This window comes from Adiantum capillus-veneris, chromosome 28 (genome assembly GCF_014529385.1).
Source record: "Adiantum capillus-veneris isolate H3 chromosome 28, ASM1452938v2, whole genome shotgun sequence".
Lineage (NCBI taxonomy): Eukaryota > Viridiplantae > Streptophyta > Polypodiopsida > Polypodiales > Pteridaceae > Adiantum > Adiantum capillus-veneris.
In genome coordinates, this window is record NC_140958.1 from 41604422 (window position 1) to 41676510 (window position 72089).

The following is a 72089-nucleotide window of genomic DNA, read 5'->3' on the forward strand; positions in this document are numbered from 1 at the left end:
TTAAATACTTCTTTCACCGGATCCCATCATACTACCTCTTATAGATTACAAAATACACTTTCAACAACGTATAGTGTTTCTCTTTGGCCCAGAAAGGCTCAATTATATACTTCTTTCACCGGATCCCATCATACTACCTCTTATAGATTACAAAATACACTTTCAACAACGTATAGTGTTTCTCTTTGGCCCAGAAAGGCTCAATTAAATAGTTCCTTCACTGGATCCCATCATACTACCTCTTATAGACTATAAATTTTCTTTTGACGTAAGTGTAGTTATCTTGCTATGAACCAAGATGATTTGTACCCACAATTAATCCCAATCACTAGACAAAACATATATATTATGGTAAGCACAAAACTACAATTCCAAAGAACAGTTCGTAGCCTGTATGGTTGGAAAATATTGAACGCCATTAACTCATCTATTAACCCTTTCATCTTACCCATGATACGATATGACCATAGCCTTGATGTTTTCATTTTTGTGTTGTTTTGATATTCTCTTTTGTGTTCTTTCTTGTGTGTGAGTGCAAGAGAGAAAGAGTCGGGATTCTTTGATTGCACTTCCTTTCAAACCCTAGTCTTCATGGCATCGAAGGTTTAACTCCTTTATATAGTTTTTTGGAGTTCTCTCACAAACTCTCACAGCCAAAAGCCCGGTGATTTCCTGGAAAGACCACAAATTTCTCGACAACGTGGAATACTTTATTCCAATCTCCTGCGTTCAATATTGGAGCTGAGGTGAGAGCTTGATTAAGCTTCATGAAGGATTATTCACATACCTCAGTCCATTCAAAGTGTGTAATCAAGCTATACATGGGTTTTGAAATTATAGCTTATATGTAGATGAACCGTCGGTAATATCCACAATGTCCAATTAAGGCTTGTACCGCCTTGATTGTTGTTGGTCTATGAAAATTAGCAATGACATGAATCTTCTCAATATCAGTAGGTATGCCATTTTTAGACACTATATGTCCAAGAAATTTTCCTTGTCTACCCATGAATATGCACTTTTCAGGATTTAAGAAAATCCTATAAAGTCTATATTTTTCGAATATCTTTTTGAGGCGTTCAAAATGATCAGCCTGAATTGATGAATGTACGTATAGATCATCCATATATACTTCTAAGATATTCTTTGAAAGCATGGCTCATCAACCTTTGAAATGTGGCTGGAGCATTAGTTAACCCAAACGGCATAACCCGATAGGCAAATATACCCCATTCTGTTGCAAAAGCAGTTTTATGTTGATCTTTTGGGTCAACCAAAAGTTGATTGTATACCGAAAAGCCGTCTAAGAAGCTGTAAGCTTATTTTCTTGCAACTCGTTCTAAAACATGCTCAGCTATTGGAAGAGGAAAGTTGTCTCTAATGGTAGCTAAATTCACCTTTTTGAAATTAACACACACTCGTAATTTTCCATTCTTCTTGGGTACTACCACAATTGGAGACACCCAATCTGTGTGTTCAATTTTGTAAATAAATTCGACTTCCTTTAGTTTTTCAATCTCTTCTTTTATGTTCCTGGAAAATCATTATACTTGTATGGCCTTTGTCTACTTGGTTTCGCATCATCTCTCATGGGTATGGTATGTTGACAGATTTCTGTATCAACACCTTTGAGATCCTTGTAAGACCAAGAAAAGATATCTCGGTATTCCTTTAACAATCTCAACAAGAGCTCGTCTTCTTCTTCTATTAGGTCATTCGCAATGTAAGCAGATGTAGGCTCTTCTCTTGGTTCAGCCAAGTCTATCTTGTTAGCATTTTCAGGCCCTTCGTAAGACTCTCCCTGTTTCCGTAGTTCCCTAATAGGTTGTTTGACTATGAGTTTTTTATCTTGGAGAGTATGCTTTTTGTAATGGTAAGGAACAATCATTACATCCTCTTCCGAGGTTTCCATTTTGGTCGTATATATCTCCTCTAGAGCTTTTTTCAGCTCTTGATATTTCTTTTTCCACTGTCGAGAAATTTGCGGTCTTGCCAGGAAAGCACCGGGTTTATGGTTGTGAGAGTTTGTGAGAGAACTCAACAAAAACTATATGAAGGAGTTAAACCATAGATACCATGAAGACTAGGGTTTTAAAAGAAGTGCAATCAAAGAAGACCCACTCTTTCTCTCTTGCACTCACACACACAAAGAAAGAACACAAAAGAGAATGTCAAAACAACACAAAGATAAAAACATCAAGGCTATGGTCATATTGTATCATGGGTAGTATGAAAGGGTTAATAGATGAGTTAATGGAATTCAATCTTGGCTGACCAAATAGGCTACGAGTTGTTCTTTGGAATTGTAGTTTTGTGCTTACCATAATATATATATTTTGTCTAGTGATTGGGATTAATTGTGTGTACAAATCCTCTTGGTTCATAGCAAGATAACTACGCTTATGTCAAAGAAAAGTTATAGTCTATGAGAGGTAGTATAATGGGATCCGGTGATAGAAGTATTTCATTGAGCCTTTAAGGGCCGAAGAGAAACACTATACGTTGTTGAAAGTGTATTTTACGGCTAATCCATACGTTAATTCTAATAGATCGTACAGAGTGAAAGGGATAAAAATTATCATCATGTGGATTATTCATTTAGGATAACTCTAGTATGTGAAAATGTAGATATGAGAGAAGAGAAGGGAAGAGAAGAGAGTTTCTCTCCCAAGCTCTATTCTTGCCCGTAGGCAATACGGATACTGCAGGGAGAGATGTACCTATAGCAAGGAGAACCTAAAATGTGTAGAGAGGATTTATTACTAAGAGGGAGAGAGATAGGTTTGGTTAAGGAGATGAGATTAGAGATATATATATATATATGCCGGACTAGAGATGAAAAAGAAAACAACAAGAAATCAAGAACACATCAATGTAGAACACATCTTACTTGACAAACCCTTCGGCACCATTATTGATGGAGAGAGAAGAAGAGGGGAGAATTCAACTTTGATTGATACTCCAATTCCACGACCTTATTTGATTAGAGTTGATCTTCCAAGGATAGCATGCAAGAATGGCCAGTCTTCCTCTAGGAGAAAGTGTAGGCTTAGGCGTATGTTAATGGCTAAGTACAATTAAGCATTACTACACACTCCCTCATGAACTCCTCTCATCAATGGCTTGAATTCTTGAGTAGTTTTCAAGGAAGAAAAGTTCCCATTTTATAGGTGAAGGGAACCCCTAAGGGTTTACACAAGAAGAGAGGAGCCAGTGTGAACAGAAATTGGAATAGTTGGAAATGAGTTGTCCCTGCATGATGTGGGCAAACTAGGGCCTAGTCGAGTATTTTGATCATATCTCCTTAACCGTGGCTCTAAAAAAAAAAGTAAAAATATGAGCAAAAAATTCAGCTCATTAGCTACGATTTTCATTTTAAAATCGTTTTCCAATTCGGATTTGAACCTTGTGTAAAAAAATCATCAAAATAGGGTCCATTTCTAGCAGTAAAAGTCTTCCCGTGGTCCCCTTATCCTAGACTTTCATTTGATTCCAAAGGACACCTCATGCCAGATGAAAGCATGACATTGATCCTTGAAAAAGGTTTTTAATCATGCTTGCAATAATGCATTAAAATAAGTGTATCTTTGAAATCATGCCACCTAGTGTCCCACTAGGATTTGATTCCCTCCTAGTAGCTATTTAAAAAGAAATATAAGAAAAATAATAAAAATACATAGAATATATATATATATTGGAGTTTACCCTAGATATAGGATCTAGCTATGGTGTGAGATGATAATGAGATAGTGGAAATAAAGAATCAATGCTTTTTGCCCCAAGTTAAAGAGGCGGAGCTATTGACGCTTTTCCCATAGTATTTTCTGATGGTAAAGTAAGAATAGGTTACCCTTGAGAAAAATAATAGGATGAGATAGAAGGCTTATTATTACACTTAAATATGCATATGTACATTATAGGAAATATAATTATGTATCTAAAAAAAATACAAGATAGATCTTGTAGCATGCGTTCCCACTATGTACGTGTCACAACACGACACCGCTCGACTCGAGCCATGAGTGGTTTCTTATCCTTTGGGTTTTCTTGAGTACCCTTCCTTATTTTTCTCGATGTTTGAGACATTTCTGAATTTTTGTTTAAAGAATATCTGCTAGTGATTTTGTCCTTGACACAATCATTTTCATCTATCTGCATCAAGAATTGTGTTCTACTAGAGACTGATGGCATAGGTCATGTTTTCATAATTCTGGTGTCTCTTCTCCATCTGTACCATTTTTATCTTCTTGATTTCTGGTTTGGAAAGTCAAAAAACTTTTCCTCCCCTCCTTTCAAGAGTATCTTATCTCTCATACGTTCTTTTTCTGACCTCGAACCTTCTGAGGTAGCTGAGTGTTCATCTAACTCATCAATTGCATCGTAATAGAGGGCTGAAAAGACTTGCTGAGCTTTCATTAAGTCCTTGGGTTCCTCATTTTTGTTTTCAATGTAAAGGATTGAAATCATTTGGATAGGAGTTATGTCGTAGCCATCCTCATTGCAAAATTGAGTAGGCATAGACGTATTCACACATACATCCATGGTCGCTAAAATTTGAGTCCACTTGAATGGCTCAAACAAATGCTCCAGAAAGGGTTCAGGTACATAGGCTTCGTCTGTGCAATCCCGTTCTAGGATACATTCTTCTCATCTTAAGATTTCATTTTTTGAAGCTCCACTGTCATAAAATCTAATATCTAACCAACCCAAATGATTTTCTCATATTAAATTGATCACTTAATGTGGGAGAATAAATGGGAATAAGTGTTAAGATATAGATATGTGCTTATAGATCTATCTCAACACGGGGCCAATAGTAAAGGGGCCCAAATGGGAGATGGTCTATCAAGAGCAAGGCTAACCAATGGAGCATAATACCTTAGGGTTAGCTTCATTGAAGACCTCCAATAATGTGTGTAAAAGTCCTTGGACCTTAGGTAAGCTAGGGCTGGGAACCCGGCCCAAGCTCGAGGTGCTTGACCTGCTTGAAGTGCTTGTCGTGCTTGAGGTGTTTGTACTGCTTGAGGTGCTTGATTAAGGTGCTTGAGGTTCTTGATTAAGGTGCTTGAGGTGCTTGACTTAGTCCATGCTTGAGATGCTTGACTTGCCGCTTGATTAAGGTGCTTGAGGTGCCTTGACATGCTTGCCTGAGATGCTTGTGGGAATACCCCCTAGTCCAAGTGCTTTGTCATGCTTGATGACTAAGGTGCTTGAGCTCCTAAAGTCAAAACCATCCCTACAAGAGGGGGGGCGAGCCATTTTCCTAGGGATTAGAGAGAGAAGACACACTCACACTCACAAGGGAAGCCCTAGCTTGAAGAGGCAGCAAGGACACATGTCAGGTCCCTACCCATGTTACCTTCATGTGTTGCTTGAAGCCTATTGGCTAGGCTTCAAAGGGTTCCAATGATAAATTACTTGAATTATCTAATTGTTTTTGCATTTATCAAGGTCCTCTGTCTCAAAGGGGAAAGGGGGACACTTGTCCCAAGGCTATCCCTGTTGCCTGTAATGGCTTCTGCTTGTGATTGGCTAGGCTTGGAGGGGTCCAATGAGCTTCAAGCATGAGCTACAAGGGGGGGTCGACCCAAGCAAGCTAGGGGGGTGCTTAGGGGGTATACTCACCCACACACACTCACAAGCACTCTCATTGTGTGCTATGAATGGTGGAAGAGCTCCCTCTCCAAGCAAGTAAAGGTTGAGAGCCTACACCAACACTCTTGGCTATGGAGTGCAAATCCAACCAAGAGCCATGCTTCAATGCTTAAGCTTGCCATCTCCTTCTTCTTCATTACTATGCTATTATGTATGCTAGCAACAAGAGTATGATAAGTGAGGAACTAATTTTTTCTCCTACAAAATGTTTCTTCTTCCTCTTCCCTACCCTCATTTCCTGTTAGCTCTCTCCACCTTCGAAGGTGTTTGAGGTCTTGGGACTGAGGCTTGGTATAGTTAAAGCTTTCTTCAAGTTTAGGTTATGCTATGATGGTGATGCATGAAGCTTTCCATCTTCATTGCTTCACCTAGGTCACAAGGAACACAAAGAATGTATTGTAACAAGTCTCTTTTTATGGGAGAAATCATAATACAAATGCCTATTGGAGGGGGGACCGGCTCCACATAGATCCGGTCCTCAACTGTTGTCATGTTCTCTAAATTCTCTCTCTTGCAAAAGTATTGTCTATGCCAAGTTACCGAATTGCTATGATTATGCTGCTATCTTCAATTATGTCAACCCGCTATGCTCACAAAATCATTTCTTGAAAGCAATCTCATTAAATTCCGCTACTCTCAAATTGAATAGGCAAATTCCATTACATTGGTATCAGAGCATTTGGTTTCTCTTTTCTTGCTTAAGAAGAGACGTCCTTAAGTAGCCTATAAATCGTTGATGATGTTAATTATAATAGGGTAAGTGGAATTGGGATCTATTATCGGTTTTGTTGAGCCCACTATGTGGGGGATGGTGCACACCTTGGGAGCTTTGGACTTAATAATGGAGTCTTTCTAGACTTTCCTACGGCTTTACCATTATTGAGCCATAAGAAGTCCAAAAGGAGCTAACCCTTGGCAACTCTACTATGTTAGACCTACTCCTCTACTCTCTATAATTACCACTTTGAACCGTGGGTGTAGATACTTAAGAGCCGATTTTCAAAGGCTAAGAGGAGTGCCAACTAAGGTTTTGTATTGCCAAAGCATACACTAAGTATAAACATAAATTTTGTTAACATGTCTGACAATAATCAAGAGAGTAGAATGAACATTGATAGCTTTGATTTTACACATGAAGGTGCTAATGATGATGCTCCCATGTTTGTGAATTATCTCGTCACTAGGTTGCAACAAGCTATGGGCAACCCTGTTTTGCAAGCCGAAGTTACTCAACAACTTCGTGCTTATGGAATTTCCCTTCCTCTCCCAAAGGAGAGAGAGCTTAGGAGGCCTCTTGAAAAATCCCCAAAAGAATACTCTCTCCCATTCGAGAGGAGGAATCCAAAGAGAAAGAAAGCAATGATAGTCTAAGTTCTTCTGAAGATGTGGCTCCACGAAGACGGCGGTCTAGACGATTGCCTACTCCTCCTAAGAGGAAAAGAGCAACCTATAGTTCTTCTCCTCATCACTCTGAAAGGCAAGAGAGGAAACAAAGGAAGAAAAGGGCTAGGAAGAGGTCACCCTCTTCTCCTTCTTCTTCACCTTCCTCCTCTTCCGATGAAAGTTATGGCTATTCTGCTAGACAATACAAGAGGGGAGCACATCGCAAATCATTTCCTGCATGGCGAAGGTCACAAAAGCTAAAGAAGTTCACGGAGGGAGGAAAGAGTATCTCTTTTCTCACCTATGATGGCACCTTTGGTGCTACCGACAAAGTGTTGGCCTTCATCCAGCAATTTGATGCGGCCTTTGGGGACGAGGGCTTCACAGAGTCCTCCAAGCTACGCCATGTAGCTATGCACTTCCAAAAATCAGCTCGTCAATGGTGGGCTAGCCTTCGTGGCAATGGAGAAGCCCCAAAGATGTGGAAAACTCTCCGAGTTTCCATCATGAAGGAATTTCTTCCAAGCGATACTAAAGATAAAGTTCTTACCGAATGGCGCGGCTTGAAGCTTCTCTCTCGTGAGTCTATCAACAAGTATGTAGACAAGTTTTGGGATTTACATCTCAAAGCTACTGTCTTTGAAAAGATAGACTTTTCCGAACAAAGATAGCAATTCTGTGTGAAATTACCTAAAGAGATGGCCGAATACATCAACTCTCAACGGCCCGGTACTATTACCGAAGTAATCCACCACACCATGGTTGCTTCACGCATCAATTTCAATCAAGGGGCTAGACGTAATGTCAAGCCCATGGAAAACAAAGATAAAAATTATGCAAAGGGGAAATCCAATGCTAAAAATAATTCCCAAGGCACTTCCAACAACAACAACAACAACAACAACAACAATCGGTCCAAGGAGAAGGGAGTTTACAAAGGTAAAAACAAACTCTCTCCTGAAGAGCTTGAAGCTTTTCGCAAGGACCATAAGTGTTTCAAGTGTGGAGAGCAAGGACATGGCTATCGTTCTTGCCCCAAGAAGAATACTCGCAATGAGACTCCTAGGGCTTCCACCATCGAAGCTCCAAAAGAGGATGGTCATTGCAAAGGATCATCACTTTCCTATGCGTGGGGAAGGTAAGAGAGCATGATGCCTTCATCTTGTTTGACCGAGGCTCTACTCTCAACTTCATATCAACAGAGTTGGCCACCAAGTTGGGCACTCAAGCTTTTGATATGGGAGATATAGTAACAGCTGATGCAGCTTTCAAGGGACAACAAGCCTCCATTACTCCCTTGATTGGGAAGTTGAGGCTTCATGTCCAAAGCTATGTCGACAAAGAAGACTTCTTCATCTCTCCTCTCCAACATCCGGATGTTATCCTAGGGGCACCATGGTTTGATCGCATGGCTGCCAACATGAAGTTCCCTGAAAGGAGAATTTAATTCACCTACAGGGGAAAGAACATGTATATAGATGCTAGTGAGCGTGGTCGCACTATTCCACTCGTAAATCCTCTTTCTTTTGATAAATCAATGAAGAGCTGAGTTTCTGTACATGATTTATGTCAAAGAGTCTCTAAAAGCTAATAATGTTTTATCAAATGAAAATGATAGGAATCAAGAAGAGTTAGACTTGTCTACTTTTCTAAAAGGATTCCAAGATGTGTTCATCGATGATATCCCTATGGACCTACCTCCAAAATGAGGGGATGATGACCATCGTATTGAGCTCCTTCTAGGAAGCTCACCGCCTAACAAACCTCCTTATCGAGTCTCACAAGCTCAAAAAGAGGAGATTATGAGGCAAGTACAAGAATTGGTAGACAAAGGGATGGTGAGGCCTAGTTCCTCTCCCTTTTGTTCTCCAGTCCTTTTAGTGCAAAAGAAAGATGGTACATACCGTATGTGTGTGGACTATCGAGCACTAAACCATATCACTATCAAAAACAGATTTCCCATGCCTTGGGTAGAAGATCTGTTTGATAAGCTACAAGGCTCTACCTACTTCAGTAGGATTGACCTTAAGAGTGGCGATCATCAAATAAGGATAGTGGATGAAGATATCCTAAAGACCGCGTTTCGCACAACATTTGGTCTTTATGAATATCTAGTCATGCCTTTTGGCTTGACTAATGCACCAGCTACTTTCAATCGTCTCATGGAGAAAATGTTTAGACCATATCGTAAATTCACTGGAGTGTTGTTTGATGATATCATCATCTACTCCAAGTCTTTGGAGGAACATAAGCAACATCTCCAAGTGATTTTTCAAGCCTTGAGGGAGACCAAAATTTTTCTCAACCAAAAGAAAAGTGAATTCTTCCTTCAAGAGATTCAATATCTAGGTCATATTATCTCTCACGATGGTATTCGTATGGATCCATCAAAGTTAGAGGTAATAAAATCATGGCCTAACCCAAGGAATCTACATGAGCTAAGAAGATTTATTGGTATGTGTGGATACTATAGACGCTTCATAGCAAAATTCTCTCAAGTAGCAAGACCACTACATGACTTAACAAAGAAGAACATTAAGTTTGTATGGACTGCTAAGGAGAAAAATGCTTTTGAAAAACTCAAAGAGAAGCTTACTTCCCAACCAGTCCTCGTGCTTCCGGATATCTCAAAGCCATTTGAGGTCCAATGTGATGCGTGTGGTGATTGCCTTGGAGCGGTTTTACTTCAAGAAGGGCATGCCATAGCATATGAGAGCCGAAGGCTCAATAATGATGAACGAGTCTTGGGCATTTATGAGAAAGAGCTTTTAGCTGTTCTACATGCCCTAGACACATGGAAGCACTACCTATTGGGGACTCCATTTATCCTACGAACCGACCACCAAAGTCTCAAGTATTTCATGACGCAAACCAAGCTTTGCGACAAACAAATGAGGTGGGCAAATTTTCTTTCGCAATTTAATTTCCATATTGCTCACATAGCTGGTAAGCACAATCAAGTTGCCGATGCACTTTCACGACGACCAAAAGTTAATGCGGTGTCTATAGCTACTCACAATGATCTATCCTCTATGATAGATGAGTATGCTACTGACCCTGACTTTAAAGACATAATGTCAGCCCTTGCTTTGGGGAAGAAAGAGGAACCATTCACCTTGCAGGATGGTTATCTTCTCCACGGCAATAGGCTATGTGTTATCCATGCCCTTCGTGAGAAGGTTATGTATGAATCCCATGCTCCTGCATATGAAGCGCATAGAGGTATTTAACCTACTCTCCAAGGAGTAGAGACGTATTTCTATTGGCCTACCCTGAAAGTGGACATACAAGAGTATGTTTCAAAATGTGTAGTATGCCAAAAGACCAAGTATGATAGAGGGAAGAAACCTGGATTACTCCAGTCATTGCCTATTCCAAATTCACCATGGGAGAGTATATCCATGGATTTTATCTTTGGATTACCCAAGTCTATCCATGGGAATACAGGAATATGGACAATAGTCGACAGGTTTAGCAAGCAAGCACATTTTATTCCTGTCAAAAAGGCTATTAAGGCACATCAAATTGCAACTCTCTTCATATCTCAAATTTTCAAGCACCATGGATTACCCACATCCATCGTGTCAGATAGAGATCCTAGAATGACCAGTAATTTCTAGAAAGGTCTCTTTGAAAATCTAGGACATGATTGAATTTCTCTTCGGCCTATCACCCACAAACGGATGGCCAAAGTGAGATAGCCAATCTTATGATACTCGATCTACTCAAGACTTATGTTACCAAGTTGATCAACGCTCACAATGGGAAAAGTATTTACCTCTAGTAGAGTATGCCTACAATAATATTGTCCATACTTCTACCGGGAAAGCACCTTTCGAGATCATAGAGGGAAGACCTAAAAGTCCCTTGCTACTCAAAGTACATGGCAAGATCTTTGCCGCCGATGAATATAGCTTGAGGTGCTTAACTTACTCCATGCTTGAGGTGCTTGACTTGGCGCTTGATTAAGGTTCTTGAGGTGCCTTGACATGCTTGCCTGAGATGCTTGTGGGAATACCCCCTAGTCCAAGTGCTTTGTCATGCTTGATGACTAAGGTGCTTGAGCTCCTTAAGTCAAAAGCATCCCTACAAGAGGGGGGGCGAGCTCTTTTCCTAGGGATTCGAGAGAGAACACACACTCACAAGGGAAGCCCTAGCTTGAAGAGGCAGCAAGGACACATGTCAGGTCCCTACCCATGTTACCTTCATGTGTTGCTTGAAGCCTATTGGCTAGGCTTCAAAGGGGTCCAATGATAAATTACTTGAATTATCTAATTGTTTTTGCATTTATCAAGGTCCTCTCTCTCAAAGGGGAAATGGGGACACTTGTCCCAAGGCTATCCCTGCTGCTTGTAATGGCTTCTGCTTGTGATTGGCTAGGCCTGGAGGGGTCCAATGAGCTTCAAGCATGGGCTACAAGGGGGGCTCGACCCAAGCAAGCTAGGGGGGTGCTTAGGGAGTATACTCACCCACACACACTCACAAGCACTCTCATTGTGTGCTATGAATGGTGGAAGAGCTCCCTCTCCAAGCAAGTAAAGGTTGAGAGCCTACACCAACACTCTTGGCTATGGAGTGCAAATCCAACCAAGAGCCATGCTTCAATGCTTAAGCTTGCCATCTCCTTCTTCTTCATTACTATGCTATTATGTATGCTAGCAACAAGAGTATGATAAGTGAGGAACTAATTTTTTCTCCTACAAAATGTTTCTTCTTCCTCTTCCCTACCCTCATTTCCTGTTAGCTCTCTCCACCTTCGAAGGTGTTTGAGGTCTTGGGACTGAGGCTTGGTATAGTTAAAGCTTTCTTCAAGTTTAGGTTATGCTATGATGGTGATGCATGAAGCTTTCCATCTTCATTGCTTCACCTAGGTCACAAGGAACACAAAGAATGTATTGTAACAAGTCTCTTTTTATGGGAGAAATCATAATACAAATGCCTATTGGAGGGGGGACCGGCTCCACATAGATCCGGTCCTCAACTGTTGTCATGTTCTCTAAATTCTCTCTCTTGCAAAAGTATTGTCTATGCCAAGTTACCGAATTGCTATGATTATGCTGCTATCTTCAATTATGTCAACCCGCTATGCTCACAAAATCATTTCTTGAAAGCAATCTCATTAAATTCCGCTACTCTCAAATTGAATAGGCAAATTCCATTACATTGGTATCAGAGCATTTGGTTTCTCTTTTCTTGCTTAAGAAGAGACGTCCTTAAGTAGCCTATAAATCGTTGATGATGTTAATTATAATAGGGTAAGTGGAATTGGGATCTATTATCGGTTTTGTTGAGCCCACTATGTGGGGGATGGTGCACACCTTGGGAGCTTTGGACTTAATAATGGAGTCTTTCTAGACTTGCCTACGGCTTTACCATTATTGAGCCATAAGAAGTCCAAAAGGAGCTAACCCTTGGCAACTCTGCTATGTTAGACCTACTCCTCTACTCTCTATAATTAACCACTTTGAGCCGTGGGTGTAGATACTTAAGAGCCGATTTTCAAAGGCTAAGAGGAGTGCCAACTAAGGTTTTGTATTGCCGAAGCATACAGTAAGTATAAACATAAATTTTGTTAACGTGGCTGACAATAATCAAGAGAGTAGAATGAACATTGATAGCTTTGATTTTACACATGAAGGTGCTAATGATGATGCTCCCATGTTTGTGAATTATCTCGTCACTAGGTTGCAACAAGCTATGGGCAACCCTGTTTTGCAAGCCGAAGTTACTCAACAACTTCGTGCTTATGGAATTTCCCTTCCTCTCCCAGAGGAGAGAGAGCTTAGGAGGCCTCTTGAAGAGACCCCCAAAAGAAGACTCTCTCCCATTTCAGAGGAGGAATCCAAAGAGAAAGAAAGCAATGATAGTCTAAGTTCTTCTGAAGATGTGGCTCCACCAAGACGGCGGTCTAGAAGATCGCCTACTCCTCCTAAGAGGAAAAGAGCAACCTATAGTTCTTCTCCTCATCACTCTGAAAGGCAAGAGAGGAAACAAAGGAAGAAAAGGGCTAGGAAGAGGTCACCCTCTTCTCCTTCTTCTTCACCTTCCTCCTCTTCCGATGAAAGTTATGGCTATTCTCCTAGAGAATACAAGAGGGGAGGACATCGCAAATTTTGTCCTGCATGGCGAAGGTCACAAAAGCTAAAAAAGTTCAAGGAGGGAGGAAAGAGTATCTCTTTTCTCACCTATGATGGCACCTTTGGTGTTACCGACAAAGTGTTGGCCTTCATCCAGCAATTTGATGCGGCCTTTGGGGACGAGGGCTTCACAGAGTCCTCCAAGCTACGCCATGTAGCTATGCACTTCCAAAAATCAGCTCGTCAATGGTGGGCTAGCCTTCGTGGCAATGAAGAAGCCCCAAAGACATGGAAAACTTTACGAGTTTCCATCATGAAGCAATTTCTTCCAAGCGATACTAAAGATAAAGTTCTTACCGAATGGCGCGGCTTGAAGCTTCTCTCTCGTGAGTCTATCAACAAGTATGTAGACAAGTTTTGGGATTTACATCTCAAAGCTACTGTCTTTCAAAAGATAGAGTTTGCCAAACAAAGACAGCAATTCTGTGCGGGATTACCTAAAGAGATGGCCGAATACATCAACTCTCAACGGACCGGTACTATTACCGAAGTAATCCACCACACCATGGTTGCTTCAGGCATCAATTTCCATCAAGGGGCTAGACGTAATGTCAAGCACATGGAAAACAAAGATAAAAATGATGCAAAGGGGAAATCCAATGCTCAAAATAATTCCCAAGGCACTTCCAACAACAACAACAACAATCGGTCCAAGGAGAAGGTAGTTTACAAAGGTAAAAACAAACTCTCTCCTGAAGAGCTTGAATCTTTTCGCAACCACCATAAGTGTTTCAAGTGTGGAGAGCAAGGACATGGCTATCGTTCTTGCCCCAAGAAGAATACTCGCAATGAGACTCCTAGGTCTTCCACCATCGAAGCTCCAAAAGAGGATGGTCATTGCAAAGGATCATCACTTTCCTATGCGTGGGGAAAGGTAAGAGAGCATGATGCCTTCATCTTGTTTGACCCAGGCTCTACTCTCAACTTCATATCAATAGAGTTGGCCACCAAGTTGGGCATTCAAGATTTTGAGATGGGAGATATAGTAACAGCTGATGCAGCTTTCAAGGGACAACAAGCCTCCGTTACTCCCTTGATTGGGAAGTTGAGGCTTCATGTCCAAAGCTATGTCGACAAAGAAGACTTCTTCATCTCTCCTCTCCAACATCAGGATGTTATCCTAGGGGCACCATGGTTTGATCGCATGGTTGCCAACATGAAGTTCCCTGAAAGGAGAATTTACTTCACCTACAGGGGAAGGAACATGTATATAGATGCTAGTGAGCGTGGTCACACTATTCCACTTTTAAATCCTCTTTCTTTTGATAAATCAATGAAGAGCTGAGTTTCTGTACATGATTTATGTCAAAGAGTCTCTAAAAGCTAATAATGTTTTATCAAATGAAAATGATAGGAATCAAGAAGAGTTAGACTTGTCTACTTTTCTAAAAGGATTCCAAGATGTGTTCATCGATGATATCCCTATGGACCTACCTCCAAAATGAGGAGATGATGACCATCGTATTGAGCTCCTTCCAGGAAGCTCACCGCCTAACAAACCTCTTTATCGAGTCTCACAAGCTCAAAAAGAGGAGATTATGAGGCAAGTACAGGAATTGGTAGACAAAGGGATTGTGAGGCCTAGTTCCTCTCCCTTTTGTTCTCCAATCCTTTTAGCGCAAAAGAAAGATGGTACATACCGTATGTGTGTGGAATATCGAGCACTAAACCATATCACTATCAAAAACAGATTTCCCGTGCCTCGGGTAGAAGATCTGTTTGATAAGCTACAAGGCTCTACCTACTTCAGTAGGATTGACCTTAAGAGTGGCTATCATCAAATAAGGATAGTGGATGAAGTTATACTAAAGACGGCGTTTCGCACAACATTTGGTCTTTATGAATATCTAGTCATGCCTTTTGGCTTGACTAATGCACCAGCTACTTTCAATCCTCTCATGGAGAAAATTTTTAGACCATATCGTAAATTCACTGGAGTGTTCTTTGATGATATCATCATCTACTCCAAGTCTTTGGAGGAACATAAGCAACATCTCCAAGTGATTTTTCAAGCCTTGAGGGAGACCAAACTTTTTCTCAACCAAAAGAAAAGTGAATTCTTCCTTCGAGAGATTCAATATCTAGGTCATATTATCTCTCACAATGGTATTTGTATGGATCCATCAAAGTTAGAGGTAATAAAATCATGGCCTAACCCAAGGAATCTACATGAGCTAAGAAGATTTATTGGTATGTGTGCATACTATAGACGCTTCATAGGAAAATTCTCTCAAGTAGCAGGACCACTACACGACTTAACAAAGAAGAACGTTAAGTTTGTATGGACTGCTAAGGAGAAAAATGCTTTTGAAAAACTCAAAGAGAAGCTTACTTCCCAACCAGTCCTCGTGCTTCCGGATCTTTCAAAGCCATTTGAGGTCCAATGTGATGCGTGTGGTGATTGCCTTGGAGCGGTTTTACTTCAAGAAGGGCATGCCATAGCATATGAGAGCCGAAGGCTCAATAGTGATGAACGAGTCTTGGGCATTTATGAGAAAGAGCTTTTAGCTTTTCTAAATGCCCTAGACACATGGAAGCACTACCTATTGGGGACTCCATTTATCCTACGAACCGACCACCAAAGTCTCAAGTATTCATGACGCAAACCAAGCTTTGCGACAAACAAATGAGGTGGGCAAATTTTCTTTCGCAATTTAATTTCCATATTGCTCACATAGCTGGTAAGCACAATCAAGTTGCCGATGCACTTTCATGACGACCAAAAGTTAATGCGGTGTCTATAGCTACTCACAATGATCTATCCTCTATGATAGATGAGTATGCTATTGACCCTGACTTTAAAGACATAATGTCAGCCCTTGCTTTGGGGAAGAAAGAGGAACCATTCACCTTGCAGGATGGTTATCTTCTCCACGGCAATAGGCTATGTGTTACCCATGCCGTTCGTGAGAAGGTTATGTATGAATCCCATGCTCCTCCATATGCAGCGCATAGAGGTATTCAACCTACTCTTCGAGGAGTAGAGACGTATTTCTATTGGCCTACCCTGAAAGTGGACATACAAGAGTATGTTTCAGAATGTGTAGTATGCCAAAAGACCAAGTATGATAGAGGGAAGCAAACTGGATTATTCCAGCCATTGCCTATTCCAAATTAACCATGGGAGAGTATATCCATGGATTTCATCTTTGGATTACCCAAGTCTGTCCATGGGAATACAGGAATATGGACAATAGTCGACAGGTTTAGCAAGCAAGCACATTTTATTCCTATCAAAAAGAATATTAAGGCACATCAAATGGCAACTCTCTTCATATCTCAGATTTTCAAGCACCATGGATTACCCACATCCATCGTGTCAAATAGAGATCCTAGAATGACCAGTAATTTCGGGAAAGGTCTCTTTGAAAATCTAGGAACAAGATTGAATTTCTCTTCGGCCTATCACCCACAAATGGATGGACAAAGTGAGATAGCCAATCTTACGATACTCGATCTACTCAAGACTTATGTTACCGAAGTAGATCAACGCTCACAATGGGAAAAGTATTTACCTCTAGTAGAGTATGCCTACAATAATACTGTCCATACTTCTACCGGGAAAGCACCTTTCGAGATCATAGAGGGAAGACCTAAAAGTCCCTTGCTACTCAAAGTACATGGGAAGATCTTTGCCGCCGATGAATATATCTGTGACCTACAAGAATATTTTCAAAAGATTAGGGAGGCTATAGCCATCTCTCAACAAAGGCAAAAAGCTACTTTTGATAAGCACAGAAGAGCCTTAATGTTCAAAGAAAATGATTGGGTCTTACTAAAGTTTCCTAAGGCTCAATTAAGGCAAACAACGGGCAAAAATCCTACGGGCCATCAAAAGTATTATGCTAAACTAGCAAAAAGATACTATGGTTCTTTCCAAATCTTGAAGCCTATCAATGAGACGGCTTATCAACTCAAGTTGCCCAACCATTGGCTTATACACAATGCCTTTCATGTAAGCCTACTTAAGCCCTACAAAGGAGAGCCACCAATTGAACCAATTATTGAAGACCCTCCCGAAGTTGAAGACCAAGAAGAGGTGCTACAACCCGAAGCTATCCTTCGGCATGAAGACAAGGTACTACGACATGGTAAGATAATCCGACGGTATCTTATTAAGTTCAAAAATTATCCTTTTGAAGATGCTAAATGGATGCAAGGAATACAACTTAAGGATAGTATGAACCTTGTCAATGCTTACAATGCTACCTTAGAGTAAGCAAATGTAAAAATTTCTTTTAAATGACTCATGTTTTTGTCTTATATGACTAGTCCTCTTTTTAATTGTGCACAAATTTAACTAGTATGCATGCTTAGAATCATGTTTGTGATGACGACGTCTCTCAAACACCAAGTAGAATTTGTCACTCTACTTTGGGAGAATGAAATGGACTAAAGAGCAGACATGCTTGCGGCAGCTATGTCTCCCAAGCACCAAATGGATTAGTCATCCATCTTGGAAAGATGTCGTAGGGTAAAAAAGGGATCCTCTAACCGCTAAGTACGATTGACTAATGACTAAGGCTTTATCTCTTCTACCTCATAGTCGAGGACGACTATGATTTCAAGAGAGAGGTAATGTCATAAAATCTAATATCTAACCAACCCAAATGATTTTCTCATATTAAATTGATCACTTAATGTGGGAGAATAAATGGGAACAAGTGTTAAGATATAGATATGTGCTTATAGATCTATCTCAACACGGGGCCAATAGTAAAGGGGCCCAAATGGGAGATGGTCTATCAAGAGCAAGGCAAACCAATGGAGCATAAGACCTTAGGGTTAGCTTCATTGAATACCTCCAATAATGTGTGTAAAAGTCCTTTGACCTTAGGTAAGCTAGGGTTGAGCTTGAGGTGGGAACCCGGCCCAAGCACGAGGTGCTTGACCTGCTTGAGGTGCTTGTCGTCCTTGAGGTGTTTGTCCTGCTTGATTAAGGTGCTTGATGTGCTTGACTTACTCCGTGCTTGAGGTGCTTGACTTGCCGCTTGATTAAGGTGCTTGAGGTGCCTTGACATGCTTGCCTGAGATGCTTGTGGGAATACCCCCTAGTCCAAGTGCTTTGTCATGCTTGATGACTAAGGTGCTTGAGCTCCTAAAGTCAAAAGAATCCCTACAAGAGGGGGGGCGAGCCCTTTTCCTAGGGATTAGAGAGAGAACACACTCACACTCACAAGGGAAGCCCCAGCTTGAAGGGGCAGCAAGGACACATGTCAGGTCCCTACCCATGTTACCTTCACGTGTTGCTTGAAGCCTATTGGCTAGGCTTCAAAGGGGTCCAATGATAAATTACTTGAATTATCTAATTGTTTTTGCATTTATCAAGGTCCTCTCTCTCAAAGGGGAAATGGGGACACTTGTCCCAAGGCTATCCCTGCTGCTTGTAATGGCTTCTGCTTGTGATTGGCTAGGCCTGGAGGGGTCCAATGAGCTTCAAGCATGCGCTACAAGGGGGGCTCGACCCACACACACTCACAAGCACTCTCATTGTGTGCTATGAATGGTGGAAGAGCTCCCTCTCCAAGCAAGTAAAGGTTGAGAGCCTACACCAACACTCTTGGCTATGGAGTGCAAATCCAACCAAGAGCCATGCTTCAATGCTTAAGCTTGCCATCTCCTTCTTCTTCATTACTATGCTATTATGTATTCTAGAAACAAGAGTATGATAAGTGAGGAACTAATTCTTTCTCCTACGAAATTTTTCTTCTTCCTCTTCCCTACCCTCATTCCCTGCTAGCTCTCTCCACCTTCGAAGGTGTTTGAGGTCTTGGGACTAAGGCTTGGTATAGTTAAAGATTTCTTCAAGTTTAGGTTATGCTATGATGGTGATGCATGAAGCTTTCCATCTTCATTGCTTCACCTAGGTCACAAGGAACACAAAGAATGTATTGTAACAAGTCTCTTTTTATGGGAGAAATCGTAATACAAATGCCTATTGGAGGGGGGACCGGCTCCACATCAATCCGGTCCTCAACTGTTGTCATGTTCTCTAAATTCTCTCTCTTGCAAAAGTATTGTCTATGCCAAGTTAACTAATTGCTATGATTATGTTGCTATCTTCAATTATGTCAACCCGCTATGCTCACAAAATCATTTCTTGAAAGTACTCTCATTAAATTCCGCTACTCTCAAACTGAATAGGCAAATTCCATTTTATCCACACATCCAAATAAGAGTGTCTTTGTTTAACCAGGATGGAAGCTTAGTTTCAACCGAAGAGACTGAATCAAACTCTTGTATGGGTGTTTTCAAGACATCTCTATAAGTGTGATCTTTTAGATTTACTCTTGTTTTAGATCCCACTTGTTTCAAGTACAGATAATTGTTTCCCCAATCTTGGATAAGATGTACCTGTCGCATGAAAGGTCTCCCAATATGATTTCATAGTTGAGTTTTTTCCCAAATCCTACTATTGAAAAAGTGTGTTGACATTCAATTTCACAAGAATTGACTATCACCTTTTCAATCAGCCATAATGGTTTCTCAATGTGTCCTTCAACCATTTGCAACCTCATTCAAGTTTGTCTAATGGCTGGTTGTCCCTAGGATTCCCATACTGCTTTCATGGCTATGGCTATGCCTGCTCCACTATCTAGTGTTGCCATGGTTTCAATATCATTATATTTCACTGAGAGGGTGGTGTTTCCTTCTTCCCCTTTATAATATTCTCCAACTTTGTTCATGGGAACAAATCGGAGCTCTTTGTTATCCATTTCATTTTTCAAATTTTCTATTTTTTTTGAGACTAACCTCATTATCCCCACCTTCTCTAGGGATTTTCTGGATCAACACTGTTGAGATCCTTGTAAGACCAAGCGAAGATATCTCGATATTCCTTTAACAAGCTCAGAAAAATATTTTCTTCTTCTTCTAATAGGTTATCCGCATTGTAAGCAGTTCTAGGCTGTTATCTTGGTTTAGCCAAATCTACCCTTTTAGCGTTTTCAGGCCCTTTCTAAGATTTGCCTTGTTTCGGTAGTTCCCTAACAGGTTGTTCAATTATGATTTTCCGATCTTGGAGGGTATACTTTTTGTAATGGGATGGAACATGCATTATATCCTTATCATCCTCTTCCGTGGTTTCCATTTCGGTTGTGTATATCTTCTTGTTGAGAGATTTTTTCAACTCCTGATATTTCTTTTTCCGCTCGACTCTGGTCATGAGTGGTTTCTTATCCTGTGATTTTTCTTGAGTACCCTTCCTTGTTTTTCTCGATGTCCGAAACATTTTTGAGTTTTTGTTTGAAGAATATCTGCCAGTTATTTTGTCCTAGACACAATCATTAGCATCTATCTGCATTAGGAAATGTGTTTTATTGGAAACTGATGGCATAGGTCGTGTTTTCACAATTCCGGTGTCTCTCTTTTGTCTATACCACTTTTGTTTTCTTGATTTCTGGTTTGGAAAGCCAAAAAACTTTTCCTCCCCTCCTTTTAAGAGTAACTTAGCTCTCGTATGCTCTTTTTATGACCCTGAATCTTTTGAGGTAGCTGAGTGTTCATCTAGCTCATTAGTTGCATCATAATAGAGGTCTAAAAAGACTTGTTGAGCTTTCATGACATCCTTGGGTTCCTCATCTTTGTTTTCAATGTTGATGTGATTGAAATCATTCGGATGGGAATTATGTCATAGCTATCCTCATTGCAAAATTGAGTGGGCATAGACGTATTCACACATACATCCATTGTTGCTAAAATTTGAGTCCACTCAAATGGCTCAAATAAAGGTTCTGGAAAGGGTTCAGGTACATAGGATTCGTCTGTGCAGTTCCTTTCTAGGATACATTCTTCTCGTCTTAAGCTTCCGTTTTCTAAAGATCCAATACATCCAAATAGAAGTGTCTTTATTTAACCAAGATGGGATTTTAGTTTCAGCCGAAGAGACTAAATCAAACTCTTGGATGGGTGTTTTCAAGACATCTCTATAAGTGTGATCTTTTAGATTGACTCTCGTTATAGATCCCACTTGCTTCAAGTACAGATAATTGTTCCCCCAATATTGGATAAGATGTACCTGTCGCATGAAAGTTCTTCCCAATATAATTTCATAGTTGAGTTTTTTTTCTAAGTCTACTATGGCAAAAGTGTGTTGATATTCAATTCCACAGGAATTGACTATCACTTTTTCAAGTAGCCCTAAAGGTCTCTCAATGTGTCCGTCAGCCACCTGCAATCTCATTCGAGTTTGTCTAATGGCTAACTGTCCCCAGGATTCCCATACTTCTTTAGTGGCTATGGCTATGCCATCTCCACTATCCAGTATCACCATGGTTACAATGTCATTACATTTCATTGGGAGGGTGGTTTTTTCTTCTTCCCCTTCATAATATTCTCTCACTTTGTTCATAGGAACTGATCGAATCTCTTTGTTTTCCATTTCATTTTTCAATTTTTCCAAATTTGTCGAGATTAACCCCGTTATCCCCACCTTCTCTAGGATGTTATTTACATCATTCCATAAGTATGGTCTGAGTTTTAACAGTTCTCCCAAAGTAAGAGTGCATTGGATGGGTGTAGACATGATTGAATGAATGTTGTCTACTTCTAGAGTCTATTCAACTCTTTTTACTTGAGTGGTCTTACACACTATGGATTCATCTTTGTTATCTCCCAAGTAAGAAGGTAATGTTTTAAAGGTCAATGGTTTCAACATTCATGAAGCTTCAAATCTGCAATCCCCGTACAAGGATTGTACATCCATGTTCATGTCAGATGGTGGGTTATCCAACTAGACTTCCTCTATAGGAGATGACTTTAGGGTTAGTCTCCCATCATTAATCTCCCTATCACAAGATCCTTAGGTTTTGCAATACTTTCAATCTTGGGTTCTTGTTTTTTCATCATTTCTTGCGTGATTCTTATCAAATTTTGATAAGATTCCAACTTAGCTGCTTCCATGTATGGAGAAGGATAGTTTTTCCATTTGTTTTCCATGTTTTGTCCTGCTTTAAATCCTCCTTGGTAGGCTTCCAAGGTGGCATTAATAGGCTCAAAATTTTTATCAAACCAGAATGGATCCTCCAGATTTCACGGTTGTTTCCTTGATTTTACTTCCAGTTTCTTTCAACTTTTCCTAGAATAGCTTTTTTGCTTTCTCCTTGATTTCAATTGTTGTTTTTGTTTTCTCATCTCATATCTTTTGCCTCTGCTCCTTTTGATTCTTTGAGAGGAAACTTTTGTATTTTCCGAATCATCAAGGGAGTTGTGTTTCTTTTTCTTGGCATGGGCTTTAGTGATTACCTTGATTGGAACAATCGGTTCACTCTCTGATAAGCTTCTAGGTATCACTTGGAGTACGTTTATTACTGTTTTACCCTTGTTTAAGTATTTTTAGAAAAATCTTCCAAAAATTGTCCTCCCTTTTTGCAACATGTATGCAATAGGCTTCAACTGGTTTGAGGTTTTTGTGAGGCTTTGGACATTTATATTTCCAGTGATCATGTGCACCACACTTATGAAAATGTCCTGTTCTTGGCTTAGTCATGGGTCTTTCCTTAGGAGGTATGACACCTTGATTGCTACGTAATACATTAGTGTGGGCTCTGGTGGAGCATCAGTCATGGTTTCTTCCATTGGTGGTGGATTTGAAGTATACCAATCTCCTTCTACCATTACTATAGATGGACTAGGATCTGCATAGGGTGTAACAGGCACTAATGATTGTTTATCTATGACTCCTTTAGAGTGCATGTACTGAAGCGGTCCGGGGTGGGCAACAAGAAGAGCAACCTCTAGACACCCTTCAAGGCTCCCGTGCTGCTCAATGGGGCTGGGGCACAACACAACACAAACCAAAACAACAAAGCCCCAGCCTAATCCCAACTACACAAGGGGCACCACCTAGTTTAAGAGCGAACTAGGACGCAAAAGAGGAGAATCGTTAGAGCAACCCACAAACAAGCAAGGAATTTACACTAACCCTAACACCAATGGAACACTCTCACACACTAAAACACGAGAGAGAGAGAGAGAGAGAGAGAGGGAGAGAGAGAGAGAGAGAGAGAGAGAGAGAGAGAGAGAGAGAGAGAGAGAGAGAGAGAGATGGTGCTCGGGCTGCTTTGAAGTGTATCGTTAATGATCAAGCAAACATAAATATATATATGTAAGAAAGAGAGAGAAGGGGGAAAGGGGTGCTTGTTGCACTAATGCCTTCTTACAAATCTGTCATGACCAATCAAAGTGAGATTAGTATTTGTTCAACATAGCCTGAGTAAATTACACCACAACACATCACAAGATAAACCCACCCCAATCACTGTCTTAAGGGCAAGGGAGTTCTCTCCACCCTGTCGCCCTCCTACAGCATGTGGGATTTATGGCTAAATTGATAACAATACCCGGATACAAGCTATCACGAACTTAAATAAACACCAAGACACTTACACATCATTATTGTCCATGACTTCACGTTGGAAGGGAGACAAGGTATCCATGCTTAGTCCAAATTCACCCTCCTTGATTCAGCAAAAGTTGGGCTTACTCTAGTAGGAGAAATGATAGATTTCCTACTCTCAATTTAATGATCACTCTCTCTTACAATGGCATAGAGTTCCCTTGCTAATCACCCCTAATACAACACATACATATGCCTAATGCCAATGAGATTCCACTCAACAGCTCCTTCTCAAGAGGTTGAGCTTGGCTTCTCAAGCTATAGCATAGTGCTCTTTCTTCTCCCCCGTTTTTGTGCTAGCTACACCCTCCTTTTATAGCAATTTTGAAGGCTAGGGTTACTCCTCTAACCATGGTTGGGTTAGATTTTCAACAATTTATCTAATTTCTTTTGCTTGGAATTATCAAGAAGTTGGTGGGGAAAGAGAGAGGAGAGAAATGGAGGTGATAGGACTTTTCATAATGGGTTAGTGTTAGTAGAGTTAGTATTAATTTACAAATGGAATTGGATATTTACAATGGGAGTATCCATGTAGGATACAAATAAGGAAGAAAAACTCTTAAGAGGTAAGAAAAGGTGGATTTCTTACAAGGTTGATGCTCCAAGTGTCTTGAGTAGGGCCAATTTTGACGCTTGTTGACGGCCCACTAGCTTTGACGGTACATTTTTTCTCCACTCTTGACCTTCCTTGAGAGACAAGGTAATTGAAGCTGAGTAATCAACCACCATGATGCTGTCTTTTAAGAGAAGAGGCTGAATTTTTTGGTTATTTTGATAGATATGGGTAATTTGGAGGAGGAAAAATGAGACTAGGTGGTCAATTTTGGAATGGAGTTGTGTGTGCGAGGTATGAGTTCACCATGGTTTCTCTTATTCTTCAAGGTTGAGGAGAAGGTGAGTAGGGTGCAGAGAGAAGTGGTGAGAGAGGTGGGGGTGATGAGTGGAGAAGTGTGTGTGAAAGAGGAAAATGATAAAGTGGAAGAGAGAGTGTGGCTGCATAACATCGGAAAACTGGGGTCCACTAATAAAATCATAGCTCACAGCTCGTAGCTCAAAAAAATATGAAAAACTTTGAGGCAAAAGTTCAGCCCACGAGCAACAACTTTTGTTTGTTTCACCTTTTTAAATTCGGAGAGCAAGTGAACTTTAAAAATTCAGCAAAAACGACTGTTTTTTTCCACTGCACAAGGTCCTTGTGGGGTCTTTCTTTGGATGATTCTTTTGAATACCTCCAAGAGTGAGCCCTCCATAGTGCATGTATGCATGCCACCTACCCTTGACCTTATTTGCTAGGTCTATAATTGAAGATATTGTTGAGATCATGATATAAGTGAATAGTACAACTAAGAAAATCAAATATTGAGGGGTCTAAAAAATATGTACATGTCAAATATAAATAATATAAGTGAAAAAAATATAAAGGGGTCAAAAGAAATCTCTCTCATTATGAGGCTACCATAAAAAGATAAATATTTTTGGTGTTCTAATGTTTTAGAAAAAAAAAACAAAATAGATGTAGGAAGGGAAAAATCACAATTGTGAAAAAATATACACATAAATAAAACTAGTTTTTTTGGAATTTTGTTGGGGTGGAGTTACACCAAATATAAGAGAAGGTTACATGAAAATATTTCTATATGGAATAAAGAGTATGAAAAACGGTAAGAAAAATTGTGGTAATGGTGAGGCAATGTACAGAGCATAAATAACACACACGTAGGTAGAAATATTTAAATAAATACCAAAATAATTATGAAAAATTCTTTTATTTAGGCCCTATATACAAAGAAATATTTACATACGCATGGGCCATAATATACTTATATTTTTTATATTTTTTATTTTTTTGGCTCAACTAGCCCAATGACTAGCTAATTCAGGGTTTTTTATTTTAGTAAGGAGATATGGGAAAAGTCTCCTGACTCACACGCACCTATATACAGTGAAATGGTAGGGATAGCCATAGCTTTTGGGTGAATTTGGTAGGGTGGAGTAACTTACTATGGCAATTATGGAGAGCCGAGAAACGGCTATCAGTGTGTGGGAGGTATGAGTTCACCATGGTTTCTCTTATTCTTCAAGGTTGAGGAGAAGGTGAGTAGGGTGCAGAGAGAAGTGGTGAGAGAGGTGGGGATGATGAGTGGAGAACTGTGTGTGAAAGAAGAAAATGATAAAGTGGAAGAGAGAGTGTGGTTGCATAGCATGGGAAAACTGGGGTCCACTAATAAAATCATAGCTCACAGCTCGTAGCTCAAAAAAATATGAAAAACTTTGAGGCAAAAGTTCAGCCCACGAGCTACAACTTTTGTTTGTATCACTTTTTCAAATTCGAAGAGCAAGTGAACTTTAAAAATTCAGCAAAACCGACCGTTTTTTTCCACTGCACAAGGTCCTTGTGGGGTCCTTCTTTGGATGATTCTTTTGAATACCTCCAAGAGTGAGCCCTCCATAGTGCATGTATGCATGCCACCTACCCTTGACCTTATTTGGTAGGACTATAATTGAAGATATTGTTGAGATCATGATATAAGTGAATAGTACAACTAAGTAAATCAAATATTGAGGGGTCTAAAAAATATGTACATGTCAAATATAAATAATATAAGTGGAAAAAATTTAAAGGGGTCAAAAGAAATCTCTCTCATTATGAGGATACCATAAAAAGATAAATATTTTTGGTGTTCTAATTTTTTAGAAAAAAAACAAAATAGATGTAGGAAGGGAAAAATCACAATAGTGAAAAAATATACACATAAATAAAACTAGTTTTTTTGGATTTTTGTTGGGGTGGAGTTACACCAAATATAAGAGAAGCTTACATGAAAATATTTCTATATGGAATAAAGAGTATGAAAAATGGTAAGAAAAATTGTGGTAATGGTGAGGCAATGTACAGAGCATAAATAACACACACCTAGGTAAAAATATTTATATAAATACCAAAATAATTATGAAAAAATCTTTTATTTAGGCCCTATATACAAAGAAATATTTACATACGCATGAGCCATAATATACTTATATTTTTTATTTTTTTGGCTCAACTAGCCCAATGCCTAGTTAATTGAGGGTTTTTTATTTCAGTAAGGAGATATGGGAAAAGTCCCCTAACTCACACGCACCTATATACAGTGAAAGGGTGAGGGTAACCACAGTGTTTGAGTGATTTGATAGGGGGGGATAACTCACTATGGTAATCACAGAGAGCCGAAAAACGGCTTTCATTAGCCCTCCCCCGGGATGATGGTATATTCATGTACCATCATAAAGAATCTTTTCCAAAGAGAGTGCTTCAGAGTCCTTGACAAGATCTTCATTGTTTGGCCCCTTGGAATTCTAGTTTCTGTTACACTCATGCTTCATGGAACAATACTTACATGGGATAGTTGCCTTTTGCTTTGGTAGATCCTTTGGTAGAAGGCGACTCAAGTAAGGCTTCAAGCGATAGCCGTTTACCTTCCTGGAGTGCTCTTTCCCATTCATGTCCATAAGTTGATAGTAGCTTGAATTGAAAGCGTTCTTGACTATGTATGGCCCCTGCCATCTTGTTTCAAATTTGGCATCAAAACGATTATCGAGTCGATTGTCATACCTTAGCACAAGATCTCCTTCATTGATGCCTTTGTCCTTCAGTTTCTTGTCAAGCTTCTCCTTTGTCTGTGTGGCTTTCCTCTTATAGCAGTCGTATGCTTCTTCTCTTTTCCACTCAAGCTCAGCTAAGGTAAGAAGTCGATCCATCCATGCTTCTTGATCATCTTGTGCTGATTTGCCATGAAGTCGCATTGTTGGAATGTTTAGTTCAATTGGCTGTAAAGCCTCTTGACCATAGACCAAGTGAAATGGTGTGAACTCCGTGGCTTCCCTATATGTGGTTCGATACGCCCACAAGGCACCATCCAAGAATTCATCCCACAACTTTGTCTTATTTTTCACCATCTTTCTAATGATGCCTGCAATGACACCATTAGCTTTTTCTAGCAAACCATTTAATTGGGGATAGTAGGGTGTACTGTGACGATGTAGAATGCGAAGTTCTTCACAGACTTCTGAGAGGAATCCCTTTCTAAACCCTCGACCATTATCAAAAACAATCTCCAAAGGTGTGCCAAATCTACAACAAATGTGAGTGTAGACGAATTTGCTCACTGTCCTCTCATTTAACTTTGCGACACTTTGTGCTTCCACCCACCTAGTCATATAGTCTACAACCACTAGAATGTAGAGTTTACCATTTTTTGTCCTAGGCAGAGGACCCATAGCATCAATGCCCCACTTTTCAAAGGGTCCATTTGCAAGCACAATTTTCCTTGGACCATAAATCAATCTTCTATTCTCATTTACTTGACAATTGTGACAACTTTTACACCAATGTTGGACATCCACATGCAGACTTGGCCAAACATACCCCGCAAGAAAAATCTTCTTCACAGTTAATTCTTGGGAAAAATGACCACCACATGCCTCTTCATGCAAAACTTTTAGAATGGCTGAAATTTCCGCGATAGTTGGTACTCTTCTGCACACTTTATCCTTCCCTCTTTGATAGAGGGAGCCTTCTAGGAAGAGATACATGCTTGCCTTCTTCATGAGTCTCCTCTTCTGAGCTTTTGTGAAGTCTGGTGGAAACTCACCCTCCAAAATGTAGCCAATGACTCCAATCCCTGGTACCTCGGTTGCTTCACAGCAGCCGCCACCATGATGAGCTGCACTTCTTTCTTTACACATGCAACGGCTTGTTGTGCAAGTAAATCAGCATCTTCATTTTGTTTCCTAGGAATATGATATAATTGCACCTCCTCAAATTGATTAAATAGCCTACGGATGGTATGAACTTTGGCCCTTAGTCTTTCATTTTTGCATGCCCAGATGCCTAAAATCTGCTTCACAATGAGAAGTGCATATCCTTTTACCATGAGACGTTGTATACCATGGCCAATGCATATTTTTAACCATGAAGTAGTGTGTCATATTCTGCTTCATTGTTGCTAGCTGAACTTGGTAGATTGAACTTCTCTTTCATGACCACCTCTCCACTTCGGTTGAGCAACACTAGCCCTCCCCCTGCTTTTCCTGTGGCTCGACGAGAAGCTCCATCAAAGAACAAGGTAAAAGCATTAGGAATACTTTTTGGTGGTGGCAATGGTAGGGTCTTTACTTCAAGCACCTTAATCTCCTTTTCATGCACCCTATAAGTGAGAATCCCTGCCAATTGTGCACGCACACTATCTTCTATCTTGAAAGAGTATTGAAACTCTTGCAACTCCATAATCCACTTTGAGATCCTAGTACTAAGATTCATTTGAGATGACACCCAAGGGAACAAATTCTCTGCGGTGAGGATTACAAAAGGTTTTGGTAGCAGGTAGGATCTAAACTTTCTCACCGCAAACATGAGAGAAAGCATCATGAGTTCAGCTTTTGTGTAGTCTCTCTCCAAAGCATTCATGACCCTACTAGCAAAGTAGATGGGTCGCATCCTTGTACTGTGGGGATCTTGTTGTAGCAACACAGCACCAATTGTTTCTCTTTCCCAGCACTAGAGCTAACAAAGAATGTGTACTCCCAACAAGGAGGCATGAGTGTTGGTAGCTCTGACAAAATGTCTTTAATGTTACAAAAGTACTCTTCAAGCTCATCAGACCATGCAAATTCCTCTTGTTGTGTCAACTTTTGCAAAGGGTGAAGTAACTCCGAGGCTAAGTGAATGAAGCGTGACATATACTTCACCTTTTGAATGAATGAGATGACCTCCTTAAGACTCTTGGGTGATGGTAGCTCAATAAGAGCCTTTGCCTTTGAAGGATCCACTTCAATGCCTTTGTAAGAAACTTTATGACCAAGCAAGATTACTTCATCCTCACTTATATGGCACTTGTCGGGGTTGAGTTGACCTCCCATGTCGTAGAGCTTCTTTAAACCTTCTTCTACCCTTTGTAGATGCAATGATTTTGAGCTATAAATACAAAAATCATCAATAAACACCCTAATTGACTTTCCAAAGAATGCTTGAAACACCATATTCATGAAACGTTGGAATGTTGCAGGAGCATTTGTCAGACCAAATGGCATGACTCTAAAAGCATAACAACCCCAAGGAGTGATAAAGGTTGTTTTCAATTGATCCTCCAATGAAATCCCTATTTGAAAGTAACCTGAGTAACCATCGCACACAGTGTACTTCTCATGACCAGCTACCTCATTTAGTATCTCATCCTGGAATGGGAGGGGAAAGTGATCTCTTTTTGTTGCCTCATTGAGTGGACGGTAATCCACACACACCCTCCAGTTTCTGTTTTTCTTAGGAGTGACAACAACGGGAGAGAGCCACTCTCAATTATCCACTGGATAAATGAAACCTGCTGCTAGAAGCTTTCTTACCTCCCTGAGTAGAGCCTGTTCCTTTATAACTCCTAGCCTTCGTAGCTTCTGAGCTTTAGGTGTGGCCTCAGGCTTTAACTCAATCTTGTGTTGAACAACATCTACCCCATGCACGTCGGTGTAGTCTCTAGCAAAAAACCTAGGAAACTTCCTTAGCACACATTTGAACTCCTCTCTTTCATCCTTTGTAAGTGTTGTTGATAGCATACCTTCCAGCATCCCTTCATCTTGAACACCTTCGTTCTCTTGAGGACCTACCTCCTCCAAGCCTTGACAAGAGGTCTCTTGGTTGCTTGGCTTAAACCTTACCCCCATGACTTCGATGGAAGACTCCTCTTCAGTAATGCTGCCGCTACTTTCTTCTTCTGAAGTGCTATCGGTCCAACCTTCTTCCGTCTCACTTTGAGATGATTCTTCATGGAGCTCCTCTTGGCGTTGCTCCTTCATGTCAAAGACAACCTTCTTGTGACTGTCATTCCTGCAAATTAGCTTTCCACTCTCCCAATCCTGCAAAGCTCACATTTTCATTAGCCATGGTCTTCCTAGGATAAATGGGTAACCATTTCCCTTGGTAGACATGACATAGAAATCCACTGCCTTCTTAATGCCAAAGGCCTCCACAAAAACATTTTTACAAATGCCTACGCACCTAGCCTTGCTATTGTTTGCCATCTTGACCCTAATTTCAGGTGTCTCATGGATGTGCATGCCTAGTTTTTGCATGAGTCCCTCTGTCATGATGCAAATTTGTGCACCCCCATCCACTAGACCTTTCCTAACCAATCTCCCTTTGATGTAACAGTCTAGCACCGGTGTAATGTCCTCATTCATTTCAGCTTGTGCAATTTTTACAACAAGCACACTCTTTTTTACCTTTCTCCTAGTGCTAACTGCCCTTGTTAAATCCCTCCTAGCTTGTGGACATAATGCAAGAAATTGAGGCCATGAAATATCAGGACCCTTACCTCTCATGTCTTCCAACAAGTTGTACGGAGCCATACCATGTCCAAGAGGGAAGTCTTGGAGGTTGATACGACGTCGAGTCCTCTTGGTTTCCTTGGTTCCCTTTGCCTTCTTGCCTTGTCCATGGTCACTCTGTGATGTGACTCCTTCTTTCTCTTTACCTTTTCCTCGGCCACGCTTAATTCCATTGGCTTCCATGTCAACCTCATTTGAATTTGTCACCTCTACCACATGCACATTTGGATCTGGCAAAGGTGGAACTCCTTCTACCCCGTGTGGAGGTGGTCTTGGTCCATTTGGCCTTTGTAGAAGCCTTGGTTGTTGACCAGCTCCTTCTCCTGCATTCATCACTGGGTAATTCAAGTTAGGTCTCCCTGGCTCTCCACGGGGCCAAGGACAATTATACATCCCATGTCCAAACTCTCCGCAATTCCAACACTGCAAGACTCTCCTAGTTCGCGGCTCTCTCTCTTCTGACTTCTTTGCTTGTCCCTTTGGACCTACAGCTTGTGCAAGGTGAATTGATAGGCTGCTTAAAGATTCATTTAACTTCTCAATCACTTCAGCCGTTACCTCAGGAAGCTCCCTAGATGTTGATGCTTGTGACTTACCTTTGGGTCTAAGACCTTCTATTGGAACCTCTCCCCTTAAGCACTTGAGTTTCCTATACTTCTCAGCAGCCCTAGTTTCCGCTGCATCAAAAGTACCAGGTGCACCCGCCTCAACTTTTACCTTAAGGTCAGGAAAGAGTCCGGCTATGAACCTCTCCTTCTTTAAAAATTATGCACCATCACCAGGGTTAGCAACATTTCGTATCCATAGAGCCCAAAGACGTAGAAACTCTTGCTTGTACGAGTAGTAGTCATCTAAGTCTTTTTGCTTATGAGAAACAATGTCTTGCCATAGTTTTTGAGTGTTTTGGGGATCAAAGAAGTATCTCTTAAAACGATTCAAAACTCCTGTGTAATTTCCCTTAACTTCCTCAGGCAAAGAGTCAAACCAAGTACTAGCATCTTTCCTAAGGACCACCTCAAACATTTCTACACGTTCTTGATCGGTTACTATCCCTCTTGATTACGGCAAGACATCTTGAAATTTGCTAAAAATAATTCTGCATCCTCTCCAGGCTCTCCAAAGAAAAAGGATATCCAGACATTTGGCGTTGGCTCTCCATTATTATGAAAGATTACAACACGAGTTACAATAAGGGATACAATAGAGATTTAGAACCACTCGCCTGCAAATGAAGAAGTAAGAAAATACCACTCTAGGTTTTCTTCTTCAGCTATCCAAGCTTCAATGAGGTCTCGATTTGTTTGATCAAAACAAAAAGGTAGACTATTGATGAGCTCTAAGAAGGGTTGAAATTCTTCAAAGCTAAGGGGATAAACAGAAATCTCTAGAACTTCATTTTCCGGATCCAAAAGAGCAACCACGTCCCAAGTGATAAATTGCACTTGCTCTACAATTCCCAACGCACAAGCGGTTTGTATAAAAACTAGATCTTCATGCTCGTCGAAGGCCGTGAGAAAGTAGCAATTGACTAGGAGCTCCTTTCCTTCGAGTTCCACACAGTCGGAGTGAGGCAACCTTCTCACAATTTCATAAAGAACATCAAGTTTGCAAGATTTAAAGACTCACTTGTGCTACAAAATTCCTGGACAAAAACTCCTTAGGATTATGGTTAAATCATTCAAAAGCATAAAGAATTACAATGTCTCTATGAACAAAGTGTCATAGAAAGTAGAGAAGGATGAGAATTTATACAAATTTGCAATCTTCTCTATGCTCTCTTTATTAAGACAAGCTCGAATAGCTCCCTATCTCCTTTGTTGAAAGCGAAAGAAGACTATTAATAAGACGCAAATGAGGGAAAATTCACAAATGTGAGTCTATGAAGCATGAACTCTGGCCGCAAGTTTCCTGAAGAGTCTTCCTCAATGGTGAAATGCACTCACCAAATGCCAAATTTCACTCTATTTACCAATCTTAGGGCACACACTAGTTGGATGAATGCGCGGTCTTCCTTAGTGCCCAACAACAAGAGGAAAATGAATCCACGCGTAGGACCTTTCGTCTTAACTTCACCACCCTCTTGTTATGAGGGAGACGCCTTACTACTTGCTCCTGCAACTCAATTGGTAATAGAGCTAGATCTCTAAGGATTGAACTTTCACTGCACACACATTCCCTGTTAGAACAAATGATCATTTTTTGTTTCTTGTAACAACTTGGACAAAGAAAAAACAAACATACACACTATTTTGCGGGCTGCACTTCATTTAAAATAAAATGAACACATGTACATCAAAAGAAGTGTGGTAGTTGATGAGAGGTAGAATGACAGGGTTTGGTGATGCAAGAATTTCTCCTACTCTTTGGGCACCAAACATGAACACCATTCGTTGTTGAAAATGGATCTTTCTACTAATTGCAACGTTTATTCTAATGTGTGGAGTAAAATGAAAGGGAAAAACCTCTATTCCTGGGCCATTATCCATGGCCTATGCATGTCCTAATGCTTAAAATAACACAAAAATATAGACGTCCAACTAATATCGTACCTAATGAGAGGCAAAATAAAAGGATTTACCGAAGTGTTTATCTCGGCTAACCTAAGAGGACCTAAAATCCTACGATTACCTGTTGAAATTGCAACTTAGTACTAACAATTATGTGTATCTTTTGCCTTGCAATGGGAATGAAAGGATCATACAAACTCTCGTGATTCATGCAAACTACTTGACTATGCTAAAATTTGATCCTACACAAAAACATACACGAGTTGTTTTCCTCAGTGGGGGCACCAATTTGAAGCGGTCCGGGGCGGGCAGCAAGAAGAGCAACCTCTAGACACCCTTCAAGGCTCCCGTGTTGCTCAATGGGGCTGGGGCACAACACAACACAAACCAAAACAACAAACCCCCAGCCAAATCCCAACTACACAAGGGGCACCACCTAGTTTAAGAGCGAACTAGGACGCAAAAGAGGAGAATCGTTAGAGCAACCCACAAACAAGCAAGGAATTTACACTAGCCCTAAAACCAATGGAACACTCTCACACACTAAAACACGAGAGAGAGAGAGAGAGAGAGAGAGGGAGAGAGATGGTGCTCGGGCTGCTTTGAAGTGTATTGTTAATGATCAAGCAAACATCAATATATATCTGTAAGAAAGAGACAGAAGGGGGAAAGGGGTGCTTGTTGCACTAATGCCTTCTTACAAATCTGTCATGACCAATCAAAGTGAGATTAGTATTTGTTCAACATAGCCTGAGTAAATTACACCACAACACATCACAAGAAAAAAGCCACCCCAATCGTTGTCTTAAAGCCAGGGGAGTCCTCTCGACCCTGTCGCCCTCTTACAGCATGTGGGATTTATGGCTAAATTGATAACAATAGCCGGAGACAAGCTATCAAGAACTTAAATAAACACTAAGACACTTACACATCATTATTGTCCATGACTTCAAGTTGGAAGGGAGACAAGGTATCCATGCTTAGTCCAAATTCACCCTCCTTGATTCAGCAAAAGTTGGGCTTACTCTAGTAGGAGAAATGATAGATTTCCTACTCTCAATTTAATGATCACTCTCTCTTACAATGGCATAGAGTTCCCTTGCTAATCACCCCTAATACAACACATACATATGCCTAATGCCAATGAGATTCCACTCAACAGCTCCTTCTCAAGAGGTTGAGCTTGGCTTCTCAAGCTATAGCATAGTGCTCTTTCTTCTCCCCCCTTTTTGTGCTAGCTACACCCTCCTTTTATAGCAATTTTGAAGGCTAGGGTTACTCCTCTAACCATGGTTGGGTTATATTTTCAGCAATTTATCTAATTTCTTTTGCTTGGAATTATCAAGAAGTTGGTGGGGAAAGAGAGAGGAGAGAAATGGAGGTGATAGGACTTTTCATAGTGGGTTAGTGTTAGTAGAGTTAGTATTAATTTACAAATGGAATTGGATATTTACAATGGGAGTATCCATGTAGGATACAAATAAGGAAGAAAAACTCTTAAGAGGTAAGAAAAGGTGGATTTCTTACAAGGTTGATGCTCCAAGTGTCTTGAGTAGGGCCAATTTTGACGCTCGTTGACGGTCCACTAGCTTTGATGGTACATTTTTTCTCCACTCTTGACCTTCCTTGAGAGACAAGGTAATTGAAGCTGAGTAATCAACAACCATGATGCTGTCTTTTAAGAGAAGAGGCTGAATTTTGTGGTTTTTTTGATAGATATGGGTAATTTGGAGGAGGAAAAATGACACTAGGTGGTCAATTTTGGAATGGAATTGTGTGTGGGAGGTATGAGTTCACCATGGTTTCTCTTACTCTTCAACGTTGAGGAGAAGGTGAGTAGGGTGCAGAGAGGAGTGGTGAGAGATGTGCGGATGATGAGTGGAGAAGTGTGTGTAAAAGAGGAAAATGATAAAGTGGAAGAGAGAGTGTGGCTGCATAGCATGGGAAAACTGGGGTCCACTAATAAAATCATAGCTCACAGCTCGTAGCTCAAAAAAATATGAAAACAATTGAGGCAAAATTTCAGCCCACGAGCTACAACTTTTGTTTGTATCACCATTTCAAATTCGGAGAGCAAGTGAATTCTAAAAATTCAGCAAAACCGACCGTTTTTTTCCACTTCACAAGGTGCTTGTGGGGTCCTTCTTTGGATGATTCTTTTGAATACCTCCAAGAGTGAGCCCTCCATAGTGCATGTATGCATGCCACCTACCCTTGACCTTATTTGGTAGGTCTATAATTGAAGATATTGTTGAGATCATGATATAAGTGAATATAAAGGGGTCAAAAGAAATCTCTCTCATTATGAGGCTACCATAAAAAGATAAATATTTTTGGTGTTCTAATTTTTTAGAAAAAAAAAACAAAATAGATGTAGGAGGGGAAAAATCACAATAGTGAAAAAATATACACATAAATAAAACTAGTTTTTTTGGATTTTTGTTGGGGTGGGGTTACACCAAATATAAGAGAAGCTTATATGAAAATATTTCTATATGGAATAAAGAGTATGAAAAATGGTAAGAAAAATTGTGGTAATGGTGAGGTAATGTACAGAGCATAAATAACACACACCTAGGTAAAAATATTTAAATAAATACCAAAATAATTATGAAAAAATCTTTTATTTAGGCCCTATATACAAAGAAACATTTACATACGCATGGGCCATAATATACTTATATTTTATATATATATATATATATTGGCTCAACTAGCCCAATGCCTAGCTAATTGAGGGTTTTTTATTTCAGTAAGGAGATATGGGAAAAGTCCCCTAACTCACACGCACCTATATACAGTGAAAGGGTGAGGGTAACCACAGTGTTTGAGTGATTTGATAGGGGGGGATAACTCACTATGGCAATCACAGAGAGCCTAAAAACGGCTATCAGTACTTTACAGACATTGCATTATGTCCTGGATACGGAGGTTGTTGTCCTGACACAGGTTAAGGTCTTTCCATACCCATTGGTGGTCTCTGAGCTTGGGACATATTAGGCTGGTATCTGTACATGGGTTGTCCTTGTGGCCTCATGGGCACGTACTGAACATTCCCATCATACTTTGGTCTGAAGTAGCACTCGTGGGTCTCATGGTTGGTCCATTTACCCTCAATTTCACACCATTTATGTGGACTCATTGGTTGTCCCTGTCGAGGTATCCCTTTTCTTGATCCCCTCATATATGCTTTTTGCATGTTTTTCATCATGTCATTCATCCTTTTAAGAATATCTTCTATGGCACAAAGTGGTGTTGCAGCAGCCGTTACCACTTGTGGTCGTTTAGTGGATGTTGTTTTCTCGCTTTGGTTATCCTTAGGGACATCTTCTCTGTTGAAAATATCACAATTGTTTACTAAGTCAATAGCATGTGACACACACGCTTCTAAGGTTGTATGCTTTTTACTACAGAGTATAGCATGAAGTTCTTTGTTTAGTAGTCTCTCCAAAAACAAAGATACAAGTCGTTCTTCTGCAGGTATCTCTAGCTCTATGCATATGGCAATGTATTGTTTCAATCGAGTTGGACAATCCCTAACAGACTCACCATGTTTCTGTTTAAAGCTGTAGAGTTGAGCTACCGTATTATGTTTGATCCCCGTTTTGGAACAAGCAGCTACAAATCCTTGAACTAATGTGTTCAATTCTATGATTGACCTTGGTGGAATGTTGTGAAACCATGTCAATGATTTTCCTTCTAATGTCATTCCAAACCCCTCGAATTGAGTATGGAAATTGAATAAACATTCTGCTCTTAGCACTTCCTTAAAGCTTGCTAAGTGGTCATATATATCCCTAGATCCATTGTAGTTTTTGATCCATTTATGAAAATCAGCTGGTCTGATGCATCTGTTTGGTTCAACCCTAGGTCTCCTGGCCGTTGGTCCTGTTCTGAGTCCTTCAAACCACTCTATTGGAAATAGTGACTCAGGTAGCCCTGGACTGGCCTTAGTGTCACCCAATTTTCTACATGATGAGGTGGTTTCTGATTTCTTAACATTACTCTCAGATGATCTCTCACGGTGCTCGTCTCTCAAAATTATTTCTGGTTCTTGTCCCAATATCCAATTCCGTATAGAACACCCTTGGCATTTGGTTTGCTCTATCTTCTTAGGAGTCATCATAACAAAGTTGTTGTTATAGCAATCCCTAAACAGGCAGGCTCGTAGGTCTGTTGATCCCTTATCCTTGATCTTGAAGATATAGATGATCTTCATGGCCGTTAGTTGTCCTAGTTTGGCATGCAAAGTCCACTAAACATCTTTTATGTTTCTATCTTCCCAACAATAGACTCTGATCCTAGGATTATCCATATTAAGCTGCTTCAAAGTCTTCAAATCTACTTGATCGTGTCCCTTGAATTCTAAAGTTGTTGGTCCTTCTTTTGTTAACATATCTGAAATAATGGTGTTTACTTTTAAGCCCCAATTGTCTACCACATCAGGGTTTTCAACTTGTACATACTGAGTTTCGTTTCTGTCCATGTACATTTTTCCTTGTTTGTTTTCCCTAATCTCTTCTTCGAACTCAATACCATGGTCATTAATGCAAATAGAATACTCTTTGTTAGGGTCCAAGTAAACCTGGGCTCCATGGAGATTAGTCTTGTAAAAAGAGAGTATATGCTTATAGCGCATTGTCGTTCCGGTTTCTGAGTGAGTCAAGTAAGAAGACATTTCGGATGTTGAATCTGAAAAAGTGTCCAAGACTTCTTTAAGAGTCACTACAAGAGGCTATTCATATTAGCGACGCTCAAAAAAAAAATCCCGGCGCCGCTATGAGCGTCGCTATAAGCGTCGCAAATTTCTTTGGAAATTTGCGATGCTCATAGCGACGCCGACTGGGCTAAAAAAATAACAGAGCGCGCCCAAAAACTTAGATCTTAGATCTGAGTTTTTCGGCGCCCTCAAGCAAGAAGCAGGTAACGCTCTCCCTCTCTCTCTCTCTCTCTCTCTCTCTCTCTTTTTCTTCTACACACACACACACACACACACACACACACGAGGATAGGAAGGAGAGCTAGGTATGCTCCTTCCCTCTCCTCACTCTCATGTTCCCTTCCCCTCTTTCTCTCTCCCTCTCTCTCTCTCTCACACACACACACTGTTTTTGAGAGAGAGAGAGAGAGAGAGAGAGTACAAACATAAACAAAAACGCACACACACATACATAAACAAAGAATGCACACACACATTGAGAGAGGAAAAGAGAGAGAGAGAGCATGCATAAACAAAAAACGCACGCATTGAGAGAGGAAAAGAGAGAGAGAACATGCATAAACAAAAAACGCACACATTGAGAGAGGAAAAGAGAGAGAAAACATGCATACGATCCAAAAAAACGCACACACATTGAGAGAGAAAGAGAGAGAAGCTAATTTAACGTCGTAGGAAACCAATTAAAATTAAAAGACCTAAAGATCTAGCCGACGAGGAGTTAAACTCAAGACCTATTATTCAAGAGGGAAATGGCATAACCAATCTATCATACTTGGCATGGGTGATAGAAAGGTTATACCATTTATCTCTTTTTATTGGCACACACATCCACACACGCGCACACACACAAGAAGAAGAGAGTTATAACGTCGTAGGAAACTATCCTAAAAGACGTTAAAGATTAGGTTAGATGTAGACTTACGTTAAATTATATTTAGGTTTATTTAAGTTAAATTAGATTAGATTTAGGTTTATTTTTAATTAGATTTACGTTTATTTACGCTAGATTTAGATTTACGTTATATTAGATTAGATTTAGGTCTCCATAGACTGCGATGCCTGCATGAAGCGGGTGAAGAAAGCCCTCAATGGAATATAGGGTATTGCTGCCTTCACTCATGGTGGGCTCCGTCGATCCAAAAGTACTGGTGAAATGTCTTCAGAAGATAGGGAAGAAGGTGGATCTTCAGGGCGGTAAGAGTCACTACATTCCCGACACAATGACCATCTAGACAACCTCTAGTCATTCAACAGCAACTTCAAAGTTAGTAACAAGAGCAAGAACGGTCTAAAGGGCCAATTGCTGTCGTCAGATGTGGATGGAGATGAGGCAGCGTCACCGCCGGAAGTTAACTCTCACATCTTTAGTGATGAGAATGCCAACTCTTGTCGAGTTATGTGAAAAATTATGTGTTAAATCAGTTTTAAGGTTCTTATAATCCCTGTTAGTTTAGTTCTTTGTTTTTAATATAACATAATTTACGTTAGATTTAGATTTATGTTATATTAGATTAAACTTAGGTTTATTTAGGTTTACCCACACACACACACAAGAAGAAGAGAGTTTTAACGTCGTAGGAAACTATCCCAAAAGACGTTAAAGATTAGGTTAGATGTAGACTTACGTTAAATTAGATTTAGGTTTATTTTTAGTTAGATTTATGCTTATTTACGTTAGATCGAGTCCACGCAAGAATTACTTACGGTTTAGGGTTTAGAGTTAGACGAACAGTGAAAAGATCTACTGTGAAAAGATGTTAAGATGCTGTGAAGTGCTACAGCTAGAGAAGAGGCAAAGGGGTTTTGTCCACTACATGCAGTATCATGTAGATGTGGGTCTGTAGATTTCTTGTACCCACAAATATAGGTATTGACCAATAAAGACGAGATTATAACCCGGTGGTTCTGATCTCCGTGCACCTCTAGACCGAGGTGTGCGGGGATTGGACATGACTAGAGAATGTGAGGTAGAGAGAGAGAGAGAGAGAGAGAGAGAGAGAGATAAGAGGAAGAATGCCAATAGAATATTAAATTTTTTGTCCAGGTTATAAGATTTTTATCCGCATTATGAGTAGTGACGAGGATGTGGGACCGTCCAACCGAAACACCTATCTCTCAACGAGGGTCTTATGTCCTTGTAATCAATGCAAGCATGCTGTGCGACGGACAAGACGTGTTTCTTTGCAGCACGTTCGCGAATTTGGCGAGTTCGATCCATCTATTATAGATCGAGTTGTTGCCAATTATAACTCGTCGGACTCTGAGGCTGGCCAACAAGCAGCAATCTTGCAACCCAATAGACGTGTTCGCAAGCGCTTTGGTCAAGCAGCATATGTGAGGCCACAAGATGTAGCCTCTGACAGCTCGGGGGATGATCATGCAGAGCACATTCCCAACAAGGCAATGTTTGAGCCCGAGATTGATGAAATGATCGAGACGATCATTGATTCAGAAAGGCTTATCTATGATGATATGAAAAGTGAAGCCGATACGCCATTGTATAATGGAGCACGTATGTCTAGATTGAAAGCACTCCTGGTTCTTCTCAACATGCAGGCAAAGTTTGGATGGAGTGACACTAGCGTCACAGCGCTTTTCAGGTGATCTATTACAATTAGTTTACTTTAATAAAAATCTAAATGTATAATGATCTGATAGATTTTTACACGACTGTATCGTATTTTTATGTTGTGTAGATTGCTTAAAGAGCACATACTACCAGCTGACAATGTGATGTCAGATTCCCGAGATGAAGCAAGAAAGATTTTGCGAAACTTGGGGATGGATTACAATTCTATCCACGCTTGTCCTAATGACTGCATTCTTTTCAGAGGGGAATACATAGACATGGAGAAGTGTCCGAAATGTGATTCCGAAAGATATCGAGTAGATCTCCATGGGACAAAAATTCCACAAAAGGTTTTGCGACATTTTCCTCTGCTTCCTCGCATCAAGCATTTCTTCGAATGTAAGTCCATGGCCGCCCTAGCATCATGGCATGAGGAGAATAAATCTTTGGATGGTGTGCTACGAATTCCTGCAGATTGCGCAGCCTGGAAACATATAGATGGAAGATGGTCGGATTTTGCCAGGGAAGCTCAAAATTTGCGCTTAGTCCTGGCTATGGATGGCGTAAATCCATTTGGTCAAAGATCAACATCTTCCAGTGTATGGCCCGTTGTCATCGTCAACTACAACATTCCCCCGTGGTTGACTACGAAGAAGGGGCACCTATGTCTAAGCTTGATTGTGCCAGGGCGATATAAAGTGGAGAATATGGATGTTTATCTTCGTCCACTATTGGACGAGCTACAACAATTGTGGATTGGCATAGAGGTGGTGGATATGAGCTGACACACAGGACGACGGAATGCTTTGATCAGAGGCATTCTAATGTGGACCATGCATGACTATCCCGGGCTAACAGAATGCTCAGGTGATCTATTGACACTCCTCACTCAGACACTGTAAATCTTGTTTTTTCCCATAGTTGATCTATTATCATGTGTATACATGCAGGGCTTCAAACAAGCGGATACAGAGCATGTGTCACATGTGGATCTAGACTGAATGCACGTAGGGCGCCCTCACTGAAGAAGCAAATCTACGAAGGTCATCAAGCGTATCTTCCAGAGAATCATGTGTTATGCGACAGCTTTTTGGGAAGAGAGCCACCAAGGATGTCTGCACAAGCATGGTTAGAGCAGAAGGAGATGTGCGATGACGGATTGCCTCCAAGGATGAAGAGACTATCTCTATGGTACGAGTTACCATACTGGCCCCGACTCATGATCAATCACTTGCTCGATCCAATGCACATATTCAAGAATGTGGGTAATCTACTATGGGACCATCTGACCGGCAAGAAAGATACTTTGGGAGCCAGAGTTGACCTTAGAAATGTGGATCGTATGGAACAATATTGGCCGCAAACAGCATCTGATGGATCGATAAAACTCCCTAAAGCACCATGGATTTTCACAGGAGCCCAAGAACGCAAAGTAAAAGAGACCATTCGATTCTTGCGGACCCCCACTGGCGTAATGCACTCGCTCCGAACGTGTTTTACTAAAGACGGAAAGCTTACCGGTTTGAAGTCACACGATTGGCATAAAATGTGTCAGGTACGTTCATAGTGGACTTTAATATCATTGCATAAAATGTGGACTTTAATATCATTGCTGCACATACTATACAATTTATTTTATCGGTTGCCATTGAGGGATGTTTGTCTCTCGACATCCGTAACACAATCTACAAACTTGAAAAGCTGGTGCAATGGATCTCACAAAAGGAGATCAACATAGACTCCATACCATTCGCCAAACTAAATGCTGCGGAGCTTGTGTGCATGTTTGAGAAACATTTTCCTACTACCATGCTAACCATTCAGGTGCATCTTCTTGTTCACATAGTTGATGAGGTGGAAATAGCTGGCACAGTTCATTCCAGATGGATGTTCTTCTTAGAACGTTTCATGAAAACGCTTAAGGGATATGTGCGTCAAAAGGCACGTCCGGAGGGTAGCATGGCAGAATGTTGGTTGGTATCAGAGTCCCTAGTGTACATTGGAGAGTGGCTAGACGGATTTGATAAAGCCCGGGACACGCTATGGCGAACCATAGATGATGAGCGCATATCTGGGATTGTCATGTGCAATCTCGGTGTTGAGAAGAAGATGACGGAAGATCTAGAGGCTAAAATCAACCGATTTTGCATGCTTCACAATCCAATGATGCAAAAGTGGATTTCACAATATGAGGATGCAAAGCAAGAGCGACAAAGGGCACGAATCGAGTGGAGATGGGGAAGACGACCACCGATGCACTATCCGACGGGTCTGGAGAGCCTACCAACCTTCATGAGCTTAAGATGGTTGCACAACCAATTGAAAAGCGCACAACAATGCGGTGACGAAGTGACTGAGGAAGAGTGGGAGTACTCTCCGGGTTGCAAGACCAAGGTAAGTTTGCAATGTACGACATGCTAGTGACTTTATTTCTAAACGTTTGAACGGCCACTCATAATCTTTGTTCGTTGTAGTATAAGTCATACACAGCAGCATGGTGTAAAGGTCGACATTTTAGGGTGGAACGGATCGACAAAAAGCGTTTTACTTAAGATTGTGGAATCATGGCAAAATTTGAACAGTCCAGTCGACGACGTTCCTCTGATGCAGATCCTGTGGTGGCGGAACTCACTTACTTCGGCACGCTGCAAGAGATTTTGAGGATCGATTACAGAGGATTTTTTGTCGACTTGTTCGACGTGCAATGGTTCAAGATTATCATGGAGGGTCGCAACGCTACTGTGCGTAGAGGAGAGTCTGGTTTTCTTGAGGTGGATTCTACTAAGAAATGGACTGACCTAAGAGACACTTTTGTACTACCAGAGCATTGTGAACAAGTAAGTATGTAAATAGCTAACATCCCCCTTTTACAAGTTATGTGCTTGAAAGCTCTCATGTAAGTTATGTGGCTCTGGCAGGTAATATTTCATCCTACAAAGTCTACATCAAACTGGTGGTACGTCATACAGGTAGCCCCTCGTAGTGCAAGGACGTATGAAGGCTACCATGTGCCAATCACAACGGCATCAATGGAGGAGATCAGAGAAGATTCTCAATCAGAAGCCGCTACGGTGGTGCCAGATGAGCATCAAGATGCTACTACTCTATATGGGGTGCATGCAGAGGAGCTACAAAATGAAACAGAGGATATGTGTTTAAACGGAGAGCTCTATATAGATATAGGAAGTTATGCTGAGTTATGCGAGGATGAGAGAGAGATCTCTTAAAGCCACAAATATTGTATTTGAACAATTTTGCTCCGTGTTGTAAAAGCTCTGGCTCTCTAAGTACCTTCCATGGTGTATAACGCTCTTTTCTACTCACGCTCACATCTTTTGATTGAAAATCCTAAGTTTTCGACTTGCCTCTTCTATCACTCAATTCATTGCGTCATTGTATTTATATGCGTCATTACGTCATTGTATTTAATGGTCTTTGCGTCATTGTCTACTCTATTCATTCAATATTAAGTTTAAATATTCGTGTGTTTAATGCAGGTATGGATGATGAGGAGTTTCTTTCTTCTTTGTCACCGCAGCAGAGACAGTGGTACGTGGAGCGTCATCGCTCTGGCGCATCATCGCGCGTTCCTAATCCATCCGCATCTCCCTCTCTTTCGGAGCATTCGGCGCGCTCTGAAGCTTCGGCGTCGACGAGATGATCTTCACACTCGTCTAGACACCGGCGCTCTAGTGGTGGCTGTGGCGGTTGTTGTGGGGATTCCGCCGCCAATGCCTCCACACCGCCTCGTGTTCGATGAGGCTCTTTACCCTCCCCTTCTTTGCCCGCCCCCACACCAGCCACAGCATCGCCATCTACGCCAGGTTTTGCGCGGCTGACTGTTCCTAGCAGCTACACACCTCTACCTACTCCGCCAGGAGCCACCCCACTCGACACTCCCCGCTTCGGGGCCCAGACGCCGGTGGAGACACCTGACGTCCGTACCCCCATCGACACGCCGCTAGAGACCCCTGTCGGGACACCTAGGTTCACGCGTCACCGGCCAGAGGGCTTGCCTTACTCCGTCGACTTCTGCGGCGGCATCATCATGGATGATGATGGCAAGAAGGTGATCTCGTGCATGCGTGGTCTTTGCTCTCAGCTGTTTAGACACTACATACTAAACAAATGGAGTGAAGTACCAAGTGATTTAAAAAACAGATTCATCAGCATACTTCATGATGAGTTTCCCGTTCCAACACGGGATGAACGCTTCAATGAAGACCTGATGAAGATTCGAATGCGCGAATACTGCAAACACAAGCGTTCCGAAGTGCAAAAAGCAATCAAGAATGGGTGGAACAGGCCAGATTGGCTAGCCAAAGAAGATTGGAAGAATGCGAAGAAAGCAGCGCGCAAGAATCTCGACAAGTGGAAGCAACAAAAGGATGCAGCCAGAGCGCGAGTAGAGGTAGGGAGCTCGCACCACTTGGGGAGCGGTGGATGGGCATCACTTGAGGCCGATTTTGTAAATGTTTTCGCATTGCTCTTTATGTTCGATAGTTTAGGGTTTATGAGTTTTTTAATTCTAACATAATGAAATCTTTGTATGTTTTGACAGTGGTCGATGACAGGACGTGATCTCACACCGTACGAGCGCGAGTACACAGGCAGGAAGGGCTTAAACGCCCTGATGGACATTCTGAGTTCTCGCGGCGGCATGGTTAGTATTAGGGTTTACTCTTTTCTATTTTTTGTATTGTTTTATAAATGTCGTTATATGTTTATACTTACTGAAAGCTGTCTTATTGTCTTTTTTTGCAAAATCCGACAGATACGCCGCTTGGACGCGATGAGACGTCTGACTAAATGACGTCAGTTTAGCCGTAGCTAGATAGCATTAGTTTAGGGTTTCTCATAGCTTATGTATCATGAGACGGATTTTATACGTCTTTTTGAACCATGTATATTATTACATTTGTCACCGCAATTCCTTTTTCCAATCAATTCTTTATGCCTATGATGTTGTACAATTGTCATTATTACATTTGCCAATCAATTCATTTTGCCTATGATGTGTACAATTGTCAATTTTACGCTTGTCAATTTTGCAAACAATGCGTCTTGTGGGTGACTATTTTGGGTCTATTATCTACCCTTGCACTTTTTTTAAAAAGTGAATCAAGTACAATATGGTTGATGGGTGGCAGGGCATTCAATGCCCTGTCACCAAAAAAAAAATCTCTCGGGCGTCGCTATAACCGTCGCTATTTATGGCTCTGTAGCGTCGCTATAATCTTCTGTGTAAACGTCGCTATGAGCGTCGCTATGAGAGTCGTTATATAGTGACGCATTTAGCGACGCTCGTAGCGACGGTTTTAGCGACGCCGGGGGTTATAAAAACCCAGTGTATTTCCGTCGCTAGCAACGTCACAAGAGCACACAACCTCTTGTAGTGAGTTGTGTGCAAGGAATTACCTTGATTCACGCTTTCTTTGGTGGATACTCTATTGGAGGTTTCTCCAAGTATGCCCTGATTTCCTAGTACACGACCAGATCTAAGGTTCATATAGACTGATGAAGCCCTGGATAGAGTACTCACCTTTGGATTGACTTGTCATGAATTTCCACTTGATTCGATTGCAACTTTTTGTTAAGCCATTGATTCCTTGTCTACGACCTGATTCCTCTACAAATTTGATCAAGTTAGCTATTCTTCTGTAAAGACAGTAGAGTTTTTGCTCACTCTCGTGATTGGTCTTTGTGTATCACTTCAAATCAAGCTATGTGAGTCAAAATTTGACTTTAGAAAAAAATCAAAGGTTTAATCTGTAACCTGGAAACTGAGTGAACATGTACCAGTTTTGATTCGATTAAACCCAAAATTGCCCAGTGGCTTTGTGTTATGCTGGTATAGCACTACACAAGTTCAAACGTCAAAACTAATGTCTCGAATAGCGGTAGTAAATAATTGCCATTATTTATTTTTGCCAGTTTTTTGCCTTTTTTGGATCGGTTTGGAAAGTATACAACTTGTTAAATTCCCTGGACAAGTTTATCAATTGTTTTGTGTCTGCAGACTCTGATTTCAAGAATCTGGATTACGTCTCACTTTTGTGATCCAAATTTCACCAAATTGATTTGTAGGGTCTACTTGATGTGCTTGATTTTGTGGTATACTCAATTGTGCAAAATTCTCTAGTTTTGAAGCAGATGTAAATAATCACAATTATTTACTCCAGCTATATTTTTGCAAGTTTTTACCCCAACTTTGACATAGATCTGTTAAGCACCTCAAGTTAAGGTCACTAGCCAAGTTTCATCACGTTTGGACAATTTCTGGTCAAATGGTCATCAATTTTCTGTCCGTAGACTATTTTTGCAAACTTGGTCACAATTTTCAATCCAGTGATCCAAATCTTACCAAATTTGGTATGTGGGCTTATTACAACATGGTGAAACTAGTGGTATACTGACTTGGTCAAAAAACTTGAAAATTGGGATAGATGTAAATAATCACGATTATTTACTTCTGGCATCTTTTTGCATCTTTTTGGTCAACTGAACATGTACACATGTTTATCACATCAATATAAGCCTATGAATCAAATTTCAACAATTTTGGACAAATGTTTTTCCAATTTACACTCAAAATTCAAAAAGTCAGTACAAACTTTAGTTTTTACCCAGTTTTTTGCCAGTTTGGTAATCCAAATCTCTTGGGCCTTTACAAAAGTGGTTTGTACACATGCAATGAGTCAATGGTATGAATTTTGGTCAATTTAGAGTAGAATGTTAGTAATCTCGCAATTATTAACTTCAGTCTTGAAATAAACACTTTTTTGCAAATTTTTCAAAGACAGTCTTTATATGAGCTATTTTAAGTCTATGAATCAAGTCGAAACTTAATTTGGCATAAAATGTCAAGAAAAAGTAAATAATCTGAGTTTTGGACAACTCTTGAAATTTTTACCTCGAAGTGTCTTTGAGCTTACCAACAGGTTCGGAAAACTTTTAAGCTTACTCTCCAGTCGGATTGAGTGGTTTTGAGACTTTTCGAGCTATTTCTAGCCGTAGACCTGAAATTCTGCAACTTCCAATAACAACTCACACTTGATTCTTTCAGAGAGAGCAATGTTCTGAAATCCACCTCAGATCCTACTTACCCTACTCTTAGATTCTCATGTAATGGGGTTGTGGAATGTGTCCACAAAAACTCATTTTCTTGTCTTTTATGGTTTTCTGCACACTCATCTTAAGACTTGTCTCGTCTACCAATCATCCTCAAAATCCTAATATATTTCTACAATCCTACAATCCTACAATCCTAATGGCACTCAGCAAGTACGATTACTTCCAAGCTACCTCTACACAGCAAAAGAGGACAATCTTAAGCTATGTGATTTCTTAAAGAAAGTTTTGAACTCTAGGTGAACCTAAATGAAGTTAAAGGATAACTTCACATGACGCTCGCATTTTTCCCTAGTTTAGGTGTCTTCGATCCCCGAAAGCGGCGCCAAATGTGGGACGCATGTCTAACCTCACCATCCTATCTTATTGCAGTATTAGCGAGAACCACGATTAATTTGTCAGTCCATGGGATGAAGCTGACTCGACTAGTGCATAGAGGCTACAAAAGGTTGTCAATCTCTCGGAAAACAACTAACAACTCGTATCTAACTCAAGCTACACTCAAGTGACTGAAATCACCAAAAGCTTATTGCTCATCGACAAACAAATCACATCCATTACAGCGTCAATGACATCCAAATGTAGCAAAAATTCTAGGACATGTTTATAAGACCTAAGCACACATGCTTATGGTCTCAAACCCTGCTTTAGTTCAAGTTCCAAGATCAAAATTATTAATAGTAGTGGATTTTTGACTTAGTCATTTTCAACCCAGAATGCATCTAAATGCTTAGCAATGATGCCCCAATATCCTGCCTATGCTTAGTTTTTTATTTTAAAGTGTGAATACAGAGTTATGATGAAATTAGGCTACGGGTCAGCGGCGCCAAAAGCTACAAATTACTGTGACATGTTTACGTCAATGCATAGAGCTCTTACATGCGGTTGTAATGCAACAAACATGACTGCAATGTGACATCCGGGGAGGGAGTAGAAAGCACGAGAAGGAGAGGCGTGAGCGTCGTTAGCTCACACTGCTTATTTCATTATCCAAAACTTATATAAATTGTCTTTTATACACTAGCCAAGGTTTTTGGGTGGTCAAAACTAACAATCTGGAGTTCTACCAAAGCTGGATAATGACAGGTTGATACAATCTGGAAGCTTGTAGCTACGGCTCATTAATTATACAGGGTTTATCCGAGAAAATGTGAGTTACAATATTTCCAATCTATAAATAATAAGTGTTTTACAAAGAGAACTCCGAAAAATGGTATCCGTGTTAGCTTGCTGCTAACACTCTCGATCTCTCCATTTGGAAGAGGGTGGGATCTAGAAGGGCCTCTTTTTTTTCCATAAGCTTATGGAGGTGATTAGCATTTTGACAAATAGGTGTATGCCATGTGTGCAAGAATGGTGGGTGTGTAAAAGATGTATAAGAGTAGTCAAAGGATGCACTTTTTTCCCAAAAAAAGAGGTGATCACTTTTTTTTATATCTTGAATAACTCCCACATAAGATCTCCAGTTTGAGCAGAGATCATAGATATGCAATCTGCACATCAATCTCTTTCCATAGGTATGCTGGATGACATGGTTTTACTTGCTAGGTTTTAAATTCCATTTTGGGGGAAATTTTAAATTCAAATAAACTAGTCATTTTTCCTATTCGAATTCAAAAGCTTTCCTTTGATTGCTTTCTTAATATGAAAGGTTTGACTTCCTCAGACTGCCAAATAAAGAGGCCCTTCTAGACCCCATTCTCTTCCTAATTCTTCATCTCTTTCTCTCTATCTCTTTCCCTCTCCCACTCTTTCTTTCTTCCTCTTTCCATCTCCCTTTTTCTACATCCCTATCTCTCCCTCTCTTTCCCTCTCTGTTAACAAACGGTTTGACCGAATGGGCGCCCACATGGGCGGACACCACATTTTTATTCTATTATATTTTCAAGCTAGTATAGTAATACTTTCTGTAAATTTCAATTCCAAAGAAGCAGATCAATTCTCTGAGTTGTAATTCTATCGTGACATTTTAAAAAGTATGTGTGAGTCGGCTAATCGCCATTTAGAAAGACCTAGCTATAAAGGTCAATAATTTTAATGTGAAAGGGAGACTTACCTTTTGGAGAATAAAGAGCCTTATTCTATGTACGCTAGAGAGGGGGAATAGGGAACACACCTAGCACACCAAATGTCTGCCTCTCTATAGCCCTGGGATTCCGCAGTACCCCTAACCTCTCAAATAACACCTTCAAATTGGCTAATTTTCATTAACAATCCCACCGTAACACACCGAGATAACGCCTCACACCTTGCAAGAAACACCCTTCAACGTATACACACCTCCACATTGCTCAACTCACCCTTTCTAATCAAAAAGCACCCCAACTTTCCCCTTCTAGTGACACCCTGCAAGTTGCGGGCAAATCCTTTGCAAACACCAGCAAGTACAGAAGGAGCAAGGAAAAAAGGGGTGTGGGGAGAAGCAACACAAGATGTAGGTGCTAACACTTGGTATTATTGCATGGGGGGGTAGTACAATAGAATATGCAACTCCAATGGCAATATTTGCACTACACAGGCTTGCAACCTTCAATCACCCTCTCAGGCAAAAAAGCCCTAAAACCTTCACGCTTACACTCTTTTATATGGGTGTATCTAGGAGGCCTAAAAAAGAAATAATGGGTGTCCTCCTCATCTCATGCACTTCACTTTGAGCTCTTTTTGGAATTTGTTTTGCATTGCTAGTACTTTTTATAGTTCATTTTTGGTAGCTTATGCATGGTGTACACATCTCTCTAATGTCCGCCCAACTTGGCCGCCCTTGCACTTGCCCTTTGAATCCTTTGAACTCCTCTTTCTTACTTTGCTTGATCTTGGCTCTCCATTTACCCTTGATAGACCCTTGAACGGCCTCGATCTTGCCTTCTCTTCACTGTGGGACCCCTTCCCTCCATTTGAAATAGCGACATCGCTATTGGGGGAGGGCCTTGCCCTCAAAAAATTGGTGCTGGCAATGTCGCTTACAAAAAGCCACGTCATCCGACATCACCAACTGCTGCGAGCCATCGGCTATGGTAGCCTGTCACTATGGCGCCATCCCTGCATCGCCATGCCCAAAACAACGCTCGGTGTTTCCCAAAGCACCACCGCACAGAGCCCCTATGGGCTGCCATTGCTGAGGCAAGGAAGCTCTCACGCCTCACCACTGACTAACAAGAGCCCACGACTTGGACCATGTACCCCAATTTGTTGGTTCCAGCTAGCATATGTGGGATTAGCCCACCTACCACGTGGCAGTCACGGGCTCGCCAAGCCTTCAAGGCCCTTAGAAAGTTTTTAAAAATAGTCCATGCTTAGTTTTTATTTGCACACTTTCCTCCAGGCTCCCATTTCCAAACCTAATATTGGACTGCCAAGCAGTAAAGCCTGGTCAAAAACTCGTTGAGTCCGCACTGAACTCATCCAACCTCACCGTATTTCACAATGCCCTGAACCCTAGAACTGAGGCAGCAAAAACCAAGAAAACCACTTGTAGCCAATTCCGGGCAAATGCACGGAACCCTCAGACTACTTGAACCTCCTTCTCTGGGCTTAGTTTGACATGCAATCAATTCCTACTAGCTCCATATATTGCACATCCTACTGAGGCGGTCCGGGGCGGGCAACAAGAAGAGTGGCCTCTAGACACCCTTCAAGGCTCCCGTGCTGCTCAATGGGGCTGGCGCACAACACAACACAAACCAAAACAACAAACCCACCGCCAAATCCCAACTACACAAGGGGCACCACCTAGTTTAAGAGCGAACTAGGACGCAAAAGAGGAGAATCGTTAGAGCAACCCACAAACAAGCAAGGAATTTACACTAACCCTAACACCAATGGAATACTCTCACACACTAAAACACGAGAGAGAGAGAGAGAGAGAGAGAGAGAGAGAGAGAGAGAGAGAGAGAGAGAGAGAGAGAGAGAGAGAGAGAGAGAGAGAGAGAGAGAGAGAGAGATAGTGCTCGGGCTGCTTTGAAACGTATCGGCGATGATCAAGCAAACACAACTATATATTTAAGAAAGAGAGAGAAAGGGGGAGGGGGTGCTTGTTGCATTAATACCTTCTTACAAATCTGTCATGACAAATCAAAGTGAGATTAGTACTTGTTCGACATAGCTTGCGTAAATTTCACCACAACACATCACAAGAAAAGCCACCCCAATCACTGTCTTAAGGCCAGGGGAGTCCTCTCCACCCTGTCACCCTCTTACAATATGTGGGATTTATGGCTAGATTGATGACAACACCAGAGACAAGCTATCAAGAACTTAACAAAAAAAAACACCAAGACACTTACGCATCATTGTTGTCCATTACTTCACGTTGGAAGGGAGACAAAGTATCCAAGCTTAGTCCAAATCCACCCTCCTTGATTCAACAAATGTTGGGCTTACACTAGTAGGAGAAATGATAGATTTCCTACTCTCAATTGAATGATCACTCTCTCTCTTACAATGGCATAGAGTTCCCTTGCTAATCCCCTATTACAACACATGCACATGCACATGCATAAGACAATGAGCTTCCACTCAAGAGCTCCTTCTAGAGAGGTTGAGCTTGGCTTCTCAAGCTATAGCATAATGCTCTTGCTTATGGCTCCCCCCTTTTATGCTAGCTACACCCTCCTTTTATAGCAATTTTGAAGGCTAGGGTTACTCCTCTAACCATGGTTGGGTTAGATTTTCAGCAATTTATCTAATTTCTTTTGCTTGGAATTATCAAGAAGTTGGTGGGGAAAGAGTGAGGAGAGAAATGGAGGTGATAGGACTTTTCATAGTGGGTTAGTGTTAGTAGAGTTAGTATTAATTTACAAATGGAATTGAATATTTACAATGGGAGTATCCATGTAGGATACAAATAAGGAAGAAAAACTCTTAAGAGGTAAGAAAAGGTGGATTTCTTACAAGGTTGATGCTCCAAGTGTCTTGAGTAGGGCCAATTTTGACGCTTGTTGACGGTCCACTAGCTTTGACGGTACATTTTTTCTCCACTCTTGACCTTCCTTGAGAGACAAGGTAATTGAAGCTGAGTAATCAACCACCATGATGCTGTCTTTTAAGAGAAGAGGCTGAATTTTGTGGTTTTTTGATAGATATGGGTAATTTGGAGGAGGAAAAATGAGACTAGGTGGTCAGATTTTGGAATGGAATTGTGTGTGGGAGGTATGAGTTCACCATGGTTTCTCTTATTCTTCAAGGTTGAGGAGAAGGTGAGTAGTGTGCAGAGAGATGGGGATGATGAGTGGAGAAGTGTGTGTGAAAGAGGAAAATGATAAAGTGGAAGAGAGAGTGTGGCTGCATAGCATGTGAAAACTGGGGTCCACTAAAAAAATCATAGCTCACAGCTGGTAGCTCCAAAAATCATGAAAAACTTTGGGGTGATTATTCAGAGCGTGGGCTACATTTTCTCTTTTGACCACCGCTCCAAATTCGGAGTGGAGATAGGTGCCAACACTCTCACCAAAAAGCCTGTTTTTTAGGCCTGCAAAAGTCTTTTAGTGGTCCCCTCCTTTGTTGAATTTGTACAATGCATCCAAGAGTGAGCCCCTCCTTTGTCATATTATAATACAAAGCATTCAAGTTGCCCTTGACCCATGCATGGAGGAGGATTATTGGTGAAATAAGAAATATATACATGGTGGGACTAGTGTATGGACTATTCATGGACTTTAGCTCAATGAGCACATGGTGTTAGAATAATGAGTAAAAATAATAATAAAAATATGGAGGAGTTATGGATATGGAAAGATATTGGAATCATATGAAAGAATCATATTGAAAGAAGGTGTACATAGGTTTAATAAAACACACACCTAAGTAGAAATATTTAAATAAAATACCAAAATAATTATAAAAAATCTCTTTATTTAGGCCATATATACAATGAAATATTTACACACAAAGAGGCCATAATATACTTTTATTTTTTTATTTTTTTTATTTTTTTTGGCTCACCTAGCCCAGTGACTAGCTAGCTGAGGGTTTTTAAGAAGATATGGGAAAAGTCCCGTGACTCACGCATGCCTATGTACAGTGAAATGCTAGGGATAGCCACAGTGTTTGGGTGATTTTTGTAGGGTGAGGTAACTCACTGTGGCAATTACAAAGAGCCGAAAAAACGGCTATCACTACATTAGAACCTTGTCAAGGCTCAAAAGAGGCACCAACCTAGCCCTCGAAGACAGAACTTCAACTGACCATAACTTGCAATCCGTGGCTCCTATCTGCAATCTGAAAGGATGGGTAGGCTCCACAAATCAAGCTCTATATTTGTGTACCCTATCATCCACTTGGACCACCTGTCCCCAGCTGCCCTGTTCGGCAGGAATTTGCTACACATTGAACCTTCAACCTTCCATAACATGGGCTGCTTATCTCGGTTTGATGAGTCGTCTAGACCTGCTTCTTTAGCACTTCAAGCTCTATATTCTTGGATCCAAAGACTACACCTTGCACCTCCTTCACGTGTTACCCAAATTAGCCCCTTTTGGCGCCTTTCTTAGCCTATAAACCACATCATTCATACAACTCCGTTGCTACCTGTCAGCCCACGATTCTCCTAGCTGCTCCAGCCCTTTGTCGTGCTTTTGCTAGCCTACATATATGTGCCCATGCCACCTTCTAGAGTCGACACACTTCAGCTACACCATCATTGCCCACCTCCCAGTTGCCCATCATTGCCCACCCCTCAATTGAGCTTTTATGCTCAACCACTTAAGAGTTTGATCACTTTATAAACTGCAAACATTGAACACACTATGAGAAACTTCAAAAAAATTGATCGTATATACACCATTTTATTCCTAACATATGCGGCATTTTCGAGGTTGGTTGCCCAACCCTCTCCATAAGAATCTGATGCACTGCTGTCACCAACTCCCTTTCAAAATAGAGCTTGAGACATAGACCATTAACCCTGTGTTTGAGGAACCGACCATACTTCCTTATTAGTGCATAAGTACCATTGGGAAAAACCTAATGAACCTTGTAAGGTCCCGTCCACGTTTTTTTTAACTTCTTCTGAAAGGTGAAGTTAAGATAGCTCTTGTACTTCATCACTAGATCGCCCTTCTCAATCCGCTTTGCTAGCAAATGTTGGTTCAACTTTTCTACCCTTTTCTCTCGCTGCTTCACATAAAAGTATGTCGCTACCTCATGATCCATCTTCAAAGTTTCAAGACTTGTAATCCTATCCTGCAAAACATCTTGATGAGTCTTATCGATTCGCCACAAAGCTTTGAGAACCCCTAATTGCACATGCACAGGTAGTACCACTTCCCTGCCATATACCAACTCATATGGAGTAAATTTGGTTGTCATCTTATATGAAGTCATGTAAGCCCATAAACATTTTTCAAGGTTAGATTCCCACCCTTCAACGTGCTGGTATATATACTTCGTAAGCATATTGATTATCTGCCCATTGGCACTCTCCACCAAACCATTGCACTGCAGATGGTATGGAGATGAAAATCGGTGTTGAATCCCCAATTTGTCCACCAGGGCACGCACCAACTTACTTATGAACCCTTGTCCTTGATCCGATATAAGCACACAAGGCACTCCAAAATGAAAACATATGCAATCAAATACAAACTGAGCAAAAATATGTGTATTTAACTCTTTGACAGCTTTAGCATCGACCCATCAGGTAAGGTAGTCTATGGCCACTACCACATATTTCTTACCGCTCTCGCTGACTTGGGCAATGGACCAATTGCATCCAAACCCCACTTTTAAAAGGCATCATGTGCAATGATAGCCCCTTGCTGCTCGGCTACCACTCTTCTTTCGCCCATCACTTGGAAATTATGACACGTCTTGCACCAATAATGCACATCTCACACAATAGAAGGCCACCAGAACCCACTTCTTAAGATACGAAACAAGACTTGACTCTTACCCTGATGACCGCTTTCTTCGTGGCATTGCTCCAATACCATACCAATCTCTTCCTTGTAAAGGACACGACGTAGCACCCCATCTCTTTGAATCATAAGATCTTCTCCAATCAGAGTGAAGTTTTTAGCCTTTTGAACAACTCTCCTCTTTTGTATCTTGGAAAGCCCGTCAAAACATTGACCCGTACTCAAGAAATCATCAATATCCTTCAAAGTCTCTCTACCTACATAAGTGGCCGGTCCTACATACAAACTCAACACTTGAGTCTGAACACAGTTGCTAGCCAGCCGATCTGCTTCCTGGTTTTGTTCTCTTCTCACATGTTTGAAATGCACTGCTTCAAAAAACTTCAACACCTTCTTTATGGAAAAAAACCAATTCTTGAGGGAATCCCTCTTTACCTGCCATTGGCCCAAAAGTTGTTTGATAACTAGTAGAGCATCACCTTTTACTACTAGCCTTGATATGCCAAACTCAATGCACTGCTTGGGTCCCAGATGTAAAGTAAGATATTTCGCTTCATTGTTGGTATGCACCTCCTCCAAGTTGCAAGCTTTGGAAAAAAATAATCGTGCCGTGCGGGTCTTGAATGACTACACCTCCACCTGCTTTCTGTGTTACCTATCTGTAAGCACCATCAAACCGCATAGTGAAGGCCCCTTCCAAGTTGGGTTCTTCCTTATCCTCCTCTCGTACCACTCTTGTATAAATTGGTAGCTCAACCTCCTTGTTGACTAGGATATTCGCCAAATGAGACCGTCATGTGTGGTCCACTTTGTACTCAAACTCAAACTCTTGAAGCTCTATTACCCACTTCATGATTCGTTTCCTTGGCTTCAAGTGTATCACCACTTTAGGCAAAAGATTGTTAGGAATCAATACATAAATCTTTCGAACGATGAAATATACTTTGAACTTTCTGTAGGCAAAGACCACTGTTCCACCTTTGTATAAGTAACCTCTCCTGGAGTAATGACCATGTTTTCAAAGTAAGTAGGCTTATATATCCTTCCCACATTTTGTAGCAATGTTGCTCCCATAGCCACTGTTCCCACCGTCATAGCAATATATAAATCATCCTCATGGTTAGGAGGGCATAATGTAGGTAACTGACATAGAATACCTTTCACTTTATCAAATTCCTCTTGAGCTTCCTCATCCCATTGAAATCCATGCACCTATTGAGCCCTAATTCTGAAGAGGGTATACATATTGAGACAACATCCAAAAGAAGCGGGATAAATACTTTCACTTATGCACGAATGATGCCAATCCCGTTGCACTGGTTGGAGGATCCATAAGAACCAATGCTTTCACCTTCTCTGGGTCTGCTTCAATTCCGTTCTGTGATACCACATGACCAAGCAATTGAACCCTTGGTTGTGCTAGCTTGCACTCCTTTGGATTCAATTGACCTCCTTCTTCATCTAGCCTTTTAAAACATGGCCTTAACTTGGACAAATGTTCTACCCTGGAACTATAGCAACCAATATCATCCATAAACACTCTGATGAACTTACCTAAGTATGGCCCAAACACCTTGTTCATCCAATCTTGAAATGTCACATACGCATTCACCAGTCCAAAAGGCATCCTGCGGTAGGCAAAGCAACCCCATGGAGAAATGAAGGTAGTCTTTAACTAGTCCTCCAAAGCAATACCAATATCAAAATATCCTGATAACCCATCCATAATGGAATACCATTCATGGCCGGCAACCTAGTTTAAAATCTCATCTTGAAATGCCAGGGGGTAATGATTCCGCTTGGTTGCAGCATTCAAAGGCTTATAATATACACATAATCGCCATTTTCCATTTTTATTTGGGGTAATGATAACGGGAGAGACCCACTTAGACTCCTTTACTGGATATATAATACCTGCCATAGAGCTTTCTTCTGAATATCTCCCAACCTCCTGAGCTTCTCAAGAAACTTGTTGATCTCGTGCCATAGAGCTTCCTTATGAATATCTCCCAACCTCTTGAGCTTTTCTGCTTATGGTCTGTATCCTTCTTTAAGTATAATCTGATGCTCCACTCCTTTAGATCCCCTCAGATCCTTATACTATGTTTCACATAGGTCAGGGTAGGATGCACATAGGTTCATATAGCCTTCCTTCTCCTGCTTTGTTAAATCTGTACCTAGCATATCTTCCACCTCTTTAGCCTATAGACTACAAACAGGAACTTGAATACCTCTCCTTGCGGTGGTGGACTCTACTGTGACTCCGAATAAATTTGTATCTAGCTTCCATAAATCCTCGTCACTCTCCTCCTCTTCGACATTGGTCAACCCTTCATCATAAGTAGACTCCGTTTCATACTCATAACTAGTACTCAAATCTCAATTATCTCCACCGGCTGATGGATGAAAATGACTTTCCTTGGTCTTTGGGTCCAACACAATCTGCCCTCCATTTTCTCGATCCGGCAAGGTAAACACCCCGGTCTCCCAATCTTGCTTGGATCCAATTTCCAACAACTATGGCCTCCCCAATATAATTGGGTAAGCATTTTCTCCTGCTTTCATGACAAAAAAATCGATTAAGCATTCAACTCCCATAACCTTTACCTTCACATCCTGTGCCACGCCTAAATAATGAGCTTTGGCATGATTAGACATCCTCATTCGTACATTGGACCTGAAAACAGCTTTAATCCCAATATCCCTCATAGCAGATTCAGTAATCACACAGACTTGGGCACCACCATCGATGTAGGCTTGAACATGTTTCTTCTTCTCAAGCAAAACATCCACCACCGGAAGCACATCGATCGGACTCCCCACCTTTAAGGCTAAATTCTGTACCGCATGCACATCTCCTCCCGCTTGAAGAAGCCTCGTACTGACACTGGTTGACCACTGTCTTCTTAACTTAGGGTTTAATGCAAGCGGCTGCCCAAAAGTGATGTTAGCCTTTTGATTTTGAACATCTCTTACCAAATCATACTCCGGATTACCGCGTCCCAACTGAAAATCCTTTTGGGTAATTCTTCATCTTTGCCTTCTTTTGCTTGGCTTTGGCAGCTCTCTACCTTCATTTACCTTTTCTTTCCCCTTCTTTGCTCTAGTTTCATGCTTCGTCTCAGTCTCTCTTTCACCTTGTGCTCTTTTGTTGGCCATAATGTCAACCTCCTGCCTTTCAACACCAATAAATTTAACCCTTTGTACTTCATCATTACCAGATGGAGCCACCTGTGTTTGGTTTTCAACCGCTTGCTACTCTCTTTGTCCATTAAACTGTGCCTGACCCCTGCCTCGACCAAACAGAGGATACATGCCACCCCTTTTCCTTTGTGGGTGAGGGAAATCTGGAGCATAGTGACCTTACTCTGCACAATTGTAACACCTGCCAGGCAATTGCCTAGCTCTGCCTCTTCCTGTCCTTGCTTGACCTCTGTCCATAACACTTAAATGCAACTCTTGCATTTGCTCAGACAAATCTTGAACTGTACGTACCCATTGTTGAGGAACGGTTGCTACCCCTCGATTGGGCTGATTCTCCATTTGAACTTCTTCTCTCGGACTCGAAATTGGATTGGGAACCATCGCACCTTACTCAATCTTCTTCTTTATTTTCCGGCTCTTAGACCGTGCAATAGCAACAACCCCATTGTAATTCTCTGGGCCCTCAAAATCCACCTTTTCACAAACTTTCGGATGCAAACAAGCCATAAACTTTTCCAATTTAAAGTACTTACCACCATTGACCAATTGCATGGACACTACAAAGTCCCTCTAGCACTCTTTGAAGCGGGTGAGGAAGACGCTAAATTCCTCGTTCACGTCCTGCTTCAAATTTTTCAATCTTACATCCAAATCGACAGGAGATACCTCTTTTCAAAAATCTTATAGAAAACGGGCCCTCAATGCCGGCCACATACGTCGTGGCTCTCCCTCTAAAGCATAGAACCATGTCTTTGCTTTTCTCCGCATCAACAACGATATCGTTTGCCTTTTTCTATCTTCATTCGGCATATGAAGTGACAGCATATACAACTCCAAATGGGCCATCCACTCTTTCGGATCTCCTTCTCCGGTGAAAACTGGTCCATAACTATGTGCTCCATCTCTCCTTGATGAAAATAACTGTCTTTGATCAACACCTACGAGCAATAAGTATCTCCTCCGTGTGGGCACCAGAAGATGCAGAGGGGGAATAGGGAACAAACCCAGCACACCAAATGTCTGCCTCTCTATAGCTCAGGGATTCCACAACACCCCTAACCTCTCAAATAACACCTTCAAATTGGCTAATTTTCATTAACAATCCCACCATAACACACCGAGCTAACGCCTCACACCTTGCAAGAAACACCCTTCAAAGTATACACACCCATAGTGCTCAACTCACCCTTTTTACTCACAAAACACCCCAAATTTTCCCTCCTAGTGATACCCTTCAAGTTGCGGGAAAATCCTCTGTAAACACCGGCAAGTACACAAGGAGCAAGAAGAAAAGAGGAATGGGGAGAAGCAACACAAGATGTAGGTGCTAACACTTGGTATTACTGCATAGTGGGGGTAGTACATTAGAATATGCAACTCTAATGGCAAGCTTTGCACTACATAGGCTTGCAACCTTCAATCACCCTCTCACGCAAAAAAGCCCTAAAACCTTCACGTTTACATTCTTTTACAGGGGTGTATCTAGGAGACCTAAAAATGAAATAATGGGTGTGCTCCTCATCTCGTGCACTTCATTTTGAGCTCTTTTTGGATTTTTTTTTGCATTGCTAGCTCTTGTTATAGTTCATTTTTGGTAGCTTATGCATGGTGTACACATCTCTCTAATGTCCGCCCAACTCGACCGCCTGTGCACTTGCCCTTTGAATCCTTTGAAATCCTCTCTCTTGCTTTGATTGATCTCGGCTCTCCATTTCCCCTTGCTAGATAGCTGAACGGCCTCGAGCTTGCCTTCGTTTCACTGTGTGACCCCTCCCCTCCATGTGCAATAGCGACATCGCTATTGGGGGGGCCTTGCCCTCAAAAAATTCGTGCCGGCACTACCGCTTACGGAAAGCAACGCAATCTGACATCACCAACTGCCGCCTGCCACCGGCTACTGTAGCGCGTCAGTGCACCACCATCCGTGCATTGCCATGCCCAAAGTAGCACCCGACGCCGCCCGAAGCACCACCTCGCAGAGCCCCTACGGGCTGCCATCGCTGAGGCAAGGAAGCTCTTATGCTTCACCACATGACTAACAAGAGCCCACAGCTTGGGTCATGTACCCCAATTTGTTGGTTCCAACTAGCGTATGTGGGATTAGCCTCCCCTGCCACATGACAGTCTCACGGGCTCGCCAAGCCTTCAAGGTCCTTGGAAAATTATAAAAAAATACTCCATGCTTAGTTTTTTTTGGACACTTTCCTCCAGGCTCCCATTTCCTATTCCAATGTTGGACTGCCAAAAACTCATTGAATTGACACTGAACTCATCCAACCTCACCATATTTCACAATGCCCTGAACCCTCGAACTTAGGCCGCAAAACCCAAGAAAACCACCTGTAGCCAATTCCGGGCAAATGCACCTAACCTTCAGACTGCTTTAACTTCCTACTCCAGGCTCCGTTTGACATGCAATCAATTCCTACTAGCTCCATATATTGCACACCCTGCTCGAGAACCTTGTTGAGGCTCAAAAGATGCCAGATGGCCCACCTCCCCATGTGGTCAGGTAGGCACCAACCTAGCTCCCGACAAAACCTCAACTGACCATAACTTGCAATCCGTGGCTCCTATATGCAATTTGAAAAGATGGGTAGGCTCCACAAATCGAGCTCTACATGCATGTACCCTATCGTCCACTTGGACCACCTATCCTCATCTGCCCTGTCCAACAAGAATCTGGTACACATTGAACCTTCAACCTTCCATAACTTGGGCTCCTTAGCTCAGTTTGATGAGTCGTCTCGACCTGCTCCTTCAGCACTTCAAGCTCTATATTCTTGGACCCAAATATTTCACCTTGCATCTCCTTCACCTATTACCCAAATTAGCCCCTTTTGGAGCCTTTCTTGGCCTATAAACCGCATCAGTCATACAACTCCGGTGCTACCTGTCAGCCCATGATTTTCCTAGCTGCTCTAGCCCTTTTCCATGCTTCTGCTAGCCTCCATATATCTCCCATGCTACCTTCTAGAGTCTCCACACTTTGGCTGCACCAACTCTTAAGTGACTATGAAGATCCAACTTGTAATCATCGCAATTAATGATTGGGTAATCCGTTTTCAGCTTTGAAACTTGCATTGTGTTCCTCTTTTATTGCTCTTTTATTCAAGTGTAACCATTGTCAGTTTTGTTGAGGTTCATGACTATGCATTATTGAGCCTAATCATCAAATTTGAGTGCTTAAATCACTATTTTTTGACATTTTGACCATAGGAGAGTGTTCCTAGACTATAGGGAGACCTTTTTTGATAGTTTTGTTGCACTTTTGAAGAACTTTTTCATGATGGATTATGATTTTGGTACCTTGTCATTTTGGGATCAAACTTGGTAGGATAGTGCCGCTAGGTGTCCTACAACTCCTCGCAAAGTCTCGTTGCATTTTGAGTTTGTTCGAGTACCAAAATGGTGCGATGACCTAGAGCGGTGAGAAAGGACATAGGAAAATTTCCTTGATCATTGAGTGGTGGTTTGCATGTTCAGTTGGTGTGTTTTCCCTTTAGTATAGCTACGAGTCTCCAAATGCAACAAAACCCAAGCATGAGCAGAGTATCCTTGACACTCCTGTGTACTCAAATGTCATTTTTGACACTTAAACAGAATCACACCTAAAATAGTTATTTTAGGTCATTCTCATATTGGACTCATAAGAACTCTATAGCTTCCTCTAGGTGTGCTCTACCTATTTCTAAGGTGAGAAACAAGTTTTGGTGCATGTATGGTGCATAGGGAGCAAAATAAGCTTGTAGACTCACTGCATGACTATAATCACACTTTTATCGCAAGAAACTTACATTAAATGGAAGAGATTTCAATTGCGAACATGTTAGTATGCTCAAAGTAGCCATTCCAGTCCATACAAGAGAGACACAAAGACTCAGAGAAAACAGTAGACTCACGTTGAGCTTCTGCAACAATGCTTACACTTATTATCTAAAACTTAAGTTTTTAACTACAAAGGCTGGATTTAATACTTTAACGAAGGTTTAAAGAATTGATGTCTAGCTATTTGGGCTCAGTTCAAGGCTTAGACACTGCATATGATTACAAACTTGGATGCCTTCAACCCTTTAGAATCTCTTAAAAATGAGTGGCATCCCTTTTGATGCTCTTTGTAAAGGTGAGGACAATCCCAGCAGCAGACAGATGGGAACTATCCCTTAGAAGGCCAAACAGTGGATCAATCACGCCAACAATAATTATTGTAGGCAGTTATTGTAGTAACTCCTAGGAGCTATAAATAAGACCCGCTACATTGTAATTGGTCTTCTTGCTTCTTACTTTCTTGGCTTAGTTGTTTGTCTTTTGGCTCTACTTCTCTAAGCATTCTTGGGTTACAATCTCTTCGTCTCTAGCTTCACTCTGTAATCATTACTGTTGTAATCATATGAGCTTAAACCCATTACACACTGTACTGGTTGTCCTTGAGTTGTTAATCTGAATCTAGAAATACTCTTTCCAGTCTTCCAGTATGTCTCTTGTTCCAGTATACTATTCCAGTTCAGTTAACTATTTCAGCCCATTCAGTTCTAGTTTCACTAACTGAACTGCCAACATAACCAGCATCTTTAAATTCTAACATTGGAATCAATTGTCTGAAGAGATAAGATCCAATTCTATTAGCGATCATGGTGGTTAGAGTGGTTTTCTCTTCGGCGAGAAAACTCTTCTCTCCCAGTTATAATTTTCAGATGTACTAATGGCACCCAAAGCAAGTCGTGGCCGCAAATTGTCAACTCGGTTAGGCAATGATTCCAATCGCATCGACCCTATTCTTGAGGAATCAGAAAGAGAGTCTGATCCTAAGAAGGACTTGGTGACTGCGATTGAGGCTCAGGAGGAGAACAGTCACGCTGACGAGGCCAAGGACTCTCAACACTCCATTCGTTCTCGGAGGACAATTGCTGAGCGAGAAGAACGCAAAACTAGGAGTTCTTGGTCCACATACAGAGACATTGGGGCCAAGGTCATGAAGGGAAGTCATCACAGTTCTAGAAAAAAAGGAAAAGAAGAAACCAAAACTGAGACTTAAGAAGAAATTGACTAGGATACTAATACCAACCACCACAAGAAGGTTTCAAGATGGAGCTAGGCTCCCAAGGTTAGAAGAAATAGAGACGATGCTGACCGGCATGATTTTACCTCTTCATTGAAAATATGTTTCCCAGTGTTCAAAGGGGGGAAGAACGATGATCCAGATGTTCACATCCAAGATTTTAAACAGTATGCTGATTTGAAGAATATTGATGAATATGACTGGGGAGAATATTTTTCTCAGACAGTGAAAGATGCAGCAAGGAAATGGTACTACCATTACCCAGCTTGCCAACTCAGATCATACAAGAAGTTGCTGAAGGCTTTTAGACTGGAATATTCAAAAAACATGGGCAATGAGGACTTCCTCTGGTTTCTAGATAAGATAAAGCAAGGGAATTTATCAGTTAGAAGTTGTGCTGAGAAAATCAAGGAGTTAACCAAGAAGTTGCAGGAGCCACCATTAGAAAAGAGGTTATGAGCATGGTTTTTAAATGGGTTCCACAATAAGAAACGTAGAGAACAGTAGGTTCCTACACCAAAAAAGAGATTTAATGATTTGGTGCCGCGATCTTTGAAGCTTGAATAGCAGGCTAAGAGGGAGAGAAGTCACAAGAAAAGGAGGTCCAACAGTAGCAATTCTTCCACTGAGAATTTTGATTCTAGTGAGACCTCCATAGCCCTGAAAGCAGCTTAGATGAAAAGAGAAAAGACAAGGACAAGAAGGGGTCTTGGTCCAAAAAGATCGATGAAATGGCTCGGCAGATTCCTGAAATCATCCAGACCACACAACCAGTTAGAAGAATGGAAACTTGGTGTTCAAGGTGCAAATCTGAAGATCATGTTTCCAATGAGTGTCCACAGTGTACCTATAGCAAATCATATGGTCATTTATAAAAAAATTGTGGTATTTGCTTTCATCACTTCAACAAGGAAAAGAATTTGTTTGTAGTGGCATTTACCAATGCTAAACTAGCCAAAGTGGAAACAATTAGTGCATCCCAAGAGGAGAAATTAGGTACTAGTGGTATTGGTACTAGGCATGGCCGGAACCAAGGAGGTACTGAATGGGGCCGGGGTCGTGGTAACTTTCAAATTTGAATCCTTAACTGTTATACTTGTGGCAAGTATGGGCATTTTTGCGGCTCTGTATCCAAAAGCACCTAGCAATGTGGCTACTGAGGCGAAATCTCCAGACCGAGTTGCAGTATGAGCAGTTATGTGCAGTAAAGGTGTAGTCATTAAGGAAATCCTATATAAGCCAAAAATACCAGTCATTTCTAAAAGTAGCAAATGGGCTCAGCAGAGAGAGGTATGGAATTCAAAGGGCAAAGAGAAGGTACTCGATGAATGGCAAGAGCAGAGAGAACTGGTGGCTAAGATCACAGAAGATCTAGCCAAGAAGTTAGCTGTTTTTTGGCTATTCAAAATTGCCATATTGGGCTACCTCACCCTATCAAATCACTCAAACAATGTGGGTGTCCTCACCCTTTCACTGTACATAGGCGTGTGTGAGTTAGGGGACTTTTTCAATATCTCCTTAAAAACCCTTGATTAGCTAGTCACTCGGCTAGTTAAGCAAAATAAATAAATTTAAGAGAAAAGAAAAGTATATTATGGTCTCTTTGTGTGTAAATATTTCATTATATATAGAGCTTAAATATAAGAAATTTTCATAATTTTTTTGGTATTTATTTAAATATTTCTACCTAGGTGTGTGGTATTTGCCTATGTATGCTATGTACGTTAACTCACCATTACCACAATTTTTATTACCATTTTGCATACTCTTTATTCCATATAGAAATATTTTCATGCAAGATTCTCTTATTTTGGTGTAACTCCTCCCCAACAAAAATCCAAAAAAACTAGTTTTATTTGTGTGTATATTTTTTCCTTCCTACATCTATTCTCATTTACTCTCATAAATTAGAACACCAAAAATATTCATCCTTTTATGGTAGCCTCATAATGAGGGAGATTTACTTTTAAAGTTGACCCCTTTATATTTTCCCACATATATTATTTATATATTGACATGTACATATTTTTTGAACCCCTCAATAATTGATTTTCTTCGTTGTATTATTCACTTATATCATGAGCTTAGCAATATCTTCATTTATAGACCCACAAAATAAGATCAATGATATGTGGCGTGCATGCATGCATTATGGAGGACTCACTCTTGGAGGCATTCAAAAGAATCATCCAAAGAGGGACCCCACAAGGACTTTCTGCAGTGGAAGAAGACAATTGGTTTTGCTGAACTTTTAAAGGCCACTTGCTCTCCAAATTTGAAAATCTGACAAAGGCAAGAATTTTGGCTCAGGAGTTGACATTTTGCCTCAATTTTTTCCATATTTTTTTTGAGATGTGAGCCATGATTTTATTGGTGGACCCCAGTTTGCCCATGCCATGCAGCCACACTCCCTCTTCCACTTTATCATTTTCCTCTTTCACACACACTTCTCGACTCATCATCCCCATCTCTCTCACCTCTCCTCTTTGCACCCTACTCACCTTCTCCTCAACCTTCAAGAATAAGAGAAACCATGGTGAACTCATGCCTCCTACACACACTTCCATTCCAAAATTGGCCACCTAGTTTCATTTTTTCTCCTCCAAATTACCCATACCTATAAACAAAACCACAAAATTCAGCCTCTTCTCTTGAAAAAAAGAATCATGGTGATTGATTACTCATTTTCACTTACCTTGGCTCCTAAGGAAGGTCAATATGGGAGAAAAAACGTACCGTCAAAGCTAGTTGTCAACAAGCGTCACAATTGGCCCTACTCAAGACACTTGGAGCCTCAGCATTGTAAGAAATCCATCTTTTCTTAGCTCTTAAGAAATTTTCTTTCTTATTTGTGTCCTACATGGATAATACCATTGTAAATATCCAAATCCATTTGTAGGTGAATAAAAATACTAACTCTACTAATCTACTAACATAACCCACAATGAAAAGTCCTATCACCTCCATTTCTCCTCTCTATTTTATTCATCTATTCCCACCAACATCTTGATAACTCCAAGCACAAAAAAGGAAAAAAAGATAAAGTGCTGAATATCTAACCCAACCATGGTTAGAGGAGTAACCCTAGACCTCAAAAATGCTGTAAAAAGAGGGTGTAGCTAGCACAAAAGGGGGAAAGCCATAATCAAGAGCACTATGCTATAGCTTTAGAAGCCAAGGTCAACCTCTTGATAAGGATCTTCTGAGTGGAATCTCATTGTCTTATGCACATGCATGTGTTGTATAAAGGGTCATTAGCAAGGGAGATCTATGCCATTATAAGAGGGAGTGATCAGTTAATTGAGAGTAGGAAATTTCTCCTAGTAGTGTAAGCCCAACATTTGTTGAATCAAGGAGGGTGGATTTGGACTAAGCATAGTTACTTTGTTTCTCTTCCAACAAGAAGTCGTGGGCAACAATGATGTGTAAGTGTCTTGATGTTTTATTTAAGTTCTTGACAGCTTGTCTCCGGGTGTTGTTATCAATTTAGCCATAAATCCCACATGTTGTAAGAGGGTAATAGGGTGGAGAGGACTCCCCTGACCTTAAGACAGTGATCTGAATGGCATTTCTTGTGATGTGTTGTGGTGTAATTTACTCAATCTATGTTGAACAAATGCTAATATCACTTTGATTGGTCATGACATATTTGTAAGAAGGCATTAGTGCAAGAAGCATCCCCTTCCCCCTTCTCTCTCTCTCTCTCTCTCTCTCTCTCTCTTACTTATATATTTGTGTTTGCTTGATTACTATCGATACGTTCCAAAGCATCCCGAGCACTCTCTCTCTCTCTCTCTCTCTCTCTCTCTCTCTCTCTCTCTCTCTCTCTCTCTCTCTCTCTACGCATCCTAGTTCGCATCCAAAACTAGGTGGTGCCCCAAATTTGTGTAGAGTTAGGTTGCGGGTGTGTGTGTGTTTGTTTTTTCCTCGAACCCCAACCCAATTGAGCAGCATGGGAGCCTAGAAGGGTGCTTAGAGGCCACTCTTCTTGTTGCCTGCCCCACACCGTCTCAAATTGGTGCCCCCACTGAGGAATGGCTTATGTATGTTTTTGTGTAGATTCAACCTTCACCATAGTCAAGTAGTTCGAATGAATCACAAGAATTTGTATGATCCTTTCATTCCCATTGCAAGGAAAAAGGTACACATAATTGTTAGTACTAAGTTGCAATTTCAAAGTGTAATTCATAGAATTTTAGGTCCTCTTAGGTTGATTGAGATAAACGCTTTGATAAATCCTTTTATTTTACCTCTCATTACGTACGACCTTAGTTTGGACGTCTACATTTTTGTTTTGTTTTAAGCATTAGGTCATGCAAAAACCATGGATAATGGCCCAGGAATAGAGGTTTTTCCCTTCCATTTCACCCATATAGTAGAACAAACATTGCAATCAGTAAAAAGATACATTTTCAACAAAATATGGTGTTCATGTCTGGTTCCCAAAGAGTAGGAGAAATTCTTGCATCACCAAATCCTATCATCTTGCCTCTTGTTGACTATCATAGATCATTTGATATCAATATTTTTATTTGTTGCAAAATAGATTGCAATTTGGAAAACATTATTGTGTAATTTTTTTTAAGATAAAAAAACTTGTCATTTTAAAATTGATTCAATGGAAAGCCAACGCCAACTGTCCAGATATCCTCTTTTATTAAAGAGCCTCGAGAGGATGCAAAATTACTTTTATCAAAATTCAAAATGCTTGCCGTATCAAAAGGATAGTTACTGATCAAGAACGTGTAGAAATGTGTGAGGTGGTCCTTAGGAAGGATGCTAGCACTTGGTTTGACTCTTTTCTTGAGGAAGTTAAGGGGAATTACACAGAAGTTGTGAATCGTTTTAAGAAATACTTCTTTGATTCCCAAAACACTCAAAAATTATTGCAAGGCATTGTTTCTCATAAGCAAAAAGACTTAGATGACTACTACTTGTACAAGCAAGAGTTTCTACATCTTTGGGCTCTATGGATACGAACTATTTCTAACCCAAGTGATGGTGCAGAATTTTTAAAGAAGGAGAGGTTTAAATCCAGATTCTTTCCTGATCTTAAGGTAAAAGTTGAGGCGTTTGTACCTGCTACCTTTGATGCAGCTGAAACTAGGGCTGTTGAGAAGTATAGGAAACTCAAGTGCCTAAGGGGAGAGGATCCAATAAAAGGTCTTAGACCCAAAGGTAAGTCACAAGTATCAACATCTAGAGAGATTCCTGAGGTAACATCTGAGGTGATTGAGAAGCTAAATGAATCCTTAAGCAACTTGCGAATCCACCTTGCACAAGTTGTAGGTCCCAAGGGACAAAAAAAGAAAGCTGAGGAGTGAGAGCCACGACCTAGGAGAGTCTTGCAATGTTGGAATCGTAGAGAGCCTAGACATGGGATGTATAATTGTTCTTGGCCCTGTGGGGAGCTAGGGAGACCTAACTTGAACTACCCAATGATGAATGCCAAGGCTTCTACAAAGTCCAAATGGAGCAAGACCACCTCCACGAGGAGTGAAAGGAGTTCCACCTTTGCTAGACCCAAATGTGCATGTGGTAGAGGTGAAAAATTCAAAAGAGGTTTACATGGAAGCAAATGGCATTAAGCGTGGACAAGGAAAAGGTAAGGAGAAAGAAGCAGTTATGCCACAAAGTGACCATGGATGAGAAAAGAAGGCGAATGAGACCAAGGAAGCTAAGCGGACTCGATGTTGTATCAACCTCCAAGATTTTCCTCTTGGACATGATATGGCTCCATACAACCTGTTGGAAGACATGAGAAGTAAGGGTCCTAATATCTCATGGCCTCAATTTCTTGCATTATTCCCACAAGTTAGGAGGGATTCAATGAAGGCATTATCACTAGGAGAAAGATAAAAGAGAGTGTTCCTATTGTAAAAAGTGCACAGGCTTAAATGAATGAGGATATTACACCTGTGTTAGATCGTTACATTAAAGGAAGGTTGGTTAGGAAAGGTCTAGTGGATGGAGGTGCACAAATTTGCATCATGATAGAGGGGTTCATGCAAAGACTAGGAATGCACATCCATGAGACACCTGCAATTAAAGTCAAGATGGAAAACAATAGCAAGGCTAGGTGCGTAGGAATTTGTGGCAGTGGATTTCTATGTCATGTCTACCAAAGGAAATGGTTACCCATTTATCCTAGGAAGACCATGGATAATGAGAAGGCAAGCTATGTAATTTTCAAGAATGAAAATACTAAGAAGGTTGTATTTGACATGAAGGAGAAACATCAAGAGGAGCTCCATGAATAATCATCTCAATGTGAGAGAGAAGAAGATTGGACCGATAGCACTTTAGAAGAAGAAAGTAGCGACAGCATTACCGAAGAGGAGTCTTCCATCGAAGTCATGGAGATAATGTTTAAGCCAAGCAACCAAGATACCTCTTGTCAAGTCTTGGAAGAGGTAGGTACTTAAGAGAACCAAAATGTGCGAGATGAAGGAATGTTAGAAGGTCTGTTGTCTACAACACTTACAAAGGACGAAAGAGAGGAGTTTAATGTGTGCTAAAAAAATTTCCTAGGATTTTTTCTAAAGACTACACCAACGTACATGGAGTAGATGTTGTTCAACACAAGATTGAGTTAAAGCCTGAGGCCACACCTTAAGCACAAAAGCTGCAAAGGCTAGGAGTTATCAAGGAGAAGGCTTTACTCAAGGAGGAAAGAAAGATTCTAGCAGCACGTTTCATTTATCCAGTGGAGAATTCAGAGTGGGTCTCTCCCGTTGTTGTCACTCCCAAGAAGAATGGAAAGTAGAGGGTGTGTGTGGATTATCGTCCATTGAATGAGGCAACAAAAAGAGTTCACTTTCCCCTCCTATTTTAGGATGAGATACTAAATGAGGTAGCTCGTCATGAGAAGTACACTATGTGTGATGGCTACTCAGATTACTTTCAAATAGGTATCACATTGAAGGATCGGTTGAAAACAACCTTCATCACTCCTTGGGGTTGTTATGCTTTAAGAGTCATGCCATTTGGCATGAGAAATGCTCCTGCAACTTTCCAACGCTTCATGAACATGGTGTTTCAACAATTCTTTGGAAAGTCCATTAGGGTTTTTATTGATGATTTTTGCATTTATAGCTCAAAAGCATTGCACCTACAAAAGAAGATTTATAAAAACTTTACGACATGGGAGGTCAGCTCAATCTCAACAAATGTCACATAGGTGAGGATGAAGTGATCTTGCTTGGTTACAAAGTTTCCTTTAAAGCTTTGAGGTGGATCCTTCAAAGGCAAAGGCTCTTTTTGAGCTCCCATCACCAAAGAATATCAAAGAGGTCCTATCATTCATTCAAAAGGTGAGGTATATGCCACACTTCATTCACTTAGCTTCGGAGCTTCTTCACCCTTTGCAAAAGTTGACACAACAAGTAGAATTTGCATGGTCTAATGAGCTTGAAGAGTACTTTTGTAACATTAAAGTGATTTTGTCAGAGCTACCAACACTCATGCCTCCTTGTTGGGATTACACATTCTTTATTAGCTCTAGTGTTGGGAAGAAAACAATTGGGGTTGTTTTATTATAAAACTCCTTATCCCAATTAGGAGCTTGCATAGCAGGAAGAGAACCAAGAACCTCTTTGATACCTTGAAAAACCTCGTCAGATTCATTTGTCCATTGTAGAGGATCCAACCTTGCTACTTGTTGTAGAGGATAAAGAAGTTGAGAGGACAAAGGAATGAACCTTGCCATATAATTCACCTTTTGAATAAAAGGTGAAGTAGAAAGTTTCTTTGTATCTCTGCGTGATGGGAGGAGCACCAAAGCCTTCACTTTGTGAGGATCCGCTTCAATCCCATTCTCTGAGATCATATGCCCCAAAAACTTCACTCTTGGTTGAGCAAGATGACACTTATTTGGGCTGAGTTGACCTCCACTTTCATCAAATTGCTTCAATGCCATCCCAAGATTTGCACAATGATCCTTTCCAGAGCTATAAACACAAAAGTCATCAATAATATCCTTCACAAACTTGCCAAGAAAGGGAGAGAACACCTTGTTGACGCGCTTTTGATACCACACACAGCCATTCATAAGACCAAAAGGAAGCACACAATAACAAAATCATCCCCATGGCATGATACATGTGGTCTTGTTTCAATC